Source organism: Cyprinus carpio, chromosome A5, assembly GCF_018340385.1.
Source record: "Cyprinus carpio isolate SPL01 chromosome A5, ASM1834038v1, whole genome shotgun sequence".
NCBI classification, from domain to species: Eukaryota; Metazoa; Chordata; class Actinopteri; order Cypriniformes; family Cyprinidae; genus Cyprinus; species Cyprinus carpio.
This window is the reverse complement of record NC_056576.1, coordinates 14,257,617-14,315,768: the sequence shown is the minus strand read 5'-3', so window position 1 is coordinate 14,315,768 and position 58,152 is coordinate 14,257,617. Positions and strand designations below refer to the sequence as shown.

At 36.7% G+C, this 58,152-nt stretch overlaps 2 protein-coding genes and 1 pseudogene across 2 annotated transcripts; 2 read left to right on the top strand and 1 right to left on the bottom strand.

Moving 5' to 3' along the window:
* Positions 1-432: 432 nt before the first annotated feature.
* LOC109090463 (MAP7 domain-containing protein 2-like) lies at positions 433-21,190 on the top strand. The gene is given in 21 exon segments (XM_042754289.1): positions 433-858; positions 5,213-5,326; positions 5,639-5,746; positions 5,907-5,984; positions 6,510-6,673; positions 8,236-8,335; positions 10,967-11,062; positions 12,991-13,021; positions 13,023-13,108; positions 13,366-13,466; positions 14,272-14,386; positions 14,708-15,019; positions 15,022-15,117; positions 15,768-15,918; positions 16,328-16,499; positions 16,755-16,859; positions 16,964-17,014; positions 17,302-17,356; positions 18,383-19,238; positions 19,740-19,990; positions 20,349-21,190. Coding segments are annotated over 20 exon segments (3,084 nt in total). The 5' UTR covers positions 433-815; the 3' UTR covers position 19,990; positions 20,349-21,190.
* Positions 21,191-22,038: 848 nt separating this feature from the next.
* LOC109090042 (DNA excision repair protein ERCC-6-like) lies at positions 22,039-33,720 on the bottom strand. The gene is made up of 5 exons (XM_042754283.1): positions 32,849-33,720; positions 32,665-32,706; positions 27,606-29,352; positions 23,553-26,172; positions 22,039-22,738 (listed from the first exon to the last, which is right to left on the bottom strand). The coding sequence occupies exons 1-5, from the start codon at positions 32,890-32,892 to the stop codon at positions 22,338-22,340; spliced, it is 4,854 nt and encodes a 1,617-aa protein (XP_042610217.1). The 5' UTR covers positions 32,893-33,720; the 3' UTR covers positions 22,039-22,337.
* Positions 33,721-39,810: 6,090 nt separating this feature from the next.
* LOC109066825 lies at positions 39,811-53,869 on the top strand (annotated as a pseudogene).
* Positions 53,870-58,152: the final 4,283 nt, after the last annotated feature.

Genomic DNA, 58,152 nt, shown 5'->3' with positions numbered 1-58,152 from the left:
TTTGGATGTTTTAAGTCCCCTTACAAAAATGTAGCCTACGCAAAAAGTTAACATTTTTGCTGTGACCTTTTATTTTATCTTCTGTTAACACGGAAACCATGAGAGTTTCTGCGACTGCATATGATAACAGCACTGAGCCAGTTTTTTTTTTTTTTTTTTTTTTTTGCAAAACACGTCGATGTAACTATATATCAGCTATTTGCATATAAGATTGATAATATTTGTGGGCCACAAATCTCAATCTCTCTCTCTCTCTCTCTCTCTCTCTCTCTCTCTCTCTCTCTCTCTCTGAAACATTATATTTAACGGAAAATAATTACTTTAAAAGACCCTTTGCCGAAAAAAAAACAACAACCTTTAACTAAAGCCTATACTGGATTTTAATTTAATATTTTTTTTCGCCTAAATGTGTCATTGAAAAGTTTTGGTTGTTTTCTAGTAGAGCTGAATCCGTTTCTTTGCCGTCGTTTTCACCGCTGCGGATGACGTCACTCTGTGTTTCAGCACTTCTGCGCTGTCCAGCCTCTCTATCTGGACTCAGCAACCGCTAGTGCTCTCTTTTACCGGACAGCGGGTATACTCCTGACCGCCGCGCGAGACTAACTTTCCTCACAATCGATTCGTCACTGCAAACCTAACGATCTGCGATAGCGCCACCGAGCGCATTCTGCTGAGATCAGGTCCCGGTAGCGCAGCGGCAGTCACGAAGGAGCTGGCTATGCTGTTTCTCTTGGCTTGAGTTTTTGGGGGGTAGAGTTCTGCTGCGGCGCTGTCCGTGACATTGCGGTTGGAAGAGCCGCCGGTACACCACATAGATGGCGGAGAACGCTGTCAACACCGCTGTCTGTACAACGACAGGTGAGCGACTTGCGCAAAGGTAACGTTCCGTTAATCATTCAGTAATCGTACCTGCGGTGTTCTGTTAGCTTGAGAACTGGATAGGACAGGCAGAGTCGGCGTCAGAACAGATCTACTGGAGGGGCATTGGATCATCGGCGGGGGGGCACTGTCGTTTGATAAATATTTTTTTGACTATTGGCAACATCATAGTAGCATGGAAATCCAGACCAAATCTGAAAGATCTATATAGAATGACAATGAAAGATTTAAAGCCCGTTCACACAAAGAACGATGACTATAAAGATAACGATATTAGCGTCCACACCAGCCAACGATATCTTCTGTTTATTCTAAGCGCACGCTTCGTCTGGCGCTTTAAATTATCGAGCGCGTTACAGCAGGATGGATTCTGATTGGCTGTCAATTTTTTATCATTCATCAGCTGGAAAAAAATTCATTTTGAAAGTGATTCCGACGATATTGTTTTTCTTTGTGTTTATCGTTATAGTTGTGGTGTGGACTCTGCTGTTCTTTAATACTGAAAACGATTTTTAGAACTATATCTTTATTGTTATCTTTATAGTTATCGTCCTTGGTGTGAACTGGGCCTTTAGAAATTTGGGGTTTATCTAAAAGAGGAACAGAAGACAGCGCTGAAATTTGCTGTTTTTGCCGACCGGATACGGTTCCAATGATCTATATAGAATGACATTCTACCCTATAATGTTAGCTCCAATGATCTATCTATATAGAATGTCATATTAATTTTTTTTTTTTTTTTTTTTTTTTTTTTTTTTCTACCTGTCTTGATTCCTAATACACAACAGATGACGATTGTTAGGTTAAACGTTCAGAATACGATTCAATATAAGGTTAGTATAGCCCTAGTTCAGCACGTCAGCGAATGGACAGCGCTCACTCAATTGTCTCGCGTTCTATTGAGTTCAGTAGCCTACATTTTTGGGAAAAATGTACATATTTTTTGGGAAACGCACGAGGAATTGCGGCTAACGTTTATAACCTTGCACGTAGAGAGCGCTTTTTAAGAGCTAAGATAGGCTAGGCTACATCGAGGGAAACCCGGCCCAGAACAGATAGCCTAAACAACAGAACAGGACAGAAAATAATAATATAAATATAATATAGTCTAAATAAAAAACATAAAATTGGCCTACAATGACAGCTGGATATTTTTTTTATACTTAAAAAAATTTACAAATTACGACGACAAAAATAAAACACTGAATCAGTTTGAAGCTTTGAAAAACCGGCAAAAAAAAATGTCCCCATCAGACAAAGTGTTTTTCGTATAGATTGTTTGCTGAAAACTTAAGGCTTTTTTTCTTAATAAAACGATTTGCACATCATCAGACAAATGTCTGCGTATGGACCAACAGAAGACTAAAAATTCGCCTGCAGAGAATAAGGATGTCACAACAATAATGAGCCACTCACACAGGGTATAAGGTTTAACTGATTTTGTAGTTTTTTGATTTGCGTAGAATGCAAATTCTGTAGAACTTGAGAAATAGATAAAAGAAAATAAAATACAGGGAATGGAAAAAATAAAATAATACAGAAAATACAAAGTGTGCTTCAACAAATAAAATAATTTCTTTAAACACCGTTTTTTTGCTTAGGGTTTTCAAGGACTTTAAATACTCTAAAGGACTCATTTTCTAAACAAAATAAATAAAGGACAAAAAATAAATGTATTTTTCTGCTATTACTTTATGCTATACTTGGTTTTAACCTGGGTTACACACCTCCCAACAGTTTTATGCACGCACCAAGCAGAAATGACATAAGCCCGTATATCTTTACAGACAGCCAAGTATAAAACACAAATGCAGTTAGAACCCACAAACATTCATCAACAATTCACCTGTTTTTTTTTTTTTTTTTTAATTAGCTGCTAACAATCTGTCTATAATATAGACGGACAAAACTGTTTCTTCAACTTGAAATGGATTTTGCGCGCGCGCTGCAAATCAAATGTAACAAGTTTACTCGGCGACCAATAAGCATCTCCCATGACGAAGCCTAGTAACGTGCCATGAGCAACCAAAATTATGCACTTTTCCCCATTATTTTTATTTTATTACTTTAAGTTACAGTTTGAACATTTAATATTAAAATAATAACTAAAAGGGGCATTTTTTTTTGGGCCACGCCAATGGCCTGTAATAGGGGGCATCAATGACCGCTAGGGGGGGCACGGCCCTCGAATGCCCCACCACAGCGCCGGCAATGGGACGGTGACTTGCGCGCACACTCATTTTCCCATGCTTATGATGTACAGTAGCTCACGGGGTGATGAAGAACAGATTTGCTCAGTCGATTAATTTCCTTCTCAAAAGCTTAATTTTTTTAGTTTGGCCTGTCTGTTGCAGACTCTGTGCAGGGGTTTATTGTTTGTGCGTTCGCCAGTCGTCCATTATTTGTGTACTGTGTTGTATTTTCATGGCATGGGAGGTTCTCGAAAGTTGACAGGGCGAGCACCGCCCAACACAGGTCAAACTCTGATGAGATTAGAGCCGTTCAGACTAAACCACGTCCATTTGCCAAATTAATTTAACGGAGAATCGATAGAGGGAGCTACATCCGGCTCAGGAGCTGCTTCGGTGTGTGTGATATAAGCAGCATCTGCAGAACTGTGCCTGTCCTACTGCATGTTACGTTTGTGCAAACCATACCTGAATTTTTGACACATTTTGACAGATCATTGTAGCACACAAATTATTCCTATATATAGGTGTGTGTGCCATGCTTTTGACAAGTTTAGGATAAAGTGTGTTTTATAGTAATATATATATAAAAATTATTCATATATATATATATATATATATATATATATATATATATATAATATATATATATTATATATGTGTGTGTGTGCAATTTTATTGTTGTTAGGCTATATTATTATTATATTTATAAATATAAACTGAATAAGCAACGTAGGGTCAGCCTAAATATTATTTCGATTCGTAATGATTTCCTTCAAGAGATCCTCTAATATTTTTATTGATACCATTCTTACTGTTAATGTCCAAACCATTTATATAAAGCAGATTTATAAACATATTATATTATATAGATATAATTATATAAAATTAATATCCAGAAACATTAAGAAATTTGATTAGCTGCTGTCATGGTTGTTTCTTTGGCATTTCAAATCACATCAGTACTTACATCTTTAGAGGATTGAAAATACATTGTATGTATTATTATTATTGTCAAGTAAAATAAGATACATAAAAAGAAGATACATATAGTGAAACTACACTTCATAACATCCTTCGTCAGATGGGCCTTCTAACTGCAAGGGGACCAAGTAACAAAAAACATAGTCTCCAAAAATAACCCACTCCAAATATCAATTTGAAAAAACAGATATTGTTATTAATTTAAATACTTAAGATACCTACATCAGTTCAAAATCTCCCTCTCTCTCTCTCTCTCTCTGTATATACAGATATTGATATTTATTTATAGTCTTTTAGACACTCAGAGAGCCTAGAGCAAAATCCACTAGAGTTTTCTGCATGAACGTAGCATGAGTATTTTTTAGATGAAGTGCCGTGTTTCATTGTTCATGAATCATGACACTATATGACAGTGAGCTCAAACATACTAACTCAGCTTTATGTCCACTCTGCTTCTTATAGCAGAGCTTGTGTGTGTATCGGGAATAGAGTTAGGGAAGCAGAGAGAAAGAAAAAGAGGAAAGAGATGGCAGACAATGGACACCATCATGAGTGAGCAATTTATTTAAAAGACACGTCATGCAGAGGAAGGAAAGGAGGTTGGAAACTGAACTTAGCTGGAATAAAAAGAACCCCTGACAAAGCATTTCCACTGCTCTGTCAGAACCATTTTTTAAAATAGTTTATTTTTAGAGATCACAAAATGCAAATTTGTTCTGTACTAATCTGTCTAATATATTGTCAGTATGTGTGGTTTATTTTATTGAGTTTTTTTGTTCTAGTGGGTGCAAATCCCTGTGGATAAATGATATAATGTCTGACTCTATTATGTGTATGTGCCTTGAAATGACTGATTGAGCATATAGCTGAAGCAGAAGTAACTAGGCCACAGCTTCAGATTTATAATCCAGTCCAGAATGAATCAATGGTCTGTTCTTTGTCCTTGACAAAACAGAAATGAACACTCTGTTTACCTCAATTTGTCAGTTCTGTAATGCTGTGTTTTGTCTCTTTATATATTTATATATGTGTGTGTCTTAATAACTCAGATACAATATCTCTAAGTAACAAGGCCAACTATATATGTCAAGGTCTTCTCAACACCAAAGCTTGCCTTTTCTACCAGTTTTTATCACTGTTGGTGTGTTCCTTTTTCTCAGCAGTCACAAAAGTAATGACATCACCTTTAACTCCGGAAAAGAGACCTCAAAGTAATGGCCATGCATCACCAACTTACCAGAAAACCAACCAAGGCAGCCCTTCTATAAAACACGGTAAGACCACCCTACATTAATGTGCAAAAACGCTTTTAATTAAAAAACAAAAAGTGTGTACACACAGACACACACACACACACACACACACACATATACATATATATGTTCAGATTGTAGCAGATGGTTAGTTGGGGTGGCAGAGATGTTTGGAAATAGTATTTTTATTACATTTAACTATATTATATGATTGATTTTAGGGTCACATGTCATATTGTTGAAAAGGAGTTGATGGCAGAATAAACAATGGGTTCTAATGACTGAACTTTAAATTTCACTGACATATAATTTTCTCCTTCATCCTGTCTAAAGCTGAAGCTCTGACCCCACCCACTGTCACAGAAAAGAAAACTCAAACCAACGGGCCTGCTTCACCTTCATGTCATCCAGCCAATACCAACTCACATGCAGGTAAACAATGTAAGTCCCACCTTTTCTGTTGGTGTTGAGTGGATGTCTTTGATCTCATCTGATTATGTGTCTAAAAACAGTTCAAACCTCAAGCAGTGTAAATAAATGTCTAAAGAGATAAAGTGTCTTTTTTCCATTGTTTTTATGTTTCCCTGTCTCTCTCACAAAGATATGGAGGGCTATTTGAAGACAGATGATAGAATGAAACTTGCAAAGGAGAGACGTGAGGAGAGGGAGAGGAGTTTGGGTAAGCGTGTCTGTTCGTGTTTCTGAATGTGTGGGTGGCGTTGCTGTGAATTCAAATAAGTGACTCACAGGGGCGATTCTCAGATTTCAGAGGAATATGAGATGAAGGTTTAATATATGCATGTCAAATGCTTTTATTTAAATCAGCATACATTGCATCAAAGGTCTGTTTTTTATCAGTCCATGCATTCTTGGAAAGTGAACCTATGATCTTGGTATTATGAGAACCGTGCTTTACTGTTTGAATTACAGTAATAACTAAGTGGACCATAATCCTTGTCAGTAAGTGTACTGTAGATCAGTAGTGGTGGTGCATTGCATGGCACATGATTTGGTGATTTTCACAGGATGCTAGATGCAGTGCAAGTCAAGGGTTACAAATCAATTTCTTTTTTTTTTACTTCACAAATATATTAACCCAATGCTAATTGCCTAAGGTGTCAGAAACTATGATGATAAGCTTTGAGTTTATGTTACTACATAGCAAGTCAAAATAAAGTCACTAGTTTCTCTCGCTCTCTCTCAGTTGCACGGGAACAAGCTATGAAGGAGAAAGAAAGGCGGGCACAGATGCAGTATGAGAAGACAGTGGAGGAGCGCTGGAAGAGGCTGGAGGAGCAGAGACAGAAGGAGGAGCTTCGCAGAGCAGCCGTGGAGGAGAAGAGAAGACAGCAGCTAGAGGAGGAGAAGGTCAGAGATCTATCGTCAAATGCACCTGTCCTAGGACTCAGTGTTAAACCAAGGAGTCATGAAAGAGCAGATATTGATGCTAGTCTTCCCTTGACCTTTCAAATGCTATTTTCTCATTTGGAACTTTTATGCCAGATGTCAGGACACAATTAGATAATCATTCAGTCCAGCCAATAAATTGAAATATTCTTTGTAATTAATCTCCAATAGGTGTGGGGCATTTACACCTGTATTAGGAATACAATTAGGCCTGTATTTTGAATAAATTCATATGGTGCAATGCAAAACCATTTGAATTTACCAAAAAAAAAAAAGAATCACAATTTTTTAATGTCAATTTAAGCAATTTCACTGTATCTATGGTAATGAATTTCTGCCTTGCCATTTAATCTCACCCACCCACAGGGCAGACACTATTCTTGTAAAGTCATTTATCTGTTGTGAGCTTGTGAGTGTTTACTGAGTGCCGTGGCTTGTGATACTTCTCCAATAAGAGGGATTTGGCTGGATCAGATCAGACTTTATTTTAATCCTTGTCTCTTGCTGGGCTGTGGATTCATTATTCTTCTTAAACACGGCCTTCATCTGCCACACAGTCAGCTTTCACAACTATGTTCATTTTGGAAAGGCTAATCCCGAAAAGGAGTGGGCAAAGAATGAAAGATGAACAAAGTGGCATGTGGGGAAGGTGATGCTGGACTCAACAAATGTTGCTGGAAACATTTTCATAGATGCAAAGAAAATACAAATAGAAGCTTAAACGAGATGACTGAAATTTGCGTTATGAATTGCCATGTCAATATCTGAATATGCAACTTGCTGATCATATGGTGCCTATTAGTGCCATATGTCTAGAAGGGAATGAGTTAGAACTTAATGTGGAAATTTAACGTGTTAGTAAGTACTTGAGTCTGTGATATGGCACTAAACTACCAATCAAATGTTTGGGGTCAGTAGAGTAAAATTTTTTAACAAAGTTTTTGAAACAAGTCTCTTATGCTCACTAAGGCTGCACTGATTCGATCAAAAATACGGTAAAGACTGTAGTATTATTACAATTTTAAAAAACTTTATTTTAACATATTTTAAAATATATTTTATTCTTGTGATGGCAAAGCTTAATTTTTCAGCAGCCATTACTCCAGTCTTTAGTAACACACGATCTTGTAGAAATCATTCTAATATGCTGATAATATGCTGATTTGGTGCTTAAAAAACTTTTCTAATTATAATCAGTGTTGAACATTAATTTGTTAATTGGATTTTTTTTCAGGATTCTTTGATTAATCATTATACATTACGCACTTATACATTAATCATTAAAACATACATTTCTCTACTGCCACTTTTGATCAATTTCATGCATACTTGGTGAATAAAAGTATTACTTTCTTTCAAGTAAGTAAATAAATAAATAAATAAAATAGAAATCTTTAGTAGTGTACTATAAGCAATCACAAGGAATTATGGGCACCCATTGTGGTGGTACTGATGTTGTTGGTGTAAATATCCACTGGTGAAGTGAATGTCTGGTTTTTCCTGTGCTGGAACGGCACACACAGGAGCGTCTGGAAGCTCTAATGAGGAAATCACTGGAGCGCAGCTTGCAGCTGGAGAACAGGAATAAACGCTGGGCATGGGGACCCAACAGCACTGCTCAAGGTGAGTGTAATGCACACACATCACACTGGATGAAGAAAAAGAGAGACTGGGAGGAGGGGAGTGAGCACTGATGGAGTGAGAATGGAAGGAAGGCACTACTGTTAGAAAATGTTAACTTAGTTTCAACTCATAAAAATGCTATGTTGCATTCAATAAACTAAACTAAATTCAATTTAATTTATTCAGCATTTTTCTTCTTCATCTTATTTGATTTTTAAATTATTTCAAAATGTACGTTACTGAATATCCTGCTTTATTATTTACATTTTTGACAATGCAGTGAATGTTATGAAGCCGTTGTAATGCTGCTGTGACACTGCAGTGCAGTGTGTCCTTGCATTTTGTGTGATTTTCATCTGGGCTTTAGTACACAGTGTTACTAGAGCTCAGGTTTCATGCTATAGCTCATCAGAGAGGAAGGACAGACAGGCATGAGTGAATCGGCACTTTCTGCGTGCTGCTCCTCGTCCTATTGGCTTGATTTAGATACAAGCACATTCATTGGTTAAGAAATTGGTTATTGATTTGGGGCCTTAGATTTAATCATTTAAGAAGCCAGGGAAGTTCAGAAGGAAGAAAGCTTGTTTATGTAACATTTCTGAAGGCTTTTATTCATCCAAGTCATTATAGATTGTAATCAAAATTATTTAAATAAAATTATTATGATTATTTTTAAACAAAAAAATCAGTTAAGTTTATGCTTTTATCCACAGTGACTTAAATGTTTCTTAATAAAGGGATAGATAATTCTGTCATGATTTACTCACCCTTATGTTCTTCCAAACCTGTATGACTTTATTTCTTCTGTGGAAGACAAAACTATTTTGAAGAATGTTGATAGATAAACATTTTCATGGAGACAGATTAGTCTCAAATATAATTCACGCAAAAAACACGATTCACACATGCGTAAACAATTTCACATGCATGAAACCTAATTCACGTACACACAAAAAAAATTCACAAAAAAAAAATATATATTCACAAAAAGCAATTCACATGCGCAAAATAAAATTATATATTCATAAAATACATTTCACAAATGCAAAACACAATTCGTAGATATACAACTGTGCACAAAAACCTTTGAATGTTTAAAATGTACGAGTGTCGGAATGTACAAATCGTCATTTACTACGAATCCACTCGGATTTGTGTGTGTGTTTTTTGAGACTTTCCTGGCAGAGCTCTCTTCCCACGTGGGTCTGTCGTACTCTTTAGCCAATCAGATGCGAGTTTACCATTCAACCAATCATATCATAAGCCACCGAGAGTGCATTCAAGGAGCACGATTCTGCGCACCTTTTGCGCAATATGGATTAATTAGAACGGAAATTAAGCCTTTACATCAGTAATCCCATAGACAGTAAAAGAAATGGACACAGCGACCCAATTGGAACTCAATTGAGACAAGTGAAGCCCATTTTTAGCGATTTTTAGAACTTCCGTTTCTGACGCGCAGACTCAAACTAAGCTTGATGACGTCAGCAACCTGTCTGACAGATGTAAATCTTCTAGTAGCTTTCGTGCAAACTGCCATTGTTTAATCTTGCAGAGGACGGCGAGCTTGAGCGGGGAGTTCTTTGGCGGTGACTGAGCAGGAGTAAGTATTCTGATTTCATTATTTTGTATAGTATTTTAAAATGTAACGCCAGGGCTTCTATGGGCTTCTCTCTTGACGTCTCCCCGATTGCCTGCGAGCTTCTGAATGCACTCTCGGTGGCTTATGATATGATTGGTCGAATGGTAAGCTCGCATCTGATTGGCTAAAAGAGTATGACAGACCCACGTGGGGAAGAGAGCTCTGCCAGGAAAGTCTCAAAAACACACACACACAAATCCGAGTGGATTCGTAGTAAATGACGATTTGTACATTCAGACACTCGTACATTTTAAAACATTCAAAGGCTTTTTGCGCACAGTTGTATATCTACGAATTGTGTTTTGCATTTGTGAAATGTATTTTATGAATTATAATTTTTATTTTGCGCATGTGAATTGCTTTTTGTGAATATATATTTTTTTTCACGCACGTGAATTTTTTTTTGTGTGTTACGTGGATTAGGTTTCATGCATGTGAAATTGTTTACGCATGTGTGAATCATGTTTTTTGCGTGAATTATATTTGAGACTAATCTGTCTCCATACATTTTCAGTTCTCACTGACTTCCATTGCTTGGATAAAAATCTAATATATAAAACAAAATACAATGTAATGGGAACCAAAAGTGATTATCAGCATTCATTAAAAAATCACATGAGGGTGAGTAAATGATGACAGAAAGTATTTTTTTTGGGGGGTGAACCATCCCTTTTTACCCCAGAAATATGAATGCTTACTGAGAGCACTCAATGGTGATTTCAGTAGTAAAAGTGTGTTCTGATGATGATGCAGTGTGTGTATGTGAAGGATGCAGGTTTTGAGTTTGAGTGTGTCTGAAAAGAGCTCAGCCCTGCTCATTGTGTCTGGCTGCCATGCTTAAAGAGTGTCAGAGGATGTGGTGAACGTTAGTAAGTGTGTGTGTTTAGGTACACACGCCACTCCAAAAACACACACTTCACCTAAGGGTGCCCAGTCTGTCCATAACCCTCTGCTGTTTCTGCTGTGCTCTACCGTGACCCTATCGCCAGGTGACTGGGAGAATGCCCCGCCTCCTCACTCTGCTGCCTCTGCTCTCCCCCATGACCTCGCTGCCCCCTCTCCTGCTGCCATCGAATCAGGCAATGGTATGAACCCTAGCTGGCCTTTTCTCATCCCCTCTTCCCTCCTGTCCCTTCAGATTGACATCGTTTTTGGTTTCCATCCTAAAAACCAGCCTGCTCTCCTTCCCCTGTTCCGTCTTGAGCTAAGTGGAGTAAATGCTTGCATATCCATATTTGACCCAGCTGCATTTACATTAGGTCTCAAAAAGAGACTGTTCATAAGTGCTATGTAAAATTAGCTGACTTGAAACAGTTTTTGATCAAGAGCCAGAAAGATAAGGGGATGAAAAGAGGAGGCTGCTTTGAAGTATAATAATGTCCAGTATTTGTTTTGCTGAGCAATTCACATGCTGCTATACCCAATCTGAATGTACAGTGCTTTGCAGAAGTACTCAGACCAATCATACATTCTCTTAATCACTGAATTACAAATCCTTCATTGAAATTCAGGGGTTTGTGATTTTGTTTTATTAAGTACTAAAAATGAATAAGTGGTGCTTGCTATGGCAAATTCTAATGTTTTTTTTTTATTCTGACTGAAAATATTAGATTTTTGCTTGGCAGATGATAAAACAGGCAAACATCAAAAACATCAGCAAAATATGACCATAGGTTTAAGGTGCAGACACATTTCTTATTGTTCGGCGAATTTTCATGGGCAAAATCCAGTCATTTCATTAGGAATGCATGCAGTCATGAGTTTAGTGTGAGAGTGAAATATTTCCACATGCAAAGAGTGAAAATTGGTCACACAGATGTACTGTGTCGAAGAACAGAAAGCTACATGGTTTGATAGTGACCTCTGTGTGAGCAGTGCTTCATACATTGCTACACTACTGACAATAGACAATGAACCTTTTTTGTCTGCAAATTTTTGCAAATTTGATCAAATTTTAAACTCAAGGATACCATATCTTGGGTGGGTTATGTTGACTTGGGCCAGTACAGCCACATGGAAACCACCCAGAACACTCTAGAAACCGCATAGCAGCATGCTAGCAACCACATAGCAACACCCTGGCAACCATTCAGAAAACCCTTGCATCAAGACAGAATGTTTGCACAGGACAGAACCATTTGCAATGTAAAAATACCGATTAGTTAAACAGAAAATGGTCTAAAACATAGGCTTATTTCTGGTCTCAGTTCAGCTGATAATCTGTGGCTCTGTTTCATTATGGTGGTAAGCAATATCAGTGTTTTGAAATAAAAACAAAAAAGCTGTTGAATTGTGAGTCGGAATTCTTTAGTACGGCACTGTATATTCAATGTGCACTGGTCTGTAGCTCAATACTTGATTGGAGAAAGTCAAAGCAAATCTGAATGTCTGTGTGCTGCTGTGTCTTTTTGTGAGTTTTGTATTGATTGTGATTGTACTTTTTTTTTACTTACAACCTCATGTGTGTGAACAAGTACTTATTTGCAGTACCATCACCGCTATATGTTTTTTTTTCAATATTATATTGCGTGTGCATGTTTGTCTGTTCTTGGGTAGTTTTTCTTCCTAATTAGATCTCAGCTGAATTGTTTGATTTATTTGAGAGTCATGGTTCTATAACATAACCATACACAAACACACAAACACACTGATCTATGCATAAATCACCCAGAACCCATTTCAAAACTCATAATTGGCCTTCATCATTATTTCTTCTTTATATCCTACTAAGGTTTGTCAGAAAAGGTACAATATCTGCATTATTTTATCAAAATTAAAATGTTATATATTTTTTGTTTAACTTAAATCAATAGTCACTAAATCAATAATATGCTATTATCCTTTTATCATAAAGTTTACATTTTTAATACATGTTTTAAGGGGGCTGTGGACACATTTCCAAATTCATTCCTTTATCTTTCCATTCATATTAATGTTATGTTTGTTCCATCCATTCGATTCATCCTTTCCCCCCCCCCGATTCTCTCCATCCCTCCATCCCTCTCTTTGTCAGCCCATCATGACCATCTGAACTCTATGGACAAAAAAACGCCTCCTCACACACACACCCTCCGCACTGGCTCACTGTAACAGTGCTGCAGAGCTGCATCTGTCCTGTCTATGCTGCAAAGGTAACACACACACACACCCCCACATACTCAGCCCGCAACAGGTGTATTATCTTATTAAAGCTTCACACAAGAGCTGAATTACATCACTGTACATGAATACAGTTTTTGTTTGTTTTATTTTAGATAACCAAAGGGTATGTGTTTAATTGTGGCTTGCTAATTATTTTATGTCGTTTTTTTTTAACTGAGTAGCCACAAGTTGTAATATTGAGAGATCTGCTCTGACCAGGAAATGCTCATCTGTCTCTCTCATGCAGTGCCCTCCAGTCCTCACAGAGGGTCACCAAGTCGCAGAAGAAACAATCCTGTGCCAACAGAAGAATCCAGTGGCGCTCTCACTGCCCCTAACACCCCCAAGGTCAGGACAGATCTATAACAAACTCAAAAGCACACCTCTTCTGTTCATAGAGGTACAAGACAAAAGCTTTCAGTAAAGTAGGCTACATACTGAGAGTGTCATTTTAGTTGTACAGTCCACACAGACATGCAGAAGCAAACAAACACTTTTATCCCTCTGTGGTATATAGTATGGATTAAGTTCTATTTTTTAGTTTATATTTTTTTCTGTTTAACTTTTTAAAATAGCTTTAATAACAATTTAAAAAAACAATGGTGTCCAGGTATTATCTTTTTTTTGCCCTTGTTATCAGCAACTCCTCTAAATAAATTAATTTTTATTAATGAAAATTGCCATATGGCAGTATTTTCTCAATATTTTATAAAACTAAATTTTTAAGTAATGGATATGTTCAGCAAGGATGCATTCAACTGATCAAAAGTGACAGTAAAGATATTCATAATGTTACAAAATATTTATATTTCAAACAAATGCTATTCTTTTTACATTTCTATTCATCAAATAATCCTGAAAAAATGTAGCATGGTTTCCACAAAAATATTAAGCACAACTGTTTTATATGAATACGAAATCTATGATAATATGAAATGTTTCTTGAGCACCAAATCAGCACATTAGAATGATTTCTGAAGGATCATGTGACATTGAAGCCTGGAGCAATGGCTGCTAACAAATTCAGCTTTGCCATCAAAGGAATAGAATATTTTATAATATTACTGTGAAGGAAGAAAGGAAGGAAGCTGTTATTTTGCCATCTGGCAGCAGTGTACCATAGAGCATTATGTGTTATTTGTGTTTGTTGCAGAAGGAGAGACTGCGTAGAGAGAGGAGGACTGGTTCTCCGGCCACAGGTTCACCGGTTAGGAGAGCCAAATCTCCTGCTGATGTGACCCACCGCTCTGCCTCACCTGCCACACCCAAGTAAGACAGAGACACACTTACCTATATATATATATATATATATATATATATATACATATATATATATACATATATATATATATATGTATATATGTATGTATATATATATATATGTATGTATGTATATATAATGTATTATTATGTATTTATGTTGCATATTTTATATTATATATATATATGTATATATATTTTTATATATTTTTTTTTTTCATATATACATAAGATGCTGACATAAGTGACCTCAGATTAATTACATTTAGTTTGATTCGGTAATGTGCTGACTATAAGCATCTGAATCAGCTCTCTGTTTGTATGGTTTGAGTTATTGCCTAAAAGTCGTACTCAGTCACCCTGTACAGTGCGGCAGTATACGAAACACAGACCCGCCACACCGGTCAGTGACAGCAACAGGAAGACAGAAGACAAGCAAGCCGAGGATGTCAAAAGTCAGGATCCAAAGGAGGGCAGTTCTCTCAAGGCTGAGATCCATCAGAACAAGAGCCCTGACAATGAAAGTTTGGATAAGACACCAAAAATGGAGACAACGGTTTCCATAAAACAACCACAAAAAAAAAAAAAAAAAAATATAAAAAAACACAAAAATGTCAAACAAAAAAAAAAAAGTAGTTTTGTAAAAAAAACAAAAAAAAAAAGAATGAAATGCTGGAGACCCCTGAGAAAAAACATCCCAAATCAAACTGTAATGATGTGACTGCTATCAAGTGTGCAGGTGGGTCTGAAACCTGTAATACAATATGAAACTTCTCAAGCCATTTCACGACCTTTCAAATATAGCTTATTGATCATATTTTTTAATGTGTTACTGTCTTATCTTTTGGTTTACATCAAATAAATTCAGTTCAAATGATTCATACCACTTACAAAATATACCAAGTAAGGTACAATTAAAAGAAAATAATGAAAATAATCAAGTTCCAAATAAAAAAAGGAAAATAATTAAACATAATGTAGTAGTATAACTTTCATTTAGTTCACTGAATTATCAAATTTTTTTTAAAATAATAATTATTATTATGTGATGTAATATATGAAACATTTTTGAATTAGACGTTCAGGAAAAAATATGATATACACTACTGTTGTGAGATATATTGATGTGATATAAGATGTTGGTCATATTGTATACCTTGTATACTTAGCCTTATTAGTGTAAAAGAATCACTAAATAAATTAGGCCCTTGAGACTAAAGGGATCCTGCTTTGTGGTCCTTGGGCTTTAAAAATATATATATATTTTAAACTTGTTTAAACTCATTTTTACTGCAGGGACATTCATCATTTGCATCCCCTTCTCATTACCAGCAGCTTCAAATTGTGAAAATGATTTACACTTGCTTATCTTTATTTACTCTCTCACAGATCCTTCACCTGTGAACTCTCCTGGCAGGGTGGTTGCTGGAACGACAGATGCTGAGGAGGCGTCTCGTCTGTTTGCAGAACGCAGGCGTCTGGCCAGAGCGCTGAGGGAACAGGAAGAGAAACAATGCAGGGAATCGGAGGAGCAGGAAAAGTATGCATGTGTATGACTGACCATGTATTTCTCTGAACTAGTGTACAAAGTGTTCAGTGCTTGCTGAACGTGACTCAGACATTATAATGAGTATGCGTCGCATAACTTTGTTAACATATTTGGAATATTGTGCTAGACATTTTAATCTGTGGGGAGTTCCATCAGTTTTGAAGGTGCTTTTTGTATGTGTTTTTCAATTAGAATCAATTCAAATTGATTAATAAAGCACATAAAAACCATAAAGTACCAAACTGCTGTACAATTATAAGAAACTGAAAGATATCTTTTAAAAAGACAGATGTAAAAAATAATTAAACATTTTAAATGCATGAAAGAAAAAATAAGTTGAATACTTTGACATTTTGTGTGTGCTGGATAAAGACTGTGTTGGTCTATGTGTGATTTTCAGACTGAAGACTGAGCAGCTTAAGAAGAGGCAGCTGGAGGAAAGAACTCAACAAGAAGAGAAGGCTCGTCAAGCTGAGGAAGAGAAATGTAGGCAAGAGCAAGAACGGAAGAAGAGAGAGCAGGAGGAGAAAAAACATAAGGAGAAAGAGCTTCAGGCCCTGATGGAGAAAGAGGTCAGAAGATTTAAAGTGAGATTACCCCTTTTAGTCATTGGACCAATAGGCATTAGCTTGCATTTAAATTCCAAACTTCTGAAGAATGTAAAATCCTGTTTTAAATAATAAGGCCAAGTACGAACTGTAGTTAAATAGGGTTCTAAATCTGATTTTGCATCTGCTCATATCTATCTATATCAGTCTATCTGTCATTCTTCTCTGATGTTCTGTCTCTAGACTCCTAAGCTTCAGTTGTGCTTATGTGTTTAATAGAAAGAGGAGGCAGAAATTTGTTCTCAAAAGGATGCTGAGCGTCAGCAGCAGGAGAGAGAGCTTTTCAAACAGCAGGAGGAACAGGAAAGACAACAACGAAAAAAGGTAGTATAACCAGCATCAAGCCACAGTAAACAACTTTGCACAGATCAGCTGTATACTACACTAAATAGTACTACACTAAAATGTGCTTTAAATGTTCCCTGTAGAGAATTGAAGAAATAATGAAGAGAACCAGAAAGGGTGACGGCGAGATGAAGGTATCAGTAAGAAACAAACCATCCATCACTTTAACTTTGTAACTGTTTAGAGTCTTCAGTGAGTTGAATACAGTATGTGTACTACACTGTACAGTAGTAAAGTGTGACTTTCACAAAAAAGCAATTAGTTAAATTAGGCAAAGCATGGTACATTTGAGACAAATAACTACATGGATTACCATCCATGTGTATGTGACGCAAATATCCCCTTTTTGTGTCAAGTAAAAAAAAGTTGGAAATGATTGCTCTGAAAGGTAAAGTAACAGAATGACCTGATATTCACACAGAGAGAGGACAGCCCAGATCCCTTATCTCCTGTCTCCCACCCCGTCTCTCCTCCAGGTAGGACTCAACCCTGCTTTCTCTCGCACTCACTTTCACACACCAAACATGGTTGAAATGTATGTTAAAGACTACATTTTAAATTATTATTGGGTGTTATTTAACCTATGTGGCTTTCCTTACAAATGATTCCCATGCATGTAGAGTTGCTTATTTTTGTGAATGCATCTAAAAGTGTTCACTACTGCCAATCGTAGTCAGTTTCAGATTGTTCTCCCCTAGAGGCATATGTGTATATACTGCTAATGTGTCAGCAGGCCTGCTGGTATTTTTCCATCGCTGCAGTATCTACAGCAGCGGCATGAGAGGGCAGCAGGGGATCATATTCACTGTCATAGCTTGCTTTCAATGTGATCTATTCAAAGACCGCACTGACTATATTTAGTCTGCCTGCTCTGCTTCACATTGCAGTCATTTGTGTGGTTTTTGACTGTATTAGGTGTTTTAGAAAGATGTGTTTGTGACATGATGCATGTAATGAATCAAAATAAGAAAAATAACTAGTGTAGAAAGTGTTCAGTTCAGTTGTTGACCGTGACTCAGGTATTTATAATAAGCATGCATTGCATAACAAATGTTAAATGTTTTGTAGTCTTGTGCTAGAAAGTTTATAGTAAATCTGTGGGCATTTCCGTCAGTTTTGGATATAAAACTTAGAAAGGATGCATTAAATTAAAATTAAAAATTAAAAACATTCAGTAAAAACTTTTAAATTGTTACAAAAATATATATATTTAAAATAAATATTATTATTTGAACTGTCCTTTCATCAGAGAACCATATAAAAGTATATCATGGTTTCCACAAAAAATATTAAGCAGCACAACTGTTATTAACATAGATAATAAGAAATGTTTCTTGAGCACCAAATTAGCAAATTAGAATGATTTCTTAAGGGTAATATGACACTGAAGACTAGAGTAATGGCTGCTGAACATTTAGCTTTGCTATCACAGGACTAAACTACATTTTAAAATATATTAAAAACATTTTTTAAATTGTTATAATTTTTCACAATTTTTTAAGTTGGTAACCATTTGACCTCAAGTTCTGAAGACAAATCTCAGGCCAACCCCATTCAGACAACCTCTGTGCATGGCCAGATCGACAAACAGGAGAGTCCGGGGAAAAGACCAGAGAATGGATGTGCAAATGAACACATGCCCGCAAAAAATCCCTTCTTGAACGGCCAAGTGAATATTAACTCTACTGCAGTGAAAACAGAAGAGAAAGGAAAGGCAAGTGAAGAGAATGCCAAGACTATTAGACAAGAGAGCGAGCAGGTAAAGACCCAAAGTTTACAAGTGAAGGAAGAGATAAAGCGAGAAGACACATCAGCAGCAAAGGTGGCGGTAACCCCACTGAAGAGCTCGCCTGAAAACACAGTAGCAAATATTAAGAGTATTGTGATGACAGACAGTAAACCCCAAGTTTACACCCAAGTGAAAGCACCTGTAAATATTCCCACTCACAACTTACAGGAAACCAACCTGACCAATGGAAAAAGCCAAACTATCACTCAGGTGGCCAAACAAGTGGCCAGTAACCAAGTGAAAACACCTGATCCTGTACAAATGAATGGACAGGCCATAGCTCAGGGACCCAGGAAGGATATCACTGTGAAGAAATCCGACATCCCCCATGCCAATGGACAGGGGAGTTCAATGGTAACTGTCCCAAAAGCAAAGACTTTCACTCAGGCTGGTGGACATATGATAACACAGGTGAAATCAAAGGAGGGAGGGAATGACATCCCACCCTCTATCTTGACCCCCTTACCAGAGTCAAAACCCCCTCTGCCTCTTATTCGTCTGGACACTTTGGAGGGGAAGAGTGGAGCGGCAGAGGACTCTGCAGATGAAGTGCAGTACATGGAGGTTAGGTGAGTTTGACACAGTCACTGTGTCAACATATCCTGTACACTGGACTGCCCTACACTGACCAGGTAGGAACTGCATCACAGTAAAACAAAAGGTTATAAAAGAAATAGAATAAAATGCATTTATGATTTTTACACACACCAATACTTGATCTGCACCAATCTATCGTCTCCTTAATTGTTATATGTAATGTAATCATTACTAAGACCTGATTTGTAGACAAACTTTGAACAAGATATAATATATATTTTTAAAAATCGAACGAAAAACAGAAAAAAGACTATATTTAATATTTACAAAATATTTAGCTTTTTTAAAAACATTCTCCATTGTAAAAATACATTTCATGACATACATTTTTGTATATTTGGTATCTTCGGCATGAAATTCATTATTCTGAACAGATATTGCCCAATTATCAACATCTGGGGAATATGAGGCCCAACTACAGTACCTCATATTTACTGGGAATATTGTGTTCTTGTTTTTTTTTCTATTCTCAGCCCTGTTTCGAAGGAGGAGTTAATTTCCGTTCCAGAATTCTCCCCAGTGACCTCTCCCCAGCAGAATGAAATGAATAACATTTGTGCTCTAGAGGACCTGTTGGATCTGACAGGACAAGTAGTATATCCCAGACTCTCTCCTGCTGCTAGCTTGGGCGACTGCAACAAGAATCTAATAGAAGGGGTCTGTAGCCCTGGATCCGATTCTAAACTCATCCCTCCATCCTCTGATAAACACCATGTACAATAAGGTACAAAGTTGGTTGAACATAATTTTTGATGTACTTTTGCATGCAAAAGATAAAAATAGAAAGCAGTAACAGATCTACACTACCATTCAAAAGTCTGGGGTCAGTGTGACTTTAACAGACTACAGTATTTATTGACTATTATCAGTGTTGAAAACAGTTGTGCTTCTCAATATATTTGTGGAAATCATGCAAGACTTCAGGGTTTTTTGATGAATAAAATGTTCAAAAAAACTGCATTTTTGTATCAATGTCAATATCTCTAATGTTACTTTTGATCAATTTAATCATCCTTTCTGCATAAAGGTATTCATTTCTTTTATTAATTTATTTGATAAACATATTTCTGTTCATTTACCAGGTAATGTGGCAGACTACATTGGTGCAGCTGACTGCAATGGGATAACTACTCATCTCATTTGACAAAAAAAAGAAAAGAAAATGGAAACGAAAGGAGAAAACACTGCTAGGCATTAGTGTGAAATTTGTCCATCTAGTTTCAATATTGTCCTCATTAAAAATGAATTCCTTTTGCCTTTAATCTTTACAGCACAAAAACCAAGTGTATTGAAGCTGTGTTTCAATTTTATGGACAGAATTTAATTCAAGTGTGAAATGTTCACTAGACGTGTGTGTTGTGTGTATGTTTATATACGTACAGGATGGCCAAAATTGCTGGTTAGCGGGTTTGGACATGAAGGTATCTTATGCCAGAGTTCAACATTTTTCAATGACATCGTCATCACTGGATAGAGACAGAACACTAATTGGTTACTCTTATATTTTAAGCATAATTGTATGAAGTATGAAATAGTGTGAAATAATAACTCTTTGTAGTTAGAAATACATGATAAAAAGGTGTCTTTGCCAGTTGATTCTCTCTCTCATTTGTAACAGTATTATTATGAACTGTTTTGTTGAGTAATTGCTGTGTATTTTAAGCTCAACTAACATCTCCTGCATTGCATCACTGTATTGAACCCCTATTTTGCTATTACATGCTTGTACTGCAGGACATTAGCACATTAGAGAAATATGACCATCAGTGAATACAGCATGTATATTATAAAGAATTAAAGGTGGTAAGCCCATTTAAAGCCCTAGTTTACCAGTAATTAACTATATTAATGTCACTTTTTGTTTCCGGTGTCATCACTGTGCTTAATGTAGTTTCAATCTCAGAAGTTCTTGACAAATGTAAACCAGTTACCATACATTATTCACTAAAATCCTTAACAAAACGTCCAAACCAAAAACCCATCTGTGTGATTTTACTTACCTGAACACTTCAACAGTCTATGGATGTTGCAGGTGTACATTTGTTAGGAGTGGGTGGGAATGAGAGTTGACAGATTTGTTGTTTAATTGTTCTATATAGTGTGAATGCGCAAAAAAGCTTGCTTGAAAAACTGTTTAATTAGCCTGCAGGTAACTTCTGAACTTCTCCAAGTGTCTCAGATTCAGTTTCTAAATACAGTACAGCAGTGACTTAAAGTTGTGATTACTGTAGATGATGTGCATGGTGGCATGAGCATCAAGCCATAATTATATGCCTAGAAACAAACCAATAAACTGTCTTTACCAGCTCATGTCTCCTGTGCTTGATGGAATTGTCTCTGAATTTAATTCTAGCCTTCAATAAATTTTAATCCCAAGAATGAGTTTATATTAAAGAAATTAATAAAATAATTGATGCTCACTAATAATTAATCTGTAACGGCCTATAATCCCTTTTACTTTGTAATACTGATCTTTGTTTTATCAAAACCAATTCTGATCTCATGTTATGTAATAGATACAATGATAAGATTACTGTCTTTCAGTAATCTAACTGTAATGTACTTAAACTACTTTGGCAGAAAAGCATTTTGCAAGAAAACAAAGCATTTATAGACTGCATATACAACATCTGTGACACAGGGTCAGTTACCACAGAAAAGAAAGTTCATGGGAAAAAAACTTGAACAGCTAAGGTTTGATATTCAAGAAATACAATTTTAAAACGTAGATTCAAATCTGGAACACAGAAAAATCATCCAGGAAACAAGCTATGAAACCTGAAAATGTATTTATTTTTTCTCCCCAATTATTGTACATGTCAGAATATGATCATTTGAAACCAAAGAAACACAAATTTAAGTAAAGAAAAATATTCATAGGAATTATGGGAAAATCCATGAACAGTATTAACATACAAAACATTTTTTCTTATTTAGGTCCTCTGATCAGTTCAGTCTGCTTAGTTTCAGTCTGCAATTTCTTTTTACCAACAAACAGAAAAAAAAAATCTGCCAAACATGGTACAGATATCATAAAGTCTTAAATAGTTGTGCACATTTTAATTTCCCTATCATTTAAGTTGCCTGTACAACAGAATAATCAAAAGCTGGATCTCAGCATCACCAATACTAATGTCTATGGCCTTTAGAAAGAAATCCAGAGCCTCTTGCTTCCTCCCTTCTGCCAAACACTGTTTCCCAGACAGGACCAGCATCTCATATGTGTTCTCAGAAGGTATATCATCAGTCACATCACTGCTTGTGGAACTAACAGGAAGAATGTGTGTTTCCGGAGGGAATGCTTTAGGGGCACACTGGTCCATCATTTCATTGGAGTCTAGTTCAAAATCAGCAGTGGATTCAAGCAGGGCACTGTGCCATTCTTCTTCCTCCTGGTATTTTCTTGAATCTACACTTTCTTCCACCTCTTCAAGCTCCTTGTGAGTTTCGGACTCTTCTGAGTTTAAAGTCTCTCCATTGGGTTCCTCTTCTTCCATTGCTGATTCATATGCATGAGTTTCACTGGATATGCATGAGTTTCACTGGCTTCAGACTCCACATAGCACCTCATCTCCCACCAAATCTCCATTGGGTTCCTCTTCTTCCATTGCTGATTCATATGCATGAGTTTCACTGGCTTCAGAGGTCTCATAGGATTTGATTTCGCCTCCACTGGGCTCCTCCTCTTCCACCACAGATTCAGAGGTCCTCATGCATGAGTTGCCTCCACTGGGCTTCAAAGATCTCATAGGATTTTGATTGCCATAGGATTTGATTTCGCCTCCACTGGGCTCCTCCTCCTCCACCACAGATTCATCTGCATGAGTTTCACTGGCTTCAAAGATCTCATAGGATTTGATTTCGCCTCCACGAGTTTCACTGGCTTCAAAGATCTCATTCATATGCATGAGTTTCACTGGCTTCAAAGATCTCATAGGATTTGATTTCGCCTCCACTGGGCTCCTCCTCCTCCACCACAGATTCATCTGCATGAGTTTCACTGGCTTCAAAGATCTCATAGGATTTCATCCCCCCCCAACACAGATCCACCTCCACCACCACAGATTCATATGCATGAGTTTCACTGGCTTCAGAGGTCTCATAGGATTTGATTTCGCCTCCACTGGGCTCCTCCTCTTCCACCACAGATTCATCTGCATGAGTTTCACTGGCTTCAGAGGACTCATAGGATTTGATTTCACCTTCATTGGGCTCCTCCTCCTCCACCACAGATTCATCTGCATGAGTTTCACTGGCTTCAAAGATCTCATAGGATTTGATTTCGCCTCCACTGGGCTCCTCCTCCTCCACCACAGATTCATCTGCATGAGTTTCACTGGCTTCAAAGATCTCATAGGATTTGATTTTGCCTCCATTGGGCTCCTCCTCCTCCACCACAGATTCATCTGCATGAGTTTCACTGGCTTCACAGGACTCATAGGATTTAGTTTTACCTCCATTGGGCTTCTCCTCCTCCACCACAGACTCATCTGCATGAGTTTCACTGGCTTCAGAGGTCTCATCCAATTTGGTTTTGCCTCCACTGAGCTCCTCTATCACAGATTCATCTGCATGAGTTTCACTGGCTTCACAGGACTCATAAGATTTAGTTTTACCTCCATTGGGCTTCTCCTCCTCCACCACAGACTCATCTGCATGAGTTTCACTGGCTTCAGAGGTCTCATCCAATTTGGTTTTACCTCCACTGGGCTCCTCCATCACAGATTCATCTGCATGAGTTTCACTGGCTTCAGAGGACTCATCCAATTTGGTTTTGCCTCCACTGGGCTCCTCCATCACAGATTCATCTGCATGAGTTTCACTGGCTTCAGAGGACTCATAGGATTTGGTTTTGCCTCCATTAGGCTCCTCCTCCTCCATCACGGATTTATCTGCATGAGTTTCACTAGCTTCAGAGGTCTCATCCAATTTGGTTTTGCCTCCACTGGGCTCCTCCATCACAGATTCATCTGCATGAGTTTCTCTGGCTTCAGAGGTCTCATAGGATTTGGTTTTGCCTCCATTAGGCTCCTCCTCCTCCATCACAGATTCATCTGCATGAGTTTTACTGGCTTCAGAGGTCTCATAGGATTTGGTTTTGCCTCCACTGGGCTCCTCCTCTTCCACCACAGATTCATCTGCATGAGTTTTACTGGCTTCAGAGGTCTCATAGGATTTGGTTTTGCCTTCACTGGGCTCCTCCTCTTCCACCACAGACTCATCTGCATGAGTTTCACTGGCTTCTGGCTTCACCACAGATTCATCTGCATGAGTTTCACTGGCTTCAGAAGTCTCACAGGATTTGGTTTTGCCTCCACTGGGCTCCTCCTCTTCTAACACAGATTCATCTACATGATTTTCACTAGCTGCTGATATCTCATTGAATTTGTTTTTATTTTCGCTGGGCTCTTCTGACTCCTCATCAGACTCATTCTCCAGTATGGACATTATGAAGGACCTTCTTGATGCCACGGAAGTGTTCAAGCTGCACTGGAGTTGGCCGCCGTCAGTCAAAGTGTATTTCGGTGTTAAAGAGCCCAGCCTGCTGAGGCTATCAGCCAATGGGCTGCTTGTTAAACATGACTTCTCTGACTCCTCCTCTTCTTCATCAGTATCAGAGATGATCTGCCTTTTCCTTCTCCGAACTGAATGCACAAAGGAGTCTTCCGCAGGTGTGTCCGGAGCAGAACGGATTCTCAGAAGAGATTCGTGTTTGCTGATTTCACCAATGTTAGGGCTAATGATCTCACTGTTGTTGCAGTTACTGATTTCACTATTGTTTTGGTTACCATATTGTTTGCTTTCATGGATGCTTGCTTCTTCCAGCCTTTCCCCACTAACATCCATCTGAAGCTGAAACTCAGGACTTTCCTCTGCTAGTGACTCCTCCACATCACGATCTTCCTCTTCTTCAATGGAGAACATATTTGCACTGTCCTCCAGCTGCAAGTTGAAGTTTCCCTGAAGCATTTCCACCTCTGCTTTAAAAGACTCTCCCGCTGTGGCATCATGTGGAGATTGGGGTGACAAAAGCACTGTCGAATTGGGCTTGTCCACCTGAACCTCTTGGTTATCAAGGGCATCAGATGCTATCGAAAGCTCTTCCAACTTTGGAAAATGGCGAGAAGGACTTGGCAAGTCATGCACAGAGTTTTGTTTCTCTGATGCACCATTATCATAAAACACGTCCTCCTCATCTAAACTGTCATCCAGCATGATCACAGCATCAGCTAGCTTGTCAGCAGCAGGGCTAACATGCACATTTCTTTCTCCACCAGACCAAGGAGACTCATTTTTCACTTGGTCTTCTTCATCTAAAATTTGCACTTCTTCACTTACAACTTCCATCTCCACGTCCTGAACTGTTGGAAAGTTCTGCTCATCGTTCTCTAGTTCTGGCTCATCGAAGCAGTCATATGTCAGATCCACTGTCACCGGCTTGTTTTTGGTATGTGGAGGGGCTGAGCAGTCTCTACTAGCAGATTTCGGCTGCCCTGTTTGCCTGAGCCAAGCAGGTTCGGTGTTCTGGGCCATGCTGTCCATAAGCTGGTCATGCAGTTCTGATTCCGCCTGCATGAGCTCTTGTGCTTTCTGGACACGTGTTTGTATGTACTTATGTGACTCTTCATCCTCTGGGTCATCTTCGTGAGGTGCCACCTCTTTAGTGAACATGAGGTCATGATCAGAGATGCCAAACATCTCCATGGTGTGAAGGCGAGCGATGTGCTGGTCCAGGCTAGTGTCAGAGTGGCGGTGGTGTGCGTGCATTGCCTGCAGCTGCTGCTGAGTGGTAGACGAGCGTGTGTCTTTGAGTTTAAACAGGTCTTGCAGCTCCTGCTTACTGAAGTAACGGAAAGGGTTCTTCTTATCGCCAGTCGTCTGCCGGATGAGAGATTCTTTAAACACCTGCAGATAAAAAAAGAAATAAAAAAAAACAAAAAAAAAAACAAAAACAACAAAAAAAAAATAATAAAAATACTATTACAAAAAAAATAAACATTAATAACACAAAAACAATATATAATATAATAAAAAAAATGTGAAAATAAAATATAATGAAGTTCTTGAAATTTTAGAATTTATTATTATTATTATTAATATATTCAAAGTGATTGCGTTCCAAAGACAAAAGTGTGAACGTAAAATGGACTGTGACAGAATCACACCTGAAGTGGACAAAAAAGATACATGTATAATATGAATGTAAAGAGTACTGTTTTATTAGTTCATATTCTCTTTTAAAAATGTTTTTATTTTTTGTTTTTAAAGAGTATACCCACACAACAACCTTAAAGAATGACTAATGGCAACTGGAAACATAAAGCATTGCCTGTTATTAGCAGGGCCTTAATTTTGTTTTGGAAAATGGGGGCGGGGATTCCCCCTTTAGGTGGCTCTTAATGGGTTTTTTTTTTTTAATTTGAGGAGGGAGTTAGGGTATTTTTTTTTAGACATTTTAAACTACAATCATCCAATCTAAATGTTTTTCCTCACCCAGTGTATTTGTGTTTTACAATTTATAATGTTGATTCATACTTATATTGTGAGGAAGATACTTAAAAAGAACTCTGAATTTAATTTATTTTAACTCAAAAGACAAGTAAACAGTCAGTAATAAGATAAGAATAGATAAATGACAAGCAATGGCACAAACAAATACAATAACAAGATACTGTACAACTAAAATTAACTGTGCTTTAAGTTTTGCAGGTAGGTATAACAGTAATATTCAGGTACAGAAATACCCCAGAAACAATATTGAATAATAAGATCTCATGCAGGGATCTAACTCATACACATAAAACACTAGTTAGTCTTCAATGTATAAATAAACATTAGTGACAGACAGCAGCAGGTTTATTAAGGTTGCATTCTCTTTAAGATCTCATGCAGGGATCTAACTGTTACACATAAGTTTTGTTTCTCAACTGTTTACATTCACTTAATAGCCTATTTACCGACAGTGTTTAGTATAAATCGACTGTTTAAGTGAATACTCATCAAGACAGGCATTTGACAAAATTTAGTATTTATTTGGCAGTTTACGCACAATAAGGCGCAACAAAACTTCATTCTGTAGTCGCTTGGTCTGAATTGTACTGAATTGAGCACTTGAATGTTTAGTATTGTAAGACTCAAAACCATGTGCAAATGATACATTTTGCCATCTGTCCCGAGTGACTTTCATGCTGAAATATTTGTGGAAATTTCCCACGTTACAAGTGCGGAAACTGTGGGAATAAGTAGAATTATGGGCAATCCCACGCTGAAATTCAAGCCCTTATTAGTTTATAGTTTTTGTACATTATTTTCAATGTGATTCAAAGTGTTTTTTTTACCTGTCTGCGGTAGATTTTCTCCTCCACAGTGCCACAGGTGATGAGTCGATAGATGATGACATTTTTGGTTTGGCCAATTCGGTAGGCACGGTCCACAGCCTGAGCATCTGTTGCAGGGTTCCAGCTGGGGTCAAAGATCACAACACGGTTTGCTGCAGTTAATGTGATGCCGACTCCGCCCACCTGAGTGGTGAGAAGAAAGATTGTGTAGCGTTTGTCTGTCTGGAACAACTTGATACGCTTCTCCCTTTCTGCCAGTTGCGTCACTGTGCCATCCAAGCACAGAAGGCAAAAGTTTCTGTTAAGCAAGACACGCTTTATGATGTCTAACATCTTCCTCGACTGGGAGAAGATCAGGGTCCGATGGCCCTCTTCACGGAGACATTCCATTAGAGACACGAGAAACTGCAGCTTCCCTGACTCTGCAACCAAAGTCTCATCTGAGATGTTTCTGATCTGACTCACAGCCGACTCAGTCTCATCATCTGGATGGATAGAGGCAGAACCTTGCTCCAGGCCTAGTTGAGTCACAGCTCGATTAGACAGGAGTCTGGGATGGTCACAGAGCTTTTTTAACGCCGTAAGCTCAGACAGTGGCGTTCTGTTAGTCATCAGCAACTCCTTAATATGATCCAGCAAGATGAACTGTTTATAAATGCCCTCCTGAGCTGAGCTGAGGTACGTCCACACGATTAGATCGTTCTTTCGTGTCAATGATGGCATTTCAATGCCTTCGCCAGCATTTGGACATTTGTTCTCTTGATCTTCCTCATCTTCAAAGCCTTCTTCACGTTTCTGCTTTTTATGCTGAACATCTGCTTTGGTCCGCCTGAGAAAATAAGGTTTGATGATGTCTATCAAGTTCTGAGAAATCTTCAATCCAAGAGCTTTCTCTCCTGGAGTGGCGTCTTTCTCTCTTGCACGTGTGATTGGATTCTCATACTCTGTTTTGAATGTTTTGTAGGTTCCCAGAAGCGACCCGTGGCAAGCAAATTCAAACAGAGCCCACATCTCTTGTAGGTTATTCTGAACTGGAGTGCCCGTCAGTAGCACACGCTGTCTAGCGGGGATGGCGCGAGCGCTTTTAGCGGTTTTAGTGGATGAGGATTTGATTTTGTGGGCCTCGTCCAGGATGACGTAGTCCCATTCGAACTCACGTTGGTGATATGATGCAAGCTGCTCATAGTTGTTGATGAGCATCTGGTAGGTGGTAATGATGACTCCTCCTCTGCACTGGATTTGCTCCAGGTTCCTGTTCCGGTGAGTTTTTTTGGTGCCATGAAACTCTTCCACCCTTATGCCAGGAGTCCACTTGTTGAACTCACGTACCCAGTTCGATATGAGCGAGGTAGGCATGACTAACAGGGTATGATTGGCCAGCTTTGCATCGTACATCCCTGACAAAAACGAAATGACCTGAATGGTCTTGCCAAGGCCCATGTCATCAGCCAGGATTCCTCCTTTCCTTTCGTCGCGGTGGAGACTGTACAGGAACGCCACACCCTCTTTCTGATGGTCATACAGTTTGTCGTAGAGCCATTTATAAAGCTTCAATCCACTATTATTCACATCCACAAATTCCTCCTTCTCCTCATCTTCCTCCTCATCTCTCTGAATGCGATCCTGTATGGCCTGGATCCGTTTCTTCAGCTTGTCACTCGGCTTCAGCTGGTAAGCCAGCTGAAACCGCTCAAGGGCATGAGGCAGATCATCACGCATGGCAGCCTCCTTCCCCTCCTGTCGGTACCTGCAAAAATAATAAAAACTGATACACAGGAACAACAGCAAAACATTACACCCACAAACTAATATTAACCTCATTAAAACACTTATTTTTGGTCAAACTCAAAGTAGATGAACTATACACAATTTTTTTTCCCAACAACCAGATGTTGTAGAAAACAAATGTGTGTATGATTTTTTTTTTTCCATCAGGCCAGGGCAAGTAGTCAGACGTGTTTTAATTTAAATTTACACATTTCATTATAGACGGTTTCATTAGCGCACGCGCCTGGCCCTACGTTAACTTCCGGTCTGTGTTTGTTTATCAGTCTAGCTATGGCGCCGTCTACAAATGTAGTTAAAGTTAAGGTGATGAGTAGACTGAAGTTGGGCTCAGGTGGTTGTGCTGTGGAATGTGTTTCCCATACATTTATTTGGTGGCACTTGTGGCACTGATTTTCCACAATATTGTTGAATAAACATGACCGTATTTTAAAAAATCAAAACGAAGATTTGAGCAAATGCCTATTGGTCTTGCCGAATTTTTTCGATCGTCATTTTTCATTTTATCTGGCATGTTATATGCCTGATAAAGGAAGCAGCGTTTGGAGGTCATAGGTTACGAAGCATACATTTTCTGCCAGCAGAGAATGAATTTGCATTTTTCAGTAAGTCTGACCCAGCAGAAAACATATTTACATACATAATTAATTACGAATCATACATTTTGGAAAGCTTTACAAATCTATTTACGAAGCATACTTTTCGCTACAGAGGGAATACTTGTTGTTATAGATAAGCCAAATGCGCAGGTCAACGTTTGTTTATGTTGAGTTGTCAAACATTTCTATATACAAGATTTATTGACAAAAACAGCATTTTTTTTTTAGCTTAAAGTGCTTTGCTAAATACATTTATTTCTATTGCTGAGGAGCTTATTTTAACAACCAGGTTTGGATTTCCACTCAAAACGAAAGCTTAAATCTAGGCAACGCGCTGCAGTTTCAAAGCAAAATGTAAAAATAATACTGTATAAGATTTCCACTCAAAACGAAAGCTTAAATCTAGGCAACGCGCTGCAGTTTCAAAGCAAAATGTAAAAATGACATTTCATTCACTCTGCAGCACATATACTTAAATGCTGAAATAAACGCTTGCTGATTTAAGGTTGGAAAATGATGAAAATTTATAAAAAAAAGTTAATAAGCATTGTATTTTTTAGTGTACTATAAAATAACTGTTTTTAATACTCAATTTTATACTCAATTTATTTTTAAATATAATAGTATTATCACACTGATTAAAATACAAAATAAATAAGTGCTTATATTATTACAAAAGAATACTATTATCACTATTAATAATTATTATATTTTTATAGTTATATTTATATTTAATGAGTCACACTATGTGCAGTGTGAGTTCCAAACCAAATCTCCAGGTACTTTCATGAGAACTAGACCGAAAAAACTCATCTCCACCCCAACAAAAAACACATCCTTCTTCTATCAACTAACTCTGCTTTTGTCTATGATCTTTTTATTATGACTAATTAAGGATGAAATATATAATTACTTTTCTGTAGCCACAACTTTAACCAAACCTTTGATGAGATATTTTCATTAGACTAAAAAAAGTTAAAAGAATAAAATGTGGGTGATATACGTCTTATTTCATTTTCGATCCCAGTATCACTAATTATACTCACTTAAAATTATATCTGAAAGCAATTTATTTATTTTTTTTTACATTTCATACGCCTTTTTTGTTTACACTGTCAGAAGTAAAATATACTAAAATTTTATTTTAGCTCTTTACCGGGTCATAAACCTCAAAAGTGCACTTTCTCTACCCCTAAAAGGGACCATATTAGTGCCATACAAGTATGCACGCTTAAGGGTAGATAAGGTACAAAAGTGTACCTTTGAGGGTACATCATGAAAAATAACCATGGTGTTACATAAGTACTAAAAGTTATTATTATTAGCATGGTTTTTGCTACAAATATTATAGTTGAAATAATGTTCCTGTAGTGGCAACCACGGTAAATTTGTGGTTACTGCAGTTTTACTATAAATACTGCAGTAAACTGTGGTTACTGTAATAAAAGCATGGTTCATTTTTTTAAAAGGCTGCTAGGCTGTTGTAGCCCTAAAGGTGAAACTTTAGCACATTTTTTCAGATTTTTTTTTTTTTTTTTTTTTTTTTACAGATTTATTAACAGCAATTACACAACATAACACAAATTAACTTTTAACAACCAGTTTAAATAAATTTACTTGCACAGCGTAATTAAAATAAATATAACATGTACACTATACTGTTCAAAAGTTTGGGGTCAGTAAAATTATTTTTTGTTTTTGAAAGAAGTCTCTAACCATGGTAACCAAGGCTGCACTTATTTGAACAAAAATACAGTAAAAACAGCAATGGCATGAAATATAACAGTTCAAATGAACTATTTTCTAGTTTAAATATATTTAGAAATGCTATTTAAAATACATCTGTGATCAAAGCTGAATTTTCAGCATCATTACTCCAATCTTCAGCATCACATGGTCCTTCAGAAATCATTCTAATATGCTGATTTGCTGCTCAATATTTTTTTTTGATTATGATCAATGTTGAAAACGGTTGTGCTGCCCTATATTTGTGTGGAAACCGTGATACATTTTTCAGAATGACATATATGAAATGTGCAATAGTTTTTTGTGAAATAACTCCCTATTGTTTCTCTGTCATCTGATAAGCATTGATCTGCTCTAAGCTAATTTTCCAAATGCTGGTCGCAGAGACCGAGATCTATTTGCTTCTGGTGCCATCTATAAAAGCAACAATATAACAACAATCACTGTGAGCTATAACATAAATCACCAAAAGCATGAGAAATACATCAATCCCATATGTACCTATTACCAAAAAAAATATATTTTAACACATATTAGTTATTCCCTAATATAGTGTATTTTTACACTTGGAAGTTTATTTTAATAGTTAAAATGCACTTTATAATCAAAATTAATAATTAAAATACACATTATAACCTATATATAAAACATAAAACAATATCTAAAGATACAACATCAATCAATATCGAAAGTATCGCTACTTCAGGGTCGATCCATCCCTACTTTCCGGCTAAAAGATGAAAAGGAACAGAAGCATTCTGAAAAAGTATAAATATTAACGGCTACTTTAAAACGAATGTAGTTATTGTGAGTGAGGTATTTAAAAGTATCATGTTAACGTTACATGTCATTAAGTCAATGTGGACAGTAAAATACATATTCCGGCTGGTGACACTGTCACACGAGATTAATCTGCATATTATTTTTACCTGTAGTATTTGTCCATCTTCTCTGTGTCTATAGACAGACTGCTGCGATAGAAAAAAAAACACTTAAAGCATGTTTTCTACACACAATGATAATTTTAGGTCGGTATCAATAGTTCAAAGGTTTATTAATAATTAAAAAAAAAAACAGTGAGCGGCACAGATATGCGATTATTTGATTTCTTACCTCTTTAACTTCTCCGTGATTTCTTCAACTTTATTGCTCTGCATATTTGCGTTTATTTTTAGGGAGTCTCGTTGAAAATCGTCTTGTGTCTCTACACCTCCTCCTCCTTCTTCTTCTTCTTCTTCTTCTTCTAATGTTTATTGGCGGTTGGCATTCTAGCTTCGTCTCTACACCTAGATTACGGAAGCGAATTTGAATAAAGGTTTTGTTGTTCGCGCTAGCTCTACCTCACCCAATCGCTTGCTGCACTAGCGCGCGTGCGCTCAGTGTTACCGCGTTTAGTTGAATTTCGTGCGTGCCAGGCGTTGTGTTACCTTACCGCCTCTGGTTAACATAAAAACGCACTAGAACACTCTGAAAACCACATTAGCCGATACAAAAGGAAAAATCTAGCTTTCTCTCATACTTGGAAAAACATATCTGTCCCTGTAAAATGCTAGGACTGTAGTAAATTTTTTAACTTGTTCATATTAAAACTACAAAACTCCTGTAACAACCCCTGCTGCAGTCAGATGACAGTAAGTAATATAAACTGCAGGTGCTACTGATGCATTCATACGTTGATCAAATTCATCAAGTTGATCAAAACGGTCTTCTGACTATGTAACCTAGCTGCTTCCTTCAGTTTCTAAAAGTAATGTGTTTGGCCAGCAAATGTTGAGATTACTGCTTTGCTAGCACACTGACGCTAGGAAAAAATGTGTCCAGGGCTGCCAACTCTCACGCAGCAGGCTCCGTCTCACGCTGCTCATGTAAATCTCACGCCAAAGTGACAACCCCGCTTTTGAAACAAAGTCTCAGTTTACAAATTTTGTATGTTTTAATACTAAATTCTCACAATAAATACCGTTTTGGCGCACTTAATGTGTCGCTTCAGTTAAAGCCAGAGCCATGGAAAAACAGAGATGCGACAAGCTTTGATCTTGCCGGTGATGTGCCGAAATCGGTGACCTAGCGAAACCTGTGACCAGGGGTCGCTGTTCAGCAAATGTTAGATTAGACGCTGAACCGGAATGATCAGCATCAGAGGAGCTGAGCGGTGCTGTAAAAGATGTTTCATGTCTTAATGCTACAGCAAACGCCCATTGAACAAACAAACTATTGTTACGAGCATCTAAATGCTTATATGTATTAAAGAAATGAAACATTAATGCTGCTGCTGTCTGCTAATATTTTAGGCTACCACTAAGAATCGTTTCCTTATGAGATGTTAAGCGCTTATTATGTGTAACATATTCTGATTATCTGATAAATGTAGGTCTTCTTATTACTGTTTACAGTAATTACCCGATAATGTTGGAGATCCCACAGTTTGCTCCTTACAAATGCATATGATACAGTCACTGAATCTGACAAAAAATCATCGAAATGTTACCACACTTTATATCATAATAACTGACTATAACTGTTTAATAAAGTGTGATATGTGAGATTCTCTTCTTCTGTTATAAATAAAGCATACTGATCAGATATTAATATTAATAGACACAATAGGGTCTGACAGGTTACATTTTAAGCTATTGAAATGTGTTACCCCTCTTTATTTCATGCAGGTGACTAATGCTTAACAAAGTAATTCTTCTCTTCACAACACCGGCGTCGCCGCGCGGTCACGTGATCCATAGAGCTCTTCAAACAAACCAGCGTTGACAAAACATTTGAATGGGTTTAAGTTGGATAGACGACAGCTTCATTATACAGGTATTATTTGCAGCGATTTTTGGTAAACATTACAGCATATTATGCATTGATTATTACATCGATGATATTTACAGTGTCATTTTATTCTGGAGAGTTATGGAGAGGCAACATTAATATGGTTTTCTTAACCCTCAGGTATTATTGCTTACTTATATATGTGACCATACAGCTTGACTTTTTTTTTCAGTTAAATAAGTGTTATATATTTTAGTTCAATAATATTTATTTAATATTTTGAGGAAATATTTTGGTAGTAAATACTGTTTGTGCAATAATTATGGTCCATTAATGACTTAAAATATTTGTTCTAATACGTCTATTACTTCTATTACAATTAGTGTAGTATTTAAGGTTAAAACTTTAGAGAAAAGGGTTTCAAATTCCATTGCAAAGAGGCAAATTATAGTAATTTTGTGGTCAGAAAAAAATCATTTTTATTTGTAATTCCATGGTTTACCTATAGGTACCTGTATGGCTCTTTACTAAATATAGCTAGAATATTGCAGGTCATACCTGCTTAAATTTTTTTTTAAGTTCTTCATTTGAATAAATATTTAGACATGATCAAACACTAGATTTTTAAATGAGAAATGTAAAGAGTTAATAACTTAGGCCTTCATATTTTTTAATAATATTACTCGCATAATTACACACAATGAATGCAAGCAAATGCTGAATTTAAACCAAGTTTAAAATGGTGCTAAAAAAAAGGCATTCAATTGGATTCAATAAAAGATTTGTATCCCCTTTATTTTTACAGTATATACACATGAATTGATATTGAATCGAGATCAAAATCCCCCCTACCAAAAAAAAAAAAAAAAAAAAAAATCTCACTCCAAGCTGAACTTAAAAGTTGGCAACCCTATTTATATATTTATCTGAAGAATTGCAGGAATGGTTAATGGAGTCATAAACTTCTTTATTTTCAAAACAGAGCTCTGTATGTGTGTGCGTGAGTGTATTTGATATATGCCTTGTAATGCAGTAGGGCTTGGTTAACACAAATTTGGCTGCACACAGGTAATTTCATGATCTTCTTTTCTCTGTTAATAACATCCTAAACGGTAGCACTAACAGTGGTTATGGTAATGAGGATGATTATAGGACATAACCCTTGAATTTTCAGATATATTGTTTTGAAAAAAGGATAACCTTTATGTGTGCATTCTTAATCACTAGCTCTTAAGCAGTTAAGTATAGTTCAAGTGTATATACCAGATATTTATTTAACCAATAATGTCTGTTAAATACAACTTTATTCCTCTTATATCCACACATCAGAATGAGTGTCTATTTCTGCACGTGTGTATCTTTGTAAACACAATAGGTGAAGGGAGATCATGTGTACTTTTTAATGTGTATGTTTTTGCACTCCAGCTGGATGGACAAAAACTGTCTGAGTTATTATCTTGGTTTCTTGACGAACACAGATCTGAGCTTACTTCCCAAACTTGACCACAGTAAAGAAGAGCATTGTTGTGTGTGCTGAAAGGACTGTTGTTAGAATTGCTACTTCTGATATCTTTAAAAGGTTGCGTGTTTCTTAAAGGGATAGTTCACCTTCAGATGCTGGTCCCCATTGACTTAGTATGGAAAAAAAAAAAAAAAAAAAAACACTATGCAAGTCAATGGGGACCAGCAACTGAAAGTGAACTATCCCTTTAGTATCTGAGCTGGGAAAGTTTTAGAAATACTGGCTTTATTCAGTTTGTTACAGTAAATCAATTTGAAGTGGAAGAGATAATTAAGGTCACAGTCTTACATCAGGGTTGACAAGATCATTGTTGTAGACAATACAGTATGTTAACCTTTCCCTACATTGTTTTTTTTTTTTTTGGCGTATTGAGTCAATTGTGTAAACTGTTAAAAAAACTGTTAAAAAAATTCCTTATTTTAACCCAAAACTAAATAAAGTCATAGTTAAAGAACAAAAAATTGAGGAACACATTTTAAATTAGTAAGGAAATGTCATGATGGTTTGGAACTGTGCCAGGAAATATGATCTGATTGACATCTATTTCATAGACATTTAATTTTCAATATTAAAGATATCACAAATAAAATGGTTCGCTATTTTTTTTTATTGTTTGATACACTTACTTTGATAATTAATTTATTCATGTCCTCTGCTTTCTTCACAGGCTCACACAACATAATCCCAGAACATGGCTATAAAGGTAAATTGTGTGTCTGTGAGTGTGTATATGGTGTCTTTGTGACAGCTGCTTGTTAGGCCTATATGTTTGTGAAAATGTAACATTGACACTGGCTGCTGTGCCATTAAACTTAAATGTACAGTACTTAATTTTTAATTCATTTGTAGTTTTGACTGATAAATATTCTGTTCTGCCACTAAATTCCTGCAGAATATATACTACTGTTTAAATGTTTGGAGACAGTAAGGAAAAAATTATCTTATGCTCAACAAGGCTGCATTTAATTGATTACAAAAACAGTAAAAACATTAATATTTTGAAATATTAATAATGTGATAATACGAATGTTTACTATTTTTATGTATTTAAAAATGTATTTATTTCTGCAATGGCAAAGTTATAATATTGTGATGGCTGATTTATAAAATGCTTATTTGGTGCTCAAGAAACATTTATTTTTATTTTTATTAAAAAGGTTAACAGGTTAAAACATTTAGTTTTGAAAAATAAATCCTTTTTTTAACATTATAAATATCTTTTAGTCACTTTCAAACAGTTTAATGCATTCCTGCTGATTAAAAATATTGATTTCCCTACTGACCCCAAACCTTTGAACAATGGTGTATTTATTTATCATTTTTATCAACAGTTGTATGTAATGGTTAAATGTTTTCCAGCAGGAGGATCTATTGCGAGACATGCAGAAGTGTTTTTACAACCTGAAAGTTGAAGAGGATAAAAAAGAGACAGTAATTCCAAGAGAACGGTGTGCATAAAAAAAATAAATAAAATAATTGTTATGTGGATAGTTATTTCAGAGTGTGTGCTTGCATTATCCTTCAGTGGAAAAGAAATAAGAATTATTCTGTTGTTTCTAATAATATCAAATTGTTTATGTTAGTGAGGACCCATAAAACCCATTATAAACATGTGTCTTCTTTTGGAAGGCCAAACAAAGTAGTTTCACTTTCTCAACGAAACAGTGTCACACACCGCGGCCTTGAGTGAGCAGAGGCCGGAGGCCTAGAGTGAGCTGCGGCCGGCTTGAATAAGTAGAGCTTGAGAACGGTGTGGCCGGCGGATTCTACGAAGGAGCGTCCATTGGGCTTGCGGCAACCACATGTGACGACCCCAGGCTGGAAAGCCGATCCAGCGATCCACAGTGCAAAGTTGATGTATTTCCTCAGCGACCAGCACGGATCAGCTCCAGGCATGACAAAGTGGATATCGTCCTCTTTTGGAAGGCCAGACAAAGTAGTTTCGCTTTCACAGTGAAACACACAGCATCTATAAGACATGGCAGCGGCAGCAACAACAGTACTACAATGAGAATAAAAGGTACACCTTCTTTCTTTGCGTGAACGTCTGGGCTATGTTATGCAAATCTTCCCACATAGTAACGTAGATATGTGGGGGCATCTTAGAACGAATCGTTTTAGGGGGGTGTGGATGAGTCTTAACTTTTATAAAGAATATCTCTTTGGATTTGAGACTTTAGTCCTTGCAACTTCACAGATCTTCAATTTGAAATCACATCATATGATCCCTTTAATTTTGAAGTGGATTTGTTATCTCTATTTGTCTATTTTTTATGCAACATTTTAATTATTTCAAAATAATTAAAAAATATTTTAAATAGCCTATTTTTTAAAAATATTTTACTGGTTTAATAAGGTACTCTAGAAAGTTTGTAAAGTGTTCAAATTATGGAATCCAGTTAAGTAACTTTTTTTTTTTTCTTAATAACCTTTATTCGACCCTCTCATTGGGCACAGGTGTCCTCATGGGACATATATCAAACTTGTTTGTTTGTGCTATATCTGTCATATTCATGGAAGCTACCCAAAGTTCTCTGGTTCACCCAGATTCACTGGTACTATCCAGTGGAAAGTACCTGTAGGCCTATGCCCACTGGAAAGCACCTCAGACTCACAGTCTGTATTGAGACATCCAATATTGAAAGAATAATCATATTGATCAGTCTATTGATTATTGCTATAATCACATCATACTTTTGATTAAAATAATACAACATAAGAAAGTAAAAGTGGCTGGGACAGATGTTCAGTATCATCTTTACTTAAAATGACACAATCTAATCCTGTTTATGTGAAATAAGCCTGCTCCCGAGCATGTATGAGCTAAAGGACACATTGCTATGACAGCAACTCCGGGATGAGCTTTGAAGAACTTAACAATTCAGGTTCATGTCTAATTGTCAACAATAAAATGCAGCTAACTGAGTAATCCACGTACGAAGAACGGACCCCTGAATTAACAGACAGGGCTTAGACTAAGCCAGGATTAGGGCACAGTTCAATTAGGACATTTAAGCCATTTTTATAAACATGCTTAAAAAAAAAAACATTACTGGTGTGCATTTTGAGACAAATCAAGGGCACTGACAACTTTTAAGATCCATCAGTGCAAGTTTCTTTAAATTGAAAAAGCTCAGACTTACAATATAGTCTGTGACTATATAGGCTTAAGCCTGGTCTGTGAAACCGGGGATTATCATAATCATCACTACTACTGAATGAACTCTTTCAATTTTGGCTGAAACCGGTTATCCAATAATTGTTATGTCAGATAACCACTAAATGTAAATAAAAATGTAAATAAAATTAAATTTTTTACTGTTTTGTTTAAATAATAATAATACAAAAAACACTTTGAACACTACAGGTAAAGTCAGGATTCAGAACATTATAATGTTCTGTATGAAAAAAAATCATTTTGAGATTGCTAAATATAAACATTTAACAGTGATTAAAAATGATTAGTGGTTTTAAAAATGTACTTTATGTGAGCGTTAGATGACGGCAGAGGTAATTAGGGACAAGTAAATTTCCAGATTTACTATATATGTACCCCTTATATATATACTATATGTATCCCTTTTGTTATTGTATTTATTTGTTGTCTGTATGGTTTAAAGTTTGCAGAGGAGCGTTGTTCACTGTGTGTTCTTTGAGTCTTTATTGTCCTGTTTGCAGACCCTGTGAAAAATGTGGTTCCACTGCGATAGTAATGATAGTAATGATAGTAAACTTGATTTGACGTACCTGTGTAACACACCTTGTGTCTCTCTGTGACAGGAAGTATACTCTAAAAGGATGGTGTCTCTGGGATCTGTCGATAAAGTGGTCAGTGTCAGAGACTTGCGATTTGAGCTCCACAATCAGAGCCGGACTTTCCTGTTTCGAGCGGGAAAGTACTCGTGCGTATTTGTCCATCTATTTTTTCCTGATCTTGCAAATGCCTACTACACATCTTTGTTTTTTTTACATTCAGACTATGAATCATTTACATACATTTTTATTGTATGTGTATTATTTTATTTATTTATTTTTTTACAGAGGAAAGAAATGACTGGGTGTGTTGTATTGAAAAGATTCTGAGTGACCGCAAACATAGTCTGGAGCCCCGAAATCTGTTCTTTAGGAATGGAAGTGTGAATATTAGTCTTGAGGGCTACCTGGAGATGTTGTCGCCACGCACCAAAGTCACACTTGTCAGCAAGGACAAACTGTTCTTCTTCAGGAGCCACGAGGTGTGAGTCTGAATGTGAATGGATGCCTCTCTAAATGTTTTGGTGGGATTATTTGATAGATTATATGTATTGTGTATAGGAATATTTTCAGGGTTTAGGCATCACTGACCTAGACATGCGAATGGCAAACGTGAGAGATGGAGAAAACAAGCGCTCTTTCACGCTCACCACTCCATACAGAGCATTCAGGTAAACACTGCAGCTTTTCACATTTTGTACACAAAACTGGAAGGCACTTGTTCAAGAGTGTTATTTTATATACTATTATAGCATTTATTAATATTTTGAATTAGCTTTTATTTTTATATTATTAGTTTTTATTTTAGTTTAAGTTTTAGTAATTTTGTAATGTATTTGTTTTGTTTTTCATATAATTTTTATTTTATTTCAGTTATAGTTATTTTAGTACTTCAACTTAAACTTACATAATTTTTTAAAAAACATTTAATTTTAATTCAGCTTTATTTCGATTACCGAACACAATTTACAGTTAATAGTTAATAGGTTTAGTTAACAATAATAACAGTATTGTGAATCTCTAATCAGATTGCCTGATCACAGGGTCTGTATACATTTGCAATATTGTTTTATAGTATATAAAATATAAAATAATTGATTTATTTAAAAAAAAATGTAATTAGTTTTATGGATGCTGATTAGGAGTATGATTTTTCCAGTGTGTGGTTTTATTTTGTTGAGGAAAAAATGCAGTGCCAAGTGTTATTCCCTGATGTTTCTTCAAGCAGATTCACTGAACTATACCAGTCAAAAACGATGTGCTTTCCATACTTTATCAAGGTCTATCAGGACTGTAAACTTAACAAAACCGTAAACTACCTCACTACGTTAATGAAAAACACATGCACCAGTCCCCTAATTAAATTTGTATGTGTTTCTCTCTTTCTCTCTCTGTAGTTTTTTGGTGGATTCAGAGAGTTTGAAGCAGAGATGGTGTGAGGCGCTTAAAGAGTGTGTGTGTCGCGCTCTGTCATGTGATGGGTTGTGTGAGAGCATTTGGCGTGTGCCATCAAACCGTTTGTGTGCGGACTGCAGCTCTTCGATGCCGGAATGGGCTTCAATCAACCTGTGTGTTCTGCTGTGTGAAAAATGTGCAGGTATACATACAAACACTTACACAAATATTAACAAATGACAGCTGTTGTATGTAATGTATGTGGGTTCATAAATATGTACACATTTGTGTGATAACAGACGTGCACAGAAGTCTGGGCCAGAACGTGTCAAAGGTTCGCATTTTGAAGCTGGATGAACGAGTGTGGACTGATGATCTCATTAGGGTACAATGAATATAATGCATCCCAGTCTTTGTGTGCCACAGTTATATCTGAGAGTTATATTTATGCTTTGCAGTTGCCATTGCGCCTTTCTCTTTAAGGATGATGCATGAGAATCTCATTATGTGTTGCCAGGTTTTTCTGCTGTTGGGTAACGGCAAAGCAAATCAGTTCTGGGGAGTGAATATTCCCCGAGTGAGAGTCTTTGTGCGAGCAAAAACAGCAAGCGACGTCTTGAACACATCACAGCAAAATACAAAGATGGGAAATATCGCAGATACCACATACTCTATGGCCAACAGGAGGCGCTCAACAGTGTTAGTCAATTCAATACAAATGCCAAATAAATAATATTGAATGCAAAACAAATGAGGGTTCTTCTCTCATATTTGGTTGCTCTGGGTTTCTTAGGCTCTGTGTTCAGCAGTGCAGTCTGGTGATTTGTTAGAGACTCTCTCACTCCTGAATTGTGGGGCCAATATCAGCTGCAACACTGGTATCCCAGAATTCCCTACTCCACTGTCTCTGGCCAAACGCAGTGGCCAAACAGTACAGGCGGAGCTACTTATGCAGAATTTGAACTCAGGTGCACAAATAAACTTACAAACCACAATGTATATGTGTTTAGATACACAGGTTCACATTCATCTTGTTTTTTTTGTACATCAGAGTTATTTACGCCAGTGGATAAAGATGTGTCCATTCGATCGCAGTCTGGCTATCTTTTTAAGACCACCTCATCGACTCGGCCAATCACGGACCACAAAACCAAAGCAGGTATGTGGAGCCCCTAAACTGCTGTATGATAACTGGCAACTGAATCTCAATGACATTAAGTTTTGTGTGTTTGTGGGGATGTGTTTGACTTCCAAAAACACTTAAAAGACTAAAATTAAATTTTTATATTATCAAAGGTCTAATTTTATTTGGTATTTGAGGTCAAACATTCATTGTACTATGCAAGAACCTTGATTCAAATTAAAACTGGATTTTACCACTAATAAAACACACACACACACACACACACACACACACACACACACACACACACACACACACACACACACATATATATATGTGTGTGCACATACAAGATATTTTTTCAATGTATGGTTAATATTTCTAGAATAGTTTTTTTGTTTTTTGAAAACAAAACCACCTACGTAATTGTGGATTTTTTTTATATATAATTATAAATATAAAATTATAAAACTTTATAATTGTAGAATAAACACAGTTTCAAATTTGGTTTAACTTCTATAATGATATTTAAATGATATGATCCTTTAAACTGTTTTTGGAAAGCTTTATATGCTTTCATGCTTTTAATGTGAAATTAGCCACAGCTAGAGTTTCTTCTCAAACCTTATAAACAGTAACTTAAACAACACTTGTACTCTTTTTGCTACTGTTGAGAGTCTGACAAACCCCCCAAGTCAGATTCCCAGTGAAATGCTCTCAGACAGCAAATGCAATGACTTTGCTTCCTTCGTTTCTGAGTAGATCATCAATATCAGGAAGGCGATTAGCACATCCTTAAGTTATGCAGAGGTCAGACAGATTTGGCCGCAATATCAAAAAGATACTATGTCTATTTTTGGAAGAAATAGTGCAGCATCTAAAATCATCAACCTGCTATCTTGACACACTTCCCACATGTTTTTTCAAAAGTGTGCTTAACTGTTTAGAAGCAGATCTCTTAGGAGTGGTGAATGCCTCACTTCTTTCTGGGACATTTCCAAACTCCCAGAAAACTGCAGTTGTTAAGCCCCTCCTGAAAAAGAGCAATCTTGATAACACCATTTTGAGCAATTATAGACCAATATCAAATCTTCCTTTTATAGGCAAATTTATAGAAAAGGTAGTTTGTAATCAGCTGAACAGATACTTAAACTCAAATGTATACCTGGACGATTTTCAATCTGGTTTCCGAACGCATCACAGCACAGAGACAGCACTCATTAAGATAATAAATGATAGTCGCTTAAATTCTGACTCTGGGAAAATATCAGTGCTGGTTTTGCTAGATCGCAGTGCTGCGTTTGACACTGTCGATCATAACATACTTTTAGAGAGACTGGAAAACTTGGTCAGGCTTTCTAGGATGGTACTCAAATGGTTCAGGTCTTTATTAGAAGGGAGAGGTTTCTATGTGAGTATAGGAGAGCATAAGTCTAAGTGGACGTCCATGACATGCGGAGTCCCACAAGGCTCAATTCTTGCACCGCTCTTGTTTAACCTGTATATGCTCCCACTAAGTCAAATAATGAGAAAGAACCAAATTGCCTATCATAGCTATGCTGATGATACACAGATTTACCTAGCCTTATCTCCAAATGACTACAGTCCCATTGACTCCCTCTGCCAATGCACTGATGAAATTAACAGTTGGATGTGCCAGAACTTTCTTCAGTTAAACAAGGAAAAGACTGAAGGCATTGGATTTGGAAACAAAGATGATGTTTTCCAGGTGAATGCATACCTTGACTCTAGGGGTCAAACAACTAAAATCAAGTCAGGAATCTTGGTGTGATTCTGGAGACAGACCTTAGTTTCAGTAGTCATGTCAAAGCAGTAACTAAATCAGCATACTATCATCTAAAAAACATTGCAAGAATTAGATGTTTTGTTTCCAGTCAAGACTTGGAGAAACTTGTTCATGCCTTTATCACCAGCAGGGTGGACTATTGTAATGGTCTCCTCACCGGCCTTCCCAAGAAGATCATTAGACATCTGCAGCTTATCCAGAACACTGCTGCCAGAATTCTGACTAGAACCAGAAAATCTGAGCATATCACACCAGTCCTCAGGTCCTTACACTGGCTCCCAGTTACATTTAGGATTGATTTTAAAGTACTTTTACTCATTTATAAATCACTTAATGACCTAGGACCGAGATACAATTTGCAGATATGCTCACTGAATATAAACCTGACAGAGCACTCAGATCAGAAGGATCGAGTCAGTTAGAAATACCAAGGGTTCACACAAAACAAGGGGAGTCTGCTTTTAGTTATTTTGCCACCCGCAGTTGGAACCAGCTTCCAGAAGAGATCAAATATGCTAAAACATTAGCCACTTTTAAATCTAGACTCAAAACTCATCTGTTTAGTTGTTCATTTATTGAATGAGCACTGTGCGATGTCCGAACTGATTGCACTGTATTTTATGTATTCATTGTATTTTATGTAAAATCATTTTCTATTTTAACCTTTTTAAATTCATTTTAAATCAATGTTTCAATAATTTTCAAAGTTTTTAAATTCCTTGTTTTACTTTTGTGAATTTTTTTTTCATGATTATTTTATTTTATTTTATGTAAAGCACTCTGAATTACCATTGTGTATGAAATGTGCTATATAAATAAACTTGCCTTGCCTTTCATCTGTGTTAAACTACAAGTATTCATGGCAAATTCTAGTGTTTTTGTTGGAGTGCCTTGTGTCTGTATGTGTATGAACCTTATTGTGGTGATGGAACGTTTAGCTACTTTAAGAGTGAACAGAGTCACAACAAGTGTGGTGGCATGAAGACCAGTGGAATCATCTGCCTGTCTGTCGACAGCCCAGGGAAACATGGGTAATAAACCCTGACCTTCAATCCTAAATGAGTTTATTTTTACCATATTCATTCTGAAATGCCGTATTTACCATGTCCTCTCTAATTGGCTGGCAGCTATGAACACACGTTTGAGCTGTACTCTGAGGAGGGGAGAGTCTACCTGTTTGGAACTGATGATGGCAGCATCTTCAAGAACTGGATCCGGGCTATTGCCATGGTGATCAACCCTTTTATCATTTGAAGTACAAACAAGTGCTTTAGATTAGGGCAGGGGTGTCAAACTCAATTCCTAAACGGCCAGAGCCCTGCAGAGTTTTGTTCCAGCCTTGCTCCAACACACATACCATGTAGTTTTAAATAAGCCTGAAAGACTTGATTAGTGTATTTAGGGTTAGGGTTGAATCTAAACTCTGCAGAGTTTAAACTGGCCCACAAGGGGGTGCTAATGTATCAGTTTTGCCATTACAGGAATTAAAAACATAATATTACTATATCACTATAAATAACATTATAATTTGTTATTAATATTACTATAAATAACATATTATAATAGTACTAAACTACAATACTGTACTATAATAATAATTTGTAATATTGCTGATTTACTGTATTTTTTAATCAAATAATTATGTGAGCTTAAGAGACTTGTTTCAAAAGCATAAAAAAGTTTTTTTTAATTCCTAAATATTCTTCTCAGCCTTCCTTGCATTATTCTGGACAGATATTGTATATAGTCAATATAGTAAATGATATTCATGTACTATATTGAAGTTGGAGACAAATAAACTGAGCCACTTCTCTCCCTTTCTTCTCTTCCCTCCATTCAGGCTGTGCTGCCTCCTGCACTGTTTGATGTGAGTGGAACCTGTGATCGTCTGGGTCGCCTGCGCTGCACTGAGGGCAACCATGGCATCGGTTGGTTTTGCCTGAGCACCTTCAAACTGCAGGTGTTACTGGAAGACAATGTACAAACAATGGACCTGCGCAAGCTACTCACACTCAGTGAGTTACAGCTCACATACACACAGTCATGTGACAGTATGAAAATGTGGGAGTCTATATAAATTTACTCTGAGTGTGAATGCGTATGTAGATCTCTCTGACAGTGCTGGCTCCATGGTACTTGTGTGGAGAGGTGGACCTCTGCATTTGCTGGCTGACCGGAGGCCTCATTTTGTGGGCTGGCAGACCATCATTCAGCAGAGATCTGGTGCTGGAGATCAGCCACTATCACAACAGGAACTCACTGATCTGGGTGTCCCTGTGACTATTGACCGCTGCCTGGAACATGTAACGCGTTATGGTATTGTATACAAACACACATTGACATTACAGAAGAATGCACAAGCATTGTTGTAGAAATTTAAAAAAGAAAGTTTAATTAAGGAAATATGCGAGAGTCCCAGAGATGCTACCATGCTATTGCGAGAAGGTCTAGCTTTTTTTTTTGTACAGTTGTTATGTGGTTACTGTGCTGATCTGGGTGATTACTAGGGCAGCCAGCCTTTCTGGTAAATTGTATTTACTGGTCAGGCAGCTTATTGTACTCTCTTAAATTTTAATGAAAGTGCTAGATGCACATCTCTTTCTTCATGGTGTCACCAACTGAATCACACCTCTCAAAATGTAATGATTATCTCCTAAAAGGAAGTAAAGTGGAAATTTCTAAAATGAATGCCGTAACAAAAATAATGTCACATTTATTTCTTTAAGGACTGATTTCATCAGGAATCTACCGGAAGAGTGGGATTAATTCTCATGTGACCAAACTGCTGGAGAGGTTTCAAAAAGATGCACGAAGTGTAACACTGCATGGGTCAGACTATTCTGTGGATGATGTGGCTAACATGCTGAAACGATTTCTCAGGGAGGTCAAAGATGTAGTGTTTAATGGACAGGAAAACAGCGACAGCTGGCTTAGAGCAGCAGGTAATAAAAAGTGGAGTAATGTGAGATGAGATATTTAATACTACTTAGAAAGTGGGAGTAGTTGAACACTATTGCAACAAATACTTTTTTTAAACTCTCGACAGGTCTTGAGGACAGAAGCGAGAAGATTCATAGATACCAGATTCTCCTTTCAAACCTCCCAGAAGTTAACAGAAACACTCAAAGCACTCATTTACCACCTGGTTTTTTAATTTTAAATTTTAAAAGTTTTTATCCTACTTTAAAAAGTTGTTTTGCTACCCAAACCAAGTTGTTTTGAATTTTTCTGGTACTCAGTTTTTATCCTACTTTAAAAAGTTGTTTTGAATTTTTCTGGTACTCCATTGATTTGAATTGATCATAAGGAGGAGTATGTAGTTATTGATAGTAGACAGTACATCCAAAAACTTGACCTGAAACGAAACCTTGGTATCGTATTTGTTCCATCGCTTTTTCAGACAGATGGAGCAGATGTCACAGGATCTCAGGTGGTGGAGGAACTGATCCAAAACTACTGCAGCATACTTAATGTGAGTCTGTCTTTAATATTGGCACTAACTGTACTCAGTTAAACCTTTAAAACTAATTATTAGCTAAACCTTTTAAAAAGCATTCTTCTTACAAACCATGTCTTAATTTTAAATAGTATCTTTCATTAGTATAGGTTTATCAAATTGTATTTGGGCATGTTGATAAACCAATAGTAATTATATGTATTGTAGAGCTGTTGGGACCGATTTTGCAGTAAAAAAATTGTCATGTCCGTACACAGAGAAAAGCAGCTATGGTAGCATCATCATAATGAATGAGAAAACTGACCATGGACCATTCAAAACAGCAGTTCATGGGGAATCATCAGTTGTAAAAACAAGCAAACAATAAACATTTTATCTATTTTATCAATAAACATATTTATCTGTCCATCCATTCTGATAAGATACTAGTGCCTCAAACCACATTCATTCATGGAGAGGAGCAAGGATGAAGTACAATCAAAATAGTCTTTTTGATTCATTCTGACGTACAGACCAGCTGATGCGCTAATTAATTAATAAATATTAATTCAGAATATTGATCAAATGCTTTTAATAAACTGTTGATAAAAATGATGACTGAGATGAAGTTTCTGTTGCAGGTCTCAGAGTCTGACCTTCAGAGGCAGCATAACATGACATCTGACATCCTGAATAAACACAAGTCCCAGGTCAGAGTTCACAGGACATCATTTACAATATTACATTAAGAGCTTTTTTTGAATGCTGTTTTGCCATACATAATGAAATATCTAACGAATGTTGATTTGCTGGCTTTGATGACATTACTGAATAGTACAGTAACAATGAAAAGTTGTTGATGAATTATTTGAATGATTTGAACTGTTTTGTTTAGATAGTATTTGATATTAATGGCTGACTTTATTATATTTCAGAGGCCCTTGAGTCGAACTCCATCCAGTACCGTTTGTGCTGTTTACCTGGAGAAGAAAGATGAAGGTGCAGTGGTGCTTGTTCAGGTGGATGTTTAATCTTAACTCAAACTTAAATTTATGTACTTAAGTTCTTTACTTGTGAACTTCTCAATTAGTGTAAGTTCTTTATAGATGAAGATTTTCTTTGTGTGTACTGTGTGTGTTAGATTGCAGCGGATATGACGGTAGCGAAGTTGGTTTCTGTGGTTTTGGAGCTTAAAAGAATTCAGCAGGCTAGTGAAGAGTTCTGGAGCTGCTATGAAGTTCTAGAGAAAGAGGACATGGGTGAGATTTCACCCTTTTTAATTTTTATTTCAGTTGTTTTTCTGCTTAATTTGTTTATTCATTCTAAGTGCCATGATGATTTGCTTTACTTGTATTGACGCTGGTTTTGTTCTGTTAAGAGACAACAGCTACCAATTTCAAATGCAAAATTTCACACAAAATACAAACTTTATCATAAAACTGGCCAATAACTAATTCCATCATTCTTGTTTGAATTAAAAGTGCATTTTAACTTAGACGTCATTTAATTAATACCTACTATTCTGTAATTCAAAAACATGGTGTCACATTTAAAATGCATAGTATAGGCAAATTCACACTGCACCAGCAGACGCAGGCAAATTGCAAACAAACACAGTCTTCGGGTTTTGTTGTATCAGTGTGGTACCCATTTAGCCATCTGTTGCTGCTTGTTTTTGTCAACTGAACAAGTTGAATATGTGTTTTTTAGTCTCATTAAAAACACAATTAGATAAACAATATAATAACTTTTAAATTAAAATTCAATTATTGGCAAAATATTGGCACAATGTTTTGTCTACAAAACTACTTCCCAAACATCTAGCCATACATTTGGCTCAAAAAGGTTAAGGTCACAAGAAACATTTTTGACTCAAATGAAATGCATCCAAACTTTTGACTGTTAGTCTAGTGTTCATAATATGGTGCAATAAAGAACGTCCAAAAATTAAGCAAATAAACAACAGCAATAAATTACATCCTATATAATAGCCTACTGCTTTAACATTGTTTAAGTTATTTTAGCAGCAGTGCACTAGTTGTTTGCCTATTTGTGTGTGTGTGTGCAGAGAATATAGGGAATCTGTGTAAAAGTGGACCCTTGCATGCTTGTGAGGTTAAAAGTGAAAGTAGCAAAAACTTACACCATCAGAACGGCTAAAAAATGTTTTCATTTTCTTTACAGATGGGGACTAACACTGGTTTATGACAAGCAGCAGTGGTGAGTCTGTGTGGTTTCCTTTTTCCGGTGTTGGTCCCGCACCGCTGTGCACATTTCTCTATTTCTCTCTTATCTGGCACACTCAGTTCCGTTTATGCAACTCTCTTCAGAAAACATAATATACACACATAACAACAATAACATTCCAAAAAAATACAACATTCACCCTCAATCAATAAAAAAAAGACACAACAAAAATATTCCTCTTTAAAAATATAGCAGCTGACATATTATGCAATATGCAGCAATCTTATTTCTTAAAAGCAGTTTTTTTTTTTTTTTTTTTAAATTAAAGCACCCCCAAATAATAATCATGCCCAAATTGATCTTGTAACAATGTTTTCATTCTCAGTAAGAGCATAATTTTGCATATGATGGAAATTATTCTGTTTATTTGCAGTCTTTGTTCTGACTTGCTTTGCAGCCTTGTTTTGACTTGTTTTGTTGTCATAAGCACTATTCGGACGGTAATTATTTCTCTTGGGGACATAAACTATTTTAATCCTTTACAGGGGTTAGTCTGTGATTTTATTGCCGTCCAAATCCAGAATATCTGTGTTTTTCTCCACCACCTGCGTAAAAATCCATGGCCGAATTATCTACTGTTTTTTTGACAAACATTAAGGTTGTGTGGTAATTCAATCGCCATCCGAATCCATATCTCTGAATTTACAAGAAGAAATCCATTAAAAATTCACCATTTAAATTATTTTTGACCACAGCCGAGTGCCTGCAGTAAGGGACTGTTGCCTTCACTCTAATTTGCATGCATATTTTCTAAAAAATTTACAAAGTATTAAAAAGGACAATATTTCATAACTGCTCCACCACAGTGAAGTGGGAACTTAAGAAAGAGAAGAAAAGCACGTAAGCGAAATGGAAATGGGTCATTATTATGGCATATGGCATAACTATATACATAACTACATTTACATTGCATTACATTTAGTCATTAAGCAGATGCTTTTATCCAAAGTTACTTACAAATGAGGACAATGGAAACAATCAAAATCAACAAGAAAGCAAAGATTTGCAAGTGCTATAATTACATTTTCAGTTAGCTTTTCAGCATCGACCACGCCTCAGCCCGCTTTTTCTGTTCCTCGACCACGCCTCAGCCTGCTTTCTAAGCCTTGCAGATTGACCACCCACCTCGCTGACAATGCTTACACCTCCACGGTCAAAGTGGCATGCACTGCACACAATGGCAGTGCTGCAGGTCTTTCAAGTTAAGTCCCTGCAGTCCCTGGACAGCGGCGACATGGATGCAGACATCATGAAAGACCTGCATGTTGCGACGCCATCTAGATCACGCTCCTCTTCTGGACCCCACTTCTCTCAGAACGGGTAAGCAGGCCACTGCATCCTCCACGGCTCTGTCCTCGACATAAGCCGGTTGCTGCTGCAAACAGTAGACGGGACCCGGGAAAAGGCGCCATGGACAGAGGAGGAGCCCCGCCGTGACAGTGGACTGCCCTCGGCTGCCAAGCCCTCATACCTAAATACAGGCCAAGACCATCAAACACCTCACCCCACAGCTGGACCCCAAGCCCTGCACCCCACTATGTCCCTCTTGTTCATGTAGTCAAAAAAAACAAAACTCACATTTATTCAAAAAAAAAACAAAAACACCCACAAAAAAAGATCTTTTCTCTCCACAAAATTAAAATGCAATAACCCCCCTGCCTCAGAGCAGCGCAGAGCTGCTGTCTGTGCCTGTTATGGCCTCACAGTGTTGTCGTCCATGAGCCATTTCCCCACCAGCGTGTTTAGCCTTGCCGGGGAAGGGCACCAGTCTATGAACATCATTGCCAGTGATAGCGACTGGAGAGATTCGGTCCTAGTCCCTAGATGCATGGAGAGCCACTCAACAACACCTCACTCCCATCACTGACAATAACATAAAAATGACAATCTGTCAGTTTAGATGGAGACCCCCGTTACAACGGCGTGGTTCTGTCACTGACACTACCTTAAAAATGCCCCTGTTTTGAGACAGGAGGTTCATGGCCTGCTCACAAAAGGAGCGTTATAGAGTGAATAGAGTCAATTGGCTGATTTAAGCCCATTCACGAGATGTGCTTATCAGTCATACGGACGTGATACTTCGCCATCTGGAGTCACTAGGGCTACGTGTGAATATGCAGAAGAGCATGTTCACCCCGAGTCAGTCTATAACATATCTGGGTGTGTGTTTCGACTCTGTGGAGATGCGAGCCCGCCTCACTCAATAGCGCATAACAACCATTTCATCAGCTCTGCGCTGCTTCAGACCGGGCTGTTCTGTTCCCTTGAGGGAACTTCTGAGGCTTCTGGAACTAATGGCGTCAGACTCATCAGTTTGCCACCTGGGTCTTTTGCATATACTAATGAAAGACGGCCACTACAGTTGTGGCTGAGAACTGGGACTGGTGACAGTACTCACTGTGTTTTCGACAGATGCATTGACCTCAGGCTGGGGAGCAGTGTGCGAGGGCATACCGACTTCAGGCCTGTAGTCAGAGTCTCAGAGCAGGTGGCACATAAACCACTTGGAACTGAAGGAAGTGTACTTAGTGGTCCTAGAGGGGCTAAGCACCCTGCCTCCCCAAGTGCTTGACACACTCACTGAGTCTCATGCACCTTCTACTAGGTGTCTGTATGCTCTTTAATGGGAAGTGTTCGTGAAATGGTGCTGTGATAGAGATATTGACCCAGCAAGCTGTCCCGTTTCAGATGTTCTACGTTTTCTGGAGCACAGGCTAGATAAGGGGAGTCTGCTGTCAATGCTAAAGGTTTATGTGCCTGCTATTGCTTCGTTTCTTTCCCCGGTTGATGGGCAATCGATCGGGAGGCACACGCTGGTGATCAGATTTCACACCAACCAGAGCGAGAGCAGGAGCATGCCCATCAACTTGCTTCATTCGGGTATGGATGCAATACTACTCTATAGCAGGGGAGTTTTCTCCATGTAGGCAAGGGAGGCAGTGTCTCCTCAGAAAAAAGTTTATAGTAAAAAAATAAAACACCACCAATATTATAAAATATAATATTAAAAATAGTATAAATAAATCATAAATCAAAAGAAACACTAAACAAAAATTACACAACAATGACAAAATAAAGCAAAAATTACATCAATAGTCCATGTCTCTCTCGCCTCCCCTAAGCCCATTGAGTTTTAACAGACCCCCTAAAGCATACTGTGAGTTTGGGGGTATATTTGAGAATGAATGAGGGAAAATTACGTGAGAGGAAACAATGCATCCATCGCAATATGATTGGATATGACTGGTTATGTTTGGCTGTGATTGGTTTATGTTATAAATTCCGCCTCTTGTAATCATACATTCCACGTTTGCAAATCAGTCTGAATGAACACTATAATGTTGTTAATGGGAAGTTTTTTTTTAAAAAATTAAGTAAACAAATCACACACTTAGATATAATCACTTTGTTACATCAAAATAAGACAAAATTTACATTTGATTAAAAAAAAAAAATAGGACTTTGCCTCCTCATTTTAGAACACCACCGCACACCACTGCTCTGTATACACAAAAAAAAAACAAGATATAAAACTGTGTGTTATATCCCCTCTAAAAATATATACCCTAAAACATAAAACTAAAAAACAAAAAATCTACCACATCGCCAATAAGCTCTGCCCATCTTTGTCTCTGGATATTTTTATTTAAGGTATCTCTGCTGCGAGAATGAGGATGAGTTGACTGAATGGACAGCAACATTTTACAGCATCCAGGTATCACCTGTCACACAATTTTGAAGTATTCATTTTTAAAATTCTAGTTAAATATGCAGTGTACAACATGTAAAAATTTGAATATGCATTTTTATAGAATAAACTAAAAGGTTTAATCTTATTCATAGTATAACGGTGACATCTGGCCCTCCTGGTGAAATAACCTCAAAGCAGCTGATGGGTTGGATAACAGCAATTTCTTCTGTGGGAAGAAACTAAAAAGAAAAAAATATATAAAGTGATGTGAAAAGTGTTTTTAAACAGACTGTGCCAAGCTCAGATTATGAATTATTACTAGCAGCACACTGACCTCTTGCATTATGTAATGTGACACAATGAAATTCCTCTTTAATTCTTGTACTGTATCTTTGGCATCAATTGCTCTTAATTATACCCTTGTTTTGTCCATTATTCTGAATGTTATTTACTGTATGCTAAGTTAACTGCATAGTGTTTTAAATAAAATTTCCAGTGCGGATTTAGAGAGTATACAAAGAAATTGTGTTCCAAAGATAAATGAGCCTTATGTGTTTGAAACTACATGAGGGTGAGTACTGTTTTCTTAAGAAGCAGCAGACGAACCTCTGGTTGAATCGTTTTGATGGTACAGTCCCTTCCATTTTGAATACAAGGTTGTGCTCATGCTAGAAACTTTGTGTAGGCTCAGGAAACATTCTCTGAAAAACATATTCAATCTGTACACATGGTATCCTGTCTAGTTGAGCTACAGGAACTTACTGTGCTCACCAAACATTTTTGTCGTCACAACAAGACACCGCTTTCCCCCTCCTGTCCCCTCCTGCCTTGCATGCATATAATCATTTGGAGTACTGACAGATTGACACTAACTCCTCCGAATATAACTATTCTTTTGAAATGTGCATTCTATTTAAAAATCTGAATTTTTCTTTATTTTTTCTTGCGTTGACTGGCTTCTCACTAACTGGGTATGTAATTATTCTTTTGAAATGTGCTTGTGATTTTTGAATCTTAATATACTCGCACGTCTGAAGTAAAGTCCCCTTGCTTTTTTTAAACAATTCATTACTAAGAGTACACATTTTTATAATAAGTTAACTTTTACAAAGTTTACAACTGTTTATGTTATGTTTATGCTCATGTTTTAACCTGCCCTGCCATTTTGTTAGAGAAACTTAAGTTACAAAAAGGAAGTGCAGTACTGGGAAGTACTCTGTTCACAGATTACTAGATTTTACGATGTCATCATGGTTTCATACAACTTTCATACTTGTTGTTGTTTTCTCTAAATGAAGCTTTACACAAAGTTTAGCCTCCTATTTTATGAAATTGTTTTAAGAGTAGTAGTATTTTATCAGAGTGTCTATTTACACTAAGTGCCCGCCTTGTTGGCAGAGGCTATTTAAACTAGCTCCACCCACAATTGTGTTATAGGGCTAGTCAACACTATAAAAATTGGCTATTAGATGTCAGCTTCAGTGGCATAGATAGTAAAGTGTGTAGAGTAGTGTTTTTAATGTGATCAACCCGGGTTTGAATCCACCTTTTACCAAACATTTTTTCCCTCCTTTTGAAATCTCATATCACGCATTTATTTTCAACAAAAATTAAGGTAATAATCAAAAAGTTGAAAAAGTATCAGGTAGGGTTATAGGGTAGGTGTAGGGAGAGCTTTATTGTCCCAATAAGGTGCCATCCATTTAATAATCTGAATTAAAATGATAATTTACACTCAATATGTTATTACTGCATACTGTTTTATAATACTGAGGTGCAGATAATTGCCACTATTTGCAATAAGTAGTATAAATAGCAGAAAATCCTGCTATTTTAACAGTGTAAATAGAATCTATTGCTATTTGCACTTAGCACTAAATATAAACAAAACTACCACCCTGTTGCTCTTTGCACTTAGTGTAAATAGCATCTATTGCTAAGAAAATATGCTATTTTCACAATGTAAATAGCATCTAATTGCTACATGTATGTACACTTATTGTAAATAGCATCTATTGCTATATGCACTTAGTGTAAATAGCATCTAATTGCTACATGTATGTACACTTATTGTAAATAGCATCTATTGCTATTTGCACTTAGTGTAAATAGCCTCTTTCGCTATTTACACTTAGTGCAAATAGCCTCTGCCTTATTTTATATAGGTCAAAGATGAAAATGGGTTTTTCATACATTAGAATGTGTCTTAAATTTTCTGAGCAAAAATGACTATCATACATTTTTTCAGAAGACATCCACTAACATGTCATTTAGTGTAACAGTTCACCAAAATCTTGTCAGCCATATTTATAACAAGAAATTACATGAAAAGAATATTTAAGGATCACAGTACAGCCCTTCAGGTTTTACTCCTTTGTCAGAAAGAAGTTTTTAGTCATTTAAATATGATAGAATTTTGTATAAACACCGTTTCTTATATATATTTTAAGAAGTACAAATCAGAATAAATATGTTGTTTCCTGAATTAAACATTGTCAAAAGTTATCAACCAATCAGATTTTTTAAAGATGGATCTGTAATTTCTTTACATATTTAATACTACTTAGTCATAATATTAGAAATAAATCGGATGTTTGGATGATTTGAAAATAACCTAGTTTAACAGTTTGGTCAAACCCTTCTGAACGATTTATCTAAAACAAAAAAGTATATGATACTTAAAATTCATGTGGTCATATAGGCCTATATATACATATTGTGTACTTGTATATGTATATATATATATATTCCGATTTAAGACAGAACTATTTAGATATGGGTCAGATGCACTATTCGAAAGTGAAAGTGAAACCCACAACCCTAGGGTTAGGAGTCAAACTCTCTAATAACTGGGCCACGACTTCCCCATATTCCCTAAAGCTACACTTAAGATTTGGAGACCAATTATAACACTATAATGAATTTTTCATATTTGCCATAACATTACTACATTATGTTCTATGGGTTTCATGCATTTGCAGACAATGAAATTACATGTAACTGTCATATAACTGTATATTCACTGTTTTAGATTGAATGTGTAGCTAATATTAAGTGGATTTTCATGAAAAAAAAAAAAACCTTTCAGACCTGAAACCAAACACTGTTTAAAAAAAAAACTCCCAATAAATGTCCAAACAGCGATGCTATTAGAGCATTTATTGTTATATCTTGCATCATTTACATCTATTTTTACATTTGATGATGATTTGAGGAGTTGTTACTTATTATTGCCATCATACCAACTGAGAATTTATTGCAATTATTTTAAATTCAGTTGAGGTATCTGTCTGACATATTATGACATACATATAAAGTCTTTAGGGCCATAGGCTATAATATGTTGTAGGTTAGGTACAAATCATCAGGCTACATTTCATTAACATTACTAAATATTATTAAACTGGAAAGAAATTAAAGATCCATCTTTTATTTTGTCAAAAGAGTTCCAGGTTCAGTTCACTCAGCCAATTATATTTCACATAGTGTTTTCATCGGTCAGTTGTGTAGGTCTGATTTGTTAAAGCTTTATTTATATAGTACCTTTTAAAACAGTGTTTACAAAGTAGAATATTTTACAGAGAGTTGCATATGTGCATTTGCAGAAAAGATCAAAATACAAACATAAAAGAGATACAGTAAAACAAAGTAGCTACAATAACCAGTTTATGTTAAAACAAAAATACAACAATAAAAAAATCTAGGAAAAGCCCTGCACAAATCTGTTTTGAGACTACTTTTTAAAAGTGCATAATGATAACCTTTGACAACGTTTAATTTAGGTGCGAAAATAATTAATATCATTAGGGCATGAGCACAGAGAGATTTGATGCACAGGACACAGTTTGACTGAGAGGAGAGATACGTTTTAAGTGTGCGCACTCTCTCCGGGCGAGAGCAGCGTGCATCTGAGCGCGCACATCTGGTTTTGTGCTAGAGCAAAGGAAATCCGCGCACGAGTGGAGAGATTCACACTGCTCTACCACTGAGCCACAGGAACACTATACATATCTATCTTTAAGTTTGCCATGCTCAGCTTGCTCCAACAAAAAGCATAGGATTTGTATATTTACGAAAAGTGCAACTTACTAAGGCAGTGATAGTCAGAAATCAAAAAGGTCTCAAATTATGTGTCCCATGCTTTATTCATTGAGCCTTCTGTATGATCTATCCTGACCACAGATTTGCGGTAATACTAGACTCCACTTTAATCTACTAGAAATAATTTCAGAGTAAGTCAATAAAATGTAGAATAATATCAAATGTAACAATTTATTATCAGTCAGGTATATATTTATTATGCCAATTACATAGTCAGTTCAAAGATATCAAATCAATACAAGACCTCAAATTCTCAAAGATTAATCTAAGAGTAAAGGATGTATACCTGACTTCAGGAAAATACATAGTATAGAGTGTGTGTAGGCTTTCTGGTTACAGAATCGCCCAGTAATGTTTTGGCACTTCGCTTAAATACTCAGACCAGAACAAAGAACTCTTGAAATCAGTTGTAAAAGCATAAAAGACCTTTTGGTTTGTTTTGGATCTTGTAACCCAAAAGATCATACACCTAGTTTTGGGGATGAAAACAAATGGTTATCAAAGATCTTTATTGGGGCATCTCCCACATCAGAGGAACATGTTTTGTTTTCTTTATTCTTTCCTGTTCTGTTG

What these genes read in the sequence shown, in the direction of transcription:
- LOC109090042 (XM_042754283.1), bottom strand. Translation starts at nt 32,892, where the DNA reads ATGCAGAGCAATAAAGTTGAAGAAATCACGGAGAAGTTAAAGAG. An exon ending in AAGATGGACAAATACTACAG is followed by an intron (nt 29,353 to 32,664) that starts GTAAAAATAATA and finishes TTATTTTTGCAG; the next exon opens with GTACCGACAGGAGGGGAAGG. An exon ending in GGAGGAGGAGCCCAGTGGAG is followed by an intron (nt 22,739 to 23,552) that starts GCGAAATCAAAT and finishes AACCCAATGGAG; the next exon opens with AGACTTTAAACTCAGAAGAG.